Source organism: Mustela lutreola, chromosome 10, assembly GCF_030435805.1.
Source record: "Mustela lutreola isolate mMusLut2 chromosome 10, mMusLut2.pri, whole genome shotgun sequence".
In the NCBI taxonomy this organism is placed as follows: Eukaryota; Metazoa; Chordata; class Mammalia; order Carnivora; family Mustelidae; genus Mustela; species Mustela lutreola.
The window spans coordinates 114,224,204-114,295,937 of record NC_081299.1 but is presented as its reverse complement, the minus strand read 5'-3'; the positions used below and the strand labels follow the sequence as shown (position 1 = coordinate 114,295,937).

The following is a 71,734-nucleotide window of genomic DNA, read 5'->3' as shown; positions in this document are numbered from 1 at the left end:
GGTTTAAAGTCAACATTCGGGTCAGCGACAGGGTTATGTCGTGGTCAGTGTTAGGGTCATGGTTAGGTTTAGGCTCAGGGCCAGGTTCAGGTATAGGGTCAGGGTCTGGTATAGGCAAAGTTCAGGGTTAGGGTTATGATCATAGTCAGGTACAGGGTCAGGGTTATTGTTAAAGTTTAGGGTTAGTGTTAGGGTTAGCGTTTGGTTGACGGTTAGGGTTAGAACTTGTTAGGATCAGGGTCCGTGTTAGGTTTAGGGGTTACTCTTAATGTTAGGTTCACCGATAGGATTCGGGGGAGGGCCCGTGCTAGTGTCAGGGTCAGGGTTACATTTAGGGTTAGAGTTAGGGTCAGGCTCACCGTAAGGGTCAAGTTTAGTGTTCAGGTCAGGGTCGGGGTCACTGTTAGGATCAGGGTTAGGTTTATGGTCATGGTCTGAGTCAGGGTCAGGGTGAAGTTTAGCGCCAGTGTCAGGTTTAGTGTCAGGTTCAAGTATTGGTTTAAAGTCCACATTCGAGTTAGGGACAGGATTGTGTAGTGGTCAGAGTTAGTGTCATGGTTAGGATTAGGGTCAGGGTCAGGGTCAGGTGATTAGGGTCAGGGTCAGGGTCAGGTGAAGGTCAGGGCCAGGGTCCGGTTTAGGGTTAGGCTTTGGTTTAGGGTCAATATTCGGTTCAGTGTCACAGTTAGGTTTTGGCGGTAGGGTTTGGGATTGGGGTTAGGGTTAGAGTGAGAAGTAGGGTTATGGTTAGGGTTAGAGTTAGACAGCGTAAGGTCAGGGTTAGGATTTGGTTTAGGGTAGGGGTTAGTGTTAGTGTTAGGGTCAGCGTTAGGATTAGGTTCAGGGTCCGTTAGGGTCATGGTTAGAGTTACCTTTATGTTTAGCGTTAGGGTCAGGCTCACAGTAACAGTCAGGGTTAGGATTAGGGTCAGGGTTAGGTCACCATCAGGGTTAGGATTAGGGTCAGGGTCAGGGTCATGGTTCGGAATCAGTCTTAATTACAGTAATATTAATGTTAGGTTTAGGTTCAGGGTCCACATCAGGGTCAGTGTCAGGCTTAGGTTTAGGTTTAGGGTTCAGGTCAGGTACAGACAGGGTCAGGGTCAGGGTCAGGGTTTCGGTTAGGTTTTGGGGCAGGCTCAGAGTCAGAGTCAGGGTCAGGGCTGGTGGTTACTGTTGGGGTTAGCCCCGCTCCTGGATATGGACCCATCCCTTCAAGGTCTCAGGATAAACCCTGGGCATTAGGGTGTAGACCCTCCACCTGATCCTACTTAACCAGCCTTAAACTTGGGTGTGAACATAATTTGCCCACCAGACATCTAATTCCTCATCAGCCTGATCCTGCTTGGGGAATCTCCACCCACAATGGCATGGCCAGGTCCTCTTTACACACAGACTCACAAACACCCAGAGGCACACACACACACACACACACACACACAGAGAGAGATAGAGATGGGGAGGAGACCTAGGGCTACACCCGTGGATCAGAAGGTGTGGGACTCTCTGACTCTGAGCCCCCTGGTGTCACCTTTTGATTTTAGTAGCCAAAGGGCCTGACGCATTGGGGAAACCTGATATGACCTGCCAGGGAGGGGACGTGTCTGGCGGGAGAGCTCTCTTCTCCCTGCATCCTCTCATCTTCAGTACAGCTGAAGAACATGTCGCTTCCTTTAGGATGTGCCTAGAAATGAGCTGGGCAGGGGGGTTTTCTCTATAATGGGGTGCCTGGATACGTGGGTTCCAATTCTGTTGGGCTCTGTCATCAGGAAAGTGAGGTCACCACTGCCTGGGGGCTCCTTACCGAACTTCCTGCTCCACCAGAGCTCCCTGAGCCGCCAGTCCCCAAGCTGCTCAAGGCTCACTCTCCACTCAATGCAGTGCCTATCCTATGACCCCCATACAGACTCCCCCAAGCTCCTGGGAGACCTGGGTGCAGCTGTTGTCCCCGCTGGAGGCAACAGAGCTGGGTTTAGACAAGGTTAGTGTTAGGGTTAGGTTTAACAAAGACTTAGGATCAGGGTTAGAGTTAGACGTCATTGGGGTCAAGGTTAGCGTAAGGCTTAGGGTAGGGGTCAGGGTTAGGGTTAGGTTCATGGTTAGATTTAGGGTCAGGCTCACATAGGGTCAGGGTTAGGGTTATGGTCAGAGTCAGGGTCAGGGTCAGTGTTAGGGTGACGGTTAGGTTTAGGTTCAGGTTCAGGGTCATGGTCAGAGTTAGGGTCAGGTTCAAGTTTTGGGTTTGGGGCAAGGTTCATGTCAGGGTCAGGGTTAGGTTTGGGACAGGTCTAGTGTCAGGGTTAGGGTCAGGGTCAGCATTAGGTTCATGGTTATGGTAAGGTCAGCTTTATGTTTAGGTTCTGTTTTATGAGTAGGTTCAGGATCAGGGTTAGCTTTAGGGTTATGATTCTGTTTAGGATCACGGATTGGGTCAGAGTTAGGTTTACAGTCAGGGTTAGGATCAGTGTTAAGGTCAAGGCCAGGGTCAGGTTTAAGGTTAAGGTCTGACATAGGCAAAGTTCAGAGTTAGGATTATGATGAGGGTCAGGGAGAGGGTCAGTATTATTGTTAAAGTGGGGTTAGGGTTAGGGTTAGAGGTAGGTTGATGGTTAGACCGGGTTAGGGTCAGTGACAGGGATAATGTTAGGGGTTAGTTTTAGGGTTAGGTTCAGCGTTAGGTTTCTGTCAGGGCCCGTGTTAGTGTCAGGGTCAGGGTTACGTTTAGGGTTAGAGTTAGGGTCGGGCTCACATTCAATGTCAGGGTTATTGTTAGGGTCGTGGTCTGGGTCACTGTTAGGGTCAGGGTTAGGTTTATGGTCTTTGCCTGGTTCAGGGTCAGGGTGAAGTGTAACGCCAGTGTCAGGTTTTCGGTGAGGATCATATATTGGTTTAAAGTCCAAATTCTGGTCAGCGACAGTGTTATGTAGTGGTCAGTGTTAGGGTCATGGTTAGGTTTAGGCTCAGGGCTAGGGTCAGGTCTGGTATAGGCAAAGTTCAGGGTTAGGTTTATGATCATAGTCAGGTATAGGGTCAGGGTTATTGTTAAAGTTTAGGGTTAGTGTTTAGTTGACGGTTAGGGTTAGAACTTGTTAGGATCAGTGTCCGTGGTAGGATTAGGGGTTACTCTTAGGGTTAGGTCAGTGATAGGATTCGGTGGTGGGTCCATGTTAGTGTCAGGGTCAGGGTTACATTTAGGGTTAGAGTTAGTGTCAGGCTCACAATCAGGGTCAGGTTTAGTGTTCAGGTCAGGGTCGGGGTCACTGTTAGGGTCAGCCTTAGGTTTATGGTCATGGTCTGGGTCAGGGTCAGGGTGAAGTTTAGTGCCAGTGTCAGGTTTAGGGTCAGGTTCAGGTATTGGTTTAAAGTCCACATTCGGGTCAGGGACAGGATTGTGTAGTGGTCAGATTTAGTGTCATGGTTAGGATTAGGTTCAGGGTCAGGGTTTGGTGAAGGTGAGGGCCAGGGTCTGGTTTAGGGTCAGGCTTTGGTTTAGGGTCAATGTTCAGTTCAGTGTCACAGTTAGGTTTTGGCGGTAGGGTTTGGGATTAGGGTTAGGGTTAGAGTTAGAAGTAGGGTTATGTTTAGGGTTATGTTTAGACAGCGTAAGATCAGGGTTAGGGTTTGGTTTAGGGTAGGGGTTAGTGTTAGGGTCAGGGTCAGCGTTAGGTTTAGGTTCAGGGTCCGTATTAGGGTCATGGTTAGAGTTACCTTTAGGTTAGTGTTAGGATCAGGCTCACAGTCATGGTCAGGGTAGGGTTAGGGTCAGTGTTAGGTCAGCGTCAGGGTTAGGATTAGGGTCAGGGTCAGGGTCATGTGTAGGTATGAGTCATGGTTACGGTAATGTCAGAGTTAGGTTTAGGTTCAGGGTTCACATCAGGGTCAGTGTCAGGCTTAGTTTTAGGCTTAGGTTTCAGGTCAGGATCACAGTCAGGTTCAGGGTCAGGGTCGGGTCAGGGCTTGGGTTAGCGTTTGGTGCAGGCTCACAGTCAGTGTCAGGGTCAGGGTTAGTGGTTTCTCTTAGGGTTAGCCCCGCTCCTGGGTCATGTACCCATCCATTCATGGTCTCAGGATAAACCCTGGGCAGAAGGGTGTAGACCCTCCACCCGATCCCACTTAACCAGCCTTAAACTGTGGTGTGAACATGACTTGCCCACCAGACGTCTAACCGCTCATCAGCCTGATCCTGCTTGGGGCATCTCCACCCACGATGGCATGGCCAGGTCCTCTTTACACACAGAAACACAGACACAACGAGGCACACACACACACACACACACACACACACACACACACAGGAATTCTATGCAGCCATCAAAAATGAAATCTTGCCTTTTGCAATGACTTGGATGGAGCTAAAGTTTATTATGCTAAGTGAAGTAAGTCAATCAGAGAAAGGCAATTATCATATGATCTGTCTGATATGACGAATTTGAAAGGCAGGGTAGGGGGTCATGGGAGGTAGAGAGGGTTAAAATGAAACAAGATGGGATGGGGAGAGAGACAAACCATAACAGACTTAATCTCACAAAACAAACTGAGGTTTGCGGGGATGGAGGGTGTATGGAGAGGGTGGCTGGGTTATGAACATTGGGGAGGTTATGTGATACGGTGAGTTCTGAGAAATGTGTAACACAGATGAATCACAGACCTGCACCCTTGGGGCAAATAATACATTATATGTTAATTTAAAAAAATTTCACCTGTGCTTTCTGCAGTCTGGAGGAGGATGGGCACACATATAAACCCATATAGTGATTAGTCCACCTGACACCAATAGGACCAATCAGAGTCTCCCTGGGATTGATATGTAAATGACAGGAAGACGAGGTTCTCTCTTTAGGCGAGTGACTGGCCTTGCTGGATGGGATTCAGGAGCTGGCCATGGCCATCTTCCTGGACACTTGAAGAGTCTGACCAGAGAAGAAAGCAGCCATATGGAGACGAGTAAACATGAAACATGGACAAATAGAAAACTGTTTTGCCGGGTTCCAGTCCCTGTTCTTGATTCTGAAATTTTAGTTCTGCAGCTCTTCTTTTGATTTTTAAAAAGATTTTTTTTTAATTTATCTGACAGAGATCACAAGTAGGCAGAGAGGCAAGCTGAGAGAGAGGAGGAAGCAGGCTCCCTGCAGAGCAGAGAGCCCGATGTGGGGGTCGATCCCAGGACCCTGGGATCATGACCTGAGCCGAAGGCAGAGGCTTAACCCACTGAGCCACCCAGGTGCCCCATCTTCTTTTGGATTTTTATGAACTTCTGTGGTATCCATCCCTACAGGAACCTGGACATTCCTTTGTTTTTTGATTGTTTGCTTGCTTTTCCCTTTTTGTTCCTCCAGTTTTCTTTGGATTGCTGCCACTTGCAAGCAAAGGGTCTTGTAAAAATACCACACCAAGGAAATTCACACGTCCTTAGGAGCTATTGAGTAAGTTCCTATAGGGGAAGGACACAGTGAGATGCACATTTTAGAGTGATCATCTTAGAATAAGTTTAGAGGATGAATTGGTGTGAGGAGGGGAGGGAAAGGGGCATATTCCTGAAGATGAGATGACAGGTTGGAAGGCCGTTATGGTCATTGTGGCAAAGTATTGTGAGTGCCTGAAACAGAAGAGAAAAGGGGGCCGAGGAAAGATTAAACTTACACAAGGTGAGAAGACTAATGAGACTTTATGAAATCTGAGTTTGTGAAATCGGATATTGCTAGGCTTTTAGCACACTTACTTTGGGATCTAATCTTCAAAAATATTTAAATATCTCTGGTGGTGACAACACCATCGTCTTTCCAGTGATTAAGAACTCTGAAATCTTAATCTGGCCTGGGCTGTAGAATGTCAGCTGCGGCTTAATCACAACGAAAAGCCGTTGAAGGGTTTTACACTGGTGGGTGGAGGGTGGTCATGGGATTCCTTTTGCATTTTTAAAATGTCATTTTTGGCTGCTGTGTAAAGAATGGATAGAGAAAAGGCAAAAATAGTAACAAATCATTCTCCAATATTTACGGAACATCTACTATGTGTCAGGTACTGTTCTAAACCCTAAAGACAGAATAGTTAACAAGAGACAAAATAAATTTGATGTCCTCTTGGAGTTTTCATTTTAGTTGTTGAGTGAGAAATGAAGCAAATAAATATACATACATATCAGGGCCGTTTGTTCTGGCGGGCCTTGCCTCAGCACTCTGGAAAGTCCCAGGTCCACTCTATTCCTCATTTGTCTTTTCTTTTGACAGACCGGGTGATCACAGACAATAGACATCCTGGTATGTGTTGCCATCTGGCTATGGGGACAATCAAGCCTTCAGCAAGGGGAGAGGGGGTGCTGTGGGGACATCAGGTTATTTAAACAAGCCTTTAGCAAGGGGGGAGGGGTCTTTCATTCCCCCCTTTTTCTTTATCATGGATAGAATCCTATATCCATTCAATTTGTTTATGAAGTAAGTCAGTTTGAGAGCCGGTTTGTTTAATTAGTTGATATTGCTGTGTCAGTACCATTGTCTGGATTACTGACAAGCGATCTTTTACTGTACGAGTTTATTTAAGATACAAGGGCCGATTGAAAATTGGGCTATTGATAAGGTAACTTCTTTGTTGTAATCTCAAGGACATTTGCAAACCAAGGGAGGCTCCTATCTTGCAGGATTGTGATCTTAGCAAGTCAACTATTTATCATTTTATGGCAGTCAGGGGTGCCTGAGGAATGCTACACATATGGAGGGGAGCGGGTGAAGGGGGGATGCAAGGCGCCAGCTTTTAAAGACCCTTAAATTTTTAAGGTGGTTGAAGGTGGAAGGTCTCATCTTCTATAACTTCTTCGTGCTGAATAGGGGCGTAGAGCTGTCCCTACCTACTGGGGTTAATATTGATCAGGGTAGGAATGTATAAGGGAGTTTCGAAAGGTGGAGGCAGCTGAATCCAGCGCTGACAGTGAAGAGGTGTCCTTGCACGCGACAAGGATCGTCTGTCGTGGTGTAGTCATTGTAGCAATGGAGTCTCGACACCAAGTAGAGAAACATGGAACAAAGCAACATATTAAGGTTAATAAGGTGATAAGAATGAGAAGCCCGAAAAGGAGATTCGGTCATAGTCCTCCTTCAAACCAGGAACTTAACCATTCACTGAGAGAGAGAGCAGGATCTTGTAGGCCTTAATTTGGGTATTCATATCTTTTATTAGTCCTGTGACATTTTTGTGATAGTCTGGGATATACACACAACATTCTGTCTTGATAATTGCACATGTGCTACCTTGGGCTACTGTCAGGACATCTAAGGCCATCCTATTTTGTAGGACTGCCTTGCGTATCTGTGACACTTCGGTATTAAGCTGGGAGATGCTATTTAGTGAATCATTGAGTGCCTTTGTAGTATATTTATTAAAGGCTTCTTCATGCCACATGATATCCCCTAGTCCCGCAGATGGAACAAAAATGGATGCTAAGTGATCATACCATTTAAAAACAGATCGCGTCCATCTTTGTCTCAAGTAGGGGAGATTAGCTGGAGTTGTAATGGTTTTAGTAATGCGCCCATGATTCCAGGAAAATACCCTTTTCTTCCAAATAGCTCCATGGGCATGTGGTACCAGGAAGGCATATTTGGAGTCAGTATACATGTTAATTCTTAGGCTTTGGCAATTGCAAAGTGCTAGTGAGCACTATGGCACACCTAACTTTTCTTCTTCTTTCTATGAAAACTATTTTCATCAAAAAACCAACTTTCATTTGTAATTTTAACAGGGGCATCTTAAACCTGGCCATATAGAATAAGCTAGATTAATAATCTCTGAACATTTTTGCTCTATAGAGAAAGAAGTACAGTGGTCAGGTTCAGGCATACAGGTAACTAGGTTTAAAGTTTGACAAATTTTAAGTTTTATTTCTGGCATCTCTGTTAATGTAGCCCAGTATTTAATAAGTTGGCCTCCATCATCCATTGGTGGCCTTTGGCTACTAAGACAAATCTGGACCTGATGTGACATTATTACAGTTAGGGACTGTCCCATAGTGAGCTTTGAGGCTCTTTTATGAGGGCTGTTTTAGGTTTTGCTAAAGCATCTGTTTGCAATTGCACCTCAATGGAGGTGGCCTCTAGATAAATATGACTAAGGGATGAAACCAATAAGAAGACCTTTGAGTGGTCCAGCCTTAACAATATCCTAATGACAGAGGATCATTGTCAAGTGGGAGAAGAGTACGGTATGCTGGCTTTTAGGCAATTTCATTATTCCAGTCGTTTAATCATGTGCCGTGGGGTCTGCTAATATCCCCACAAAATAATAAGATTGAATAAAGAAGCTATTTTACAAGTTCTCTGAAGTTTACCTCAAATTGTTTAGCTTAGGTAAACAAACATTGAAAGACAATCAAATCTAGAATTTAACATCCATAAAGGTGTTTTACTAAAATAGAATTTTTTTCTCTAAAATAACCCTCATTTACAGAGATAGCCAAATCAGGACTAATTCACTTGTGAAACAAGTTTAGTTTTGACAAACTTGGCCTATTATTTACATAAGCTCAGCAAGAACAATAAGTTTGATCAATAGATCTTTTAGCATCTGCTTTGCTGGAACTTTTAATAAGGAATCTCTAGGTTGAACTTTTAGTAGCCTCTCTGGGCCAGAAGCCAAGCCCTGTACTGGCCATCAGGCATGCCTGCAATACCTGTCGATTTGGGCGAATCTCTCATTGGGGAATTCCTCTTCTGAGACCGCACCTACCAAGGAGTGACATTCTTTACTCACCTGGTGAGGCTGCTGGGAACTCTGTAAGCAAGGTATCAGGCCAACAGTCCCAAGGGGCTTTATGGCTCTAGGTTTTATAAAGTCAACCTTAGTTCCTTTAAACTGTCTGGTTATATCCGAGTCTTTTTAAATATGACATTCCAGCCAACGCCTTGATAAAATAAACCGTGTTTCCAATTCTTTCCTGTTACAAGGAGAACAGATTCTTATTGGACTTATGCAAATGACTGATTGTCATGGAAGAATGTTTACTTACTGAGACCTTTTGGTTTCAGAGGGTTCAGATAGAGAGAAAAGCTTGAATGCTTTGAGCTCTTTTATAAATGAGCACTTTTACATCTCTATAAGTTACAGATAACTAGGAGGAAGTATCCCTAGTCTGGAAAAGTAAGTAAGTTTAAAGTAAGACAAAACATTAAGAGATATAACATTATAATTTTTTAGTTCATTTAGTCCCGTGTTACCAAATCTAGTGAATGCGGCTTTAGTCAGTTTTGGAAATTTTTACCCATTTCAGTTTTAGGATTTTCAAGTATATCAAATATCTGTATTTGTCCTGAAAGTCCTTTATAGGAATCTCCTTGAAAATAAAACTCATTTTATAAGAGAATTAAAACAATTATAAATGACAAAAACTCAGAATGGATATGGTTAAAGCTAAGGAGACACGGGAGTTTACAATTTAGCTGCAAGGAAATCAGGTTATTTTTGTGATACATAACATTTCCATAATTACAGTATCAAGCGATGATCTCTCAAAACATTAAAACTTTAGGAAGTGCGTAGAATCTCTAGAATAGTTATAGTATTTTCCCAAATGTAATCCAAGGTTTATCATCGGTTCAGTAGTATTTCATGAGCAACTTCATATATTAAGGAAAAGCCTGAGTTAAAGAGATTTTACAATTTAAATCTTGTCAACATTTGCTAAGATCTCAGAAAGTTTTGAAGCACATGCCTAAATATAATTAGGGATGTTAAACACCTGATAAAACAAAACATAGAAACTGGTTTTTCTGGGCAGGCAAAGAGAAAATCACTTACATTCTCGTAACAGGAGATCAATTAATCTAAGAAAACTTTGTCCTTTGAACAGAAAATTTTAGTCTTGTACTAATGTAATATACTTTTAAAACCCATTTATTTAGTCTATTTTAGTCCGTCCTGACCATAGCTAAAATTCCTTTTCTGAAGATTTCCCTTTATAAATCTTTTATAACTTTCCTTTGCACTCAGGTCTTGTCCTAAGCCATTTCTTACTAAGCAACCATCTCATTTAGGATAAAATTACCTTCCCTTACCTTCAACAAAATGTATTCCCATTCCTTAAATTTTTTTACTTATCATCTACTTTCCTACAGAGTTTCCCTTATTTCCATCAGTCTTAGTTACACTAAGCAGAATTTGATACTCTTAGAAACCCCTTAATCTCTAGTGAAGACTAAGTATTAACCAATTGTGAACTGTTACAACAGAATTCTTCAGGTGGCAAATTTATGAATCAGTTAAGTGGCAAACAAGTTTACCAACAGATTTAAATACTCTTAGTTTCTTTGCAGTAAGAAGTCAAAAGCACAAACCTATATCCAGTAATTAATGACCTAGCATTTTATCCTGCTTGGTTAAGACCTAGATGTTTATAATTCAATTTTATTTGTCATCCAAGCAAAACTTTAAAGCTTTCAGATTATCAAAGACTTTGAAAACGACTTCAGCAATTACCCATTAGAACTTTGAGACAGACAATTAACCACCAGTTTAGTTATTTCTTTGCTAACAAATTTTAATAAATAACATGAGCTTATTTGACCTTCAGTAAACTTCGAAGTTTTACATTTACTGCTGATAACTTAAAAGACAGGTCTTATTTTAATTAAACCAACAAACTTAACTTAGTTCCAACACTGATTTACGTTCCATCTGGACCTGAGACATGGTTGGGAAGATCTGGAGTGAGGGGGTGTTAGGTCCAGGGGGTGCTCTTCTTGCTCCTTGACAGTGAAGAGAGAAGGAGCTGTGGTGCATGATCTAGAGGCGAGTCATGAGGGCTGCACACACGTTGGTATAGAAATAGGAGAAGAGGGAAACAGAAGAAAGAAAGTGCTGCCAGGAGGCAGAGAAAGGATTCCCAGTTTTGGAGCTCCTAAGCCCCAACAGAGGAGCAGATGCCATGCTTTTTCATTAACCAGGGGGGAGGGGTTAGGCAGTCCAAGTCAGGCCAGAGAACACAGGGAAATCTCCCCGAAACAAAGAGTTTCGGCAGCTGCTTGGGAATATTCCCTATAGTCTCTGTCCCGAGTCAGACCAACCCCATTTGGCTTCAGTTATAGCCATCAACATAGGAAGTGAGTGAGGGAGAAGCTCCCACATCTATTAGGAGAAACAGAGAGAAATAAAGCCAGAGTCCCCTTTGCTAGGGATGGCCCAGCAACCTGGGTTTACTAGAAGAAGGCTTATTTACATAATTATTATCCAATATGTCAGGAGGAAATTTACTAGCTGACTCATTGAATCTGGTTTTAGTTCTTAATACCTATCTTTTATATTTCCTTCCGATATGTATGATGTTGCAGACAAGGGGAGGGGGACCTTTCAGGTGCTGTCCTGCTCACGTCCCTCGTGGGAACTTAGGAGCATCTTAGCTAAGGTCTATCCACATAAACACCGGACCAGGCTACTCCATGGAGTAGATGACCGTTATGCCGTATGACGCTCCGCGAGACTCAGGGTGCAGCCCACTCAGACTCCATAGCTAAAGGCAGTGGAGCCACATAAACATTCATACAGTCAGGCATTCCTCAGATTCAAACGGATCAGACATTTTTTCCTAAACAGAATGTTACCTTCATAACTGAAACAAAGAACATATAGACACTTAGGACGTCGACAGGACAGCCTGGACACAAGAGACAAAAATAGAAATTGCTGTGCGGGTTCGGTCCAGAAATCGAGACTACGGGTTATGGTCAGGAGGAACGCAAGATCCTCTCTGACCGACAGGTGGCCCAAGATAATGGCCCTCTTCGGAAACCCCAAGGCATACCCTGGAGTAAACTGAAACCCCCGAGGCGTCCCTCGGTTGCAGCAGGGGAGAAGTCTGAGTTCGTCAACTCCTTCTCAGCCTGCCCAAAAATACGGAGCAACAACGTTGTTGTACGGAACAGAAAAACAGACAAACAGAGAGACAGAGACACGAATGACAGAGACACGGATACTGGCCAGCTTACCTCCTGGTGGGGACCGGCTAGAGTCTTGCGTGGGACTTCAAGAGATCTCGGTGGGACCTCCAAATGAAAGACCCTGGAGCCGCACCCAAGAATCAAACAGCACACCTCCACTGGATGCAAACTGCAAGAGGTTTATTGGTTACACAGGCGCCTGCGGACACATCAGACTTTGTGGGCTGAGCGCGCCGGGCTAAGTTGGGGAGCAGATTATATAGGGCAGGGTTGGGGTGGCGGGAAGAAAGCTTACAGAAGCAGATGCATGGTTACAGGGATCTGATTGGTTAATTAGTCAGGCGTTGGGTTTAAGGCAAGGACACAGTCATTTGTTCTGGCGGGCCTTGCCTCAGCACTCTGGAAAGTCCCAGGTACACTCTATTCCTCATTTCTCTTTTCTTTTGACAGACCGGGTGATCACAGACAATAGACATCCTGGTATGTGTTGCCATCCGGCTATGGGGACAATCAAGCCTTCAGCAAGGGGAGAGGGGGTGCTGTGGGGACATCAGGTGACTTAAACAAGCCTTTAGCAGGGGAGAGGGGTCTTTCAGTAGGAGGTAGGTAAGGAAGGTAGTGGGGTCAGATCACATAAAGTATTCAAGGCCATTGTAAAGATTTGCCTTTAACTTTGTGACAGATGAGAAGAGCTTGGATGGTTTTGAAGAGGCTTGACTTGATTTAGATTAGAAAAGGATCGGGGTGCCTGGGTGGCTCAGTGGGTTAAGCCTCTGCCTTCAGCTCAGGTCATGGTCTCGGGGTCCTGGCATCGAGCCCCACATTGGGCTCTCTGCTCATCAGGGAGCCTTATTCTCCCTTTCCCACTGCCTGCCTCTCTGCCTACATGGATCTCTCTCTCGCTCTGTCAAATAAATAAATAAAATCTTAAAGAGAAAAGAAAAGAATCACTCAGGCTGCTGTGTGCAGAACGGACTTGCGGGGTTGTGGGGTGGGGATGCTACTTGCATTAATGTAGACTGAGATTTCTATACTGTTGACATTTGGGGCCACATTAATTTTTGTTATGGGGAGCTGTCCTGTGCACTGACCACTAGATCGCAGGAGTGCCCTTTCCCACTCTCAACTTGTGACAACGAAAAGTGTGTCCAGACCCTGTCAAAATCCCCTGTGGGGGAGCAGGTACACAAAACTCTCCTGGTTGAGGACCACTTATTTGGGTGAGAAGGGGTATTGGCCCAGACCAGAGCAGTAGATGCAGGGGTGGGGAGAAGGGGGGAGATTTTGGGTGTATATTGAAGACAAAACATGCAGGATTTGTAAATATATTAAGTGTGGAGTGTTCGGAAAAGACAAGAGTTGGGATGATTTTACAATTTTGGGGGCCCGAGGCCCTGGAACAGTGACGTTACCACTTGCTAAGATGGGAAAGATGACGGGAGAAGCAAGTTTGATGGGCAACAGGTGTTTGTTTCTGGAGATGGTGGCTGAATCCACATGGGGATGCCCAACCAGCAGCTGAACACAGGAGTCTGGCATTCATGGGTGAGGTCCAGGCTGGAGGCACAAATATGAGCACCGTTAGGACATAGGGTTCAAGCTCTGAGAAGAAGTGGGCTTACCTACGCAGTGAGTATGGACAGAGGTGTGTTTGGCAACATGATAAGGCAGCTTCATGATATCTGTCCCCTGGTATTTGTCCTGTGAGTATGGATGGGAGTGTGTATGGGACTTAGGACTTGCTTTTAACCAGTAGAATTTGGCAAGGTAAGAAGATGTCACTATTATGATCTCATTATATTAAATCAGACTGTTTTACTGATAGGAGTTAGAGGCTGTCCTGGACTTGAAGAAGCAAAGAGCCAAGTTCAGAATCACCTGTGGAGAGAGTTATATGGCAGGAAACCGCAAGCAGCCTCTGGGGGCTGAGGATGGTTTCCAGTTAACAGCCTGGAGAATCTCCCTGGCCCACCCCAGCATGGGCTGCCCCCCAAATCACAAAGCTACAAGGAAATGAGTTCTTCCAACAACCCGAGTGAGTTTGGAAGCAGAGCCATCCCTAGTGGAACCTTCAGGTGAGAACACAGCTTGGTGGGTGCCTTCTCTCCTCCTTTGAGTGAGACCCAGAGCCAAGGACCCTGGTTAAGCTGTTTCTGGCCTCCTGACAGCTAGAGATGGTAGGATAGTAAACTGAGCTGTTTAAAGTTACTAAACTTGTTATTATTTGTTATGAAGTAACTATTAAAAACAAAACAAGAGGCCCAAAATGGAGTTGCTTATGCTAAGCCCCATGTCCCCCAAACCAGACTTAATTATGATTTCAGCTGTCCCAGAAATGGAATCTGAGCCCAGGCAAGCAGACACCACCTGATCCCCACTCCCTCAGACCCCTGCCATCCCCAGAAGCCAAGTCACCTGGCCATAACCAACCTGCCTTGTTTGCCTGACGTGACTTCCTTGCTCCTCCTCTCTTCTGCCTATAAACGTCTTTCATTTTGTACTGCTCCTCCGAGCTCCTTTCAGTCTGCAAGCAGGATGCTGCCCATTTCGTGAATCATTGAATAAAGCCAATAGGTTCTTTAAAATGTACTCAGCTGAATTTTTTTTTTAACACAACAGAAAACTCAAGCAGAAGGTCCGAGTCCCAGAGCACAGGACTGATGTCTAAAGTTCAGGAAGCTCAACAAAACCCAGCCAGGAAAGGAGCCATCATCACTGACCAGTGTGGAAGAGGAAGGGAGAGCCAACATCACGATGAAAAAGGTAGAATATTTCCAGAGAAGTGGAGGGAGTTCCTTGTCTATAGGACTGACAGGTTGAGTCATTTGGATCTGAAAGTTAATCATTGGATTTGGCAACTTGGCAGTGATTAGCTATCTTGTAAAATATCTGTGTAGGTGTAGTCGTGGGACCAATGACTGTTAGCAGTGTCTGAAGTGCAAAAAAAAATTCAGGGTTTGGATTGAAATGGGAGCAGTGGATATAAAGAGCAGTGAGCAAGTCTGACTTCTGTTTTGGAGGTCAAATCAGTTGGTTTTGCTGATGGATTAGATACGAGAAAAGGGAAAGGGGGAATTTATCCCACGGGCTGAGGCTTTAGCCAGTAGGAGGTGGGGATGCTGTTTACTAAAATGGGGAGACTGGGACAGGAGCAGGTTGAGGAGGGAGCAGGATAGAAATCATGGTGAAAATAAGACTCCTGTTACATATTCATGGAGAAATATGCTGCAGGCAGTTGGCCATGTGAATCTCAGCTCCAAGGGCGGGTTAGGATTAAAGACATTAACTTCAGAGCCTTCAGCTTCTACAAAGAACTGAAATCAATGATGCTGAATGGAATCGGCCAAAGCAGTGGTTTTAAAACTGGGGCTGGGAGGCAAGGAGTTTTGCTCCCAGGGCCGATTGAACAATATCTGGCGACATTTTTGGTGGTCACCACTTGGGGGGGTGGGTGCTGCTGGCATCTAGTGGCTAGAGACCAGAGATGCTGCTAACTGTCCTGCAGGGCACAGGACAGCCCCACAGCAGAGAATCACCCACTAGGTATCAATAGTGCTAGGTTGCGAAAGCCTGATGGAGGGAGAGAGAGAGAGAGAGCGAACGCATAGCTACAGAAGACCCAGAATCAAGCTCTTCAAAGGGGCAGAGATGAAATAGAGAAGCAAATTGAGAATACAGGTCCAGGATGGTAGGAAGAGAAACCATGTGATTAAGAGGGCACTAAGGAAGCTGGAACCTAGAGACACCGAGTACATCCACGTTTGCTAGTGATAGGCGTGTATGGTGCATGGACCGCCTAAGAGAATTCACACACCTTGCACATTTTTAAGTGGACATCTGAAACTTTTTAATCATAAACTTTTCATCACAATATATGTATATTTTATTAACTAGGTGTTGAAAATATTAAACATTTAAAAAATGAGGTAGAGGGCACCTGGGTGGCTCAGTCACTAAGCAGCTGCCTTTGGCTCAGGTAATGATCCCAGGGGCCTGGGATGAAGGCCCACATTCCTGATCAGCAGGAAGCCTGCTTCTCCCTCCCCGGCTCTCCCTACTTGTGTTCTCTCTCTCTCTCTCTCTGTGTGTGTGTGTGTGTGTGTGTGTGTGTCTCTACCAAATAAATAAATAAATCTTTAAAAAGAAAATGAGATAGGAAAAAATTGACGTCATTGGAATAACATTTGCCTGCTACAAGTTGATTTTTTTTTAAAGCAGAACAGTCTCATTTTCTGTTATTTTATTCCCCAAACCACACTGGAATGGAATGAAACCATTAAAATCCTTACTTGTGCTTTTTCCTATTATGTCCCTAAAAATATGTAGTTTAATTTAAATATTAAGGATTGAGTGTCACTAACCAAAACTGATTGTTATTCTGATGTCAGAGCACTTCCAACATCTGCCCTAATCCCCTTTCCGATGTTAACCTTTACCCTTAATAAGGAGAGGAAGCTCTAAAGGCGGAGCCTCAGGACTGCCCACAGAAGGGCATTATTTGAAACAAAATTGGTATTTCAACTTTGGTATCAGCCCAAGTCCTACACTCTAATAAGATCTGAGAGGAGTGTCTTGATCTTCTAGGAAGGAGAGGAGTATCCTGATATCAGACCCAATAATGGGTATATCACCTATCCTACAAAGCACACATGGAGTTTGGATCTGGAAATGGACTCCCTTAAAATGATCTGCACATAAGGATTCTTTATAGAGATTTTTCAACTACCCTTGGGGACATGGTACCCTACACCCACAGGTGTAGACAAATATTTTACAAGCTATGCTGGGAATGAGGTGGGGAGAGAAATATGGAGGTTGTTATAGGAAGGTAGAAGGTTAAAGGAAGTCTTTGTTTTGGGTTTTTTCCTTTTGTTTTTAAGAAAAAGGTCATTTGTCTTCTGACTGGAAGGATCCATTGGAACAAGAACTTGATATTGACTCTGGGAGTGGAGTCCTGGAGAGGGCTGGAGGGAACAAATCCCAGGCACAAGGAAGAACAAACCCCAGCTGGGGATGTCTGCTCTTTTCAATAAACCTGCTCTGTCTTCAACTCTTTCTGTGTTTCTTGTACATTTCTCCAATTACCATGTAAATTCCATGATGCCAGGGACTTTTCTGTGTCGTTCGCCACAGATTTACAAACACTCAGGGCAGTGTGTAGCACACAGTAGGTACTGACTAAATATTTGTTGAGTAAATGTCTAAAAACAAATTAAAAATGGATACAAATGTAGGTATAGATTTGATTGGGTGGTGGTAAGATAAGGAAATTCCTGCACAAGGGGCTTTTATTTTCTTGAAGTGTGACACTAGTGATGAAGTTTTGGAACACAGGTGAGGTTTGGTGGGGTGAGGTTCAGAGCCGATGACCAAGAAAGGATTCTTGAGACGTCTTAGGTGCAAATGGTGGTTTTATTAGAACACAGGGACAGGACCCAGGGGAAGAAAGAGCTGCTCAGACAGAGGCATGGTTGACTGGGAGCTGAGGAAGGTGAGGACAAATGGGGTGTCCAGATGGACTGTCATATGCTAAAGAAGAATTTCAGGATAAGGGAGACCTGGTTATTGTCAAGGCTGTTTTTGCCTCTAATGAGGGAAAGCATGAAGACAGCTGGGAGTTTCCTGGAGATATGTTACATTCCTCCTATCACACATCCTTGTCAGTGGGCTTTGGGCTTAGAAAAAATTCAGTTTTATTACACTTCCCTCCCCCTTAGCCTCCCTCAATTTTATGGAGGGGAGAATGATGTTAGGACTTCCGGAAACTGAGGTATGGGTGTCTGGAAGTCAGGCTATTGATGAGAAAGCTTCTTCCTTCCTTGTAAGTCGCTAGGACATTCGTAGATGGAGGGAGACTCCTGTCCTGCAGGACTGGGATCTCTATCAGTTAAGCATCGTTTTTCCTTTAGGGCAGCCGGGAGTGCATGAGGAATGTTACACATATGGCATGGGGAGAGGGTGTAGGGCGCCAGCTTCTGCTTTGTCCTCAGCTTGCCTTCTGCTCCCTCATCCCTAGGACAGGAGCTGGGAGTGAGGTGACATAGTTCAGTAGAGGTGGGGGTAGGGATTGTTGAGGCAATTCTTGAAGGTGTGAAACGGTCATCCATTAGAGGGAAAGCAAACTCACCGGAGAGACAAGGGAGTTTGAAGCCAGAGTTGAGTATCCACTGGAGAATTGTGGTCAAGTGTTTTAAAGTACATCAGGTTGGCTCAGCTGTATGATTCCTTCCTGGTTTCTGGTGCATGCCAATGGCATTGGTAGAATCATTTCTAAAGAAACAAAACAAAAGAGGATAAGCCGTTCTTTCAGAAACGATGATGAATCAAGTTTTGAACATGCTGGGTTTTGAGGCACAGGTGGGACATCAGTGAAATAGCATGAGTAGGTAGTCAGTTACACGGGCCTGGTGGGTAGGAAAGAAACAGATGGTCATGTATCAGTGGGAGAGATGTTGGCTAGGGAATAGGAGCTGAAACCAAGGGCACAGTTGATATCACTACAAGAGAGGGTAGCTTGGAAGAGAAAGGTTAACTGAACCCCCGGGGAAACCCTGATGGGAAAGTCACATGCATTTCTCAGGCATGCCAATGTTGACACATATTATTGTAACTTCTGGAGGCCAGAAGCCATGGCTTTGAGACTCATTCATTCTCTGCCTCTGGCATAGCATGGGCCACATTGAAGGTAATTCTAAAATTCATTCTGATTTGATTTCATTGCACTTTTCATTTACAAGAATCTTGTCATGGTTTGCTAGTGTATCATTTTCTCAAAAAGATTAAATAAGGACCATTTTACAAATATGAGATGAATGCCTGAAGGGATTTTGTTTAATTCATTCATTAGCTCGGGAACCACTAAGATGTTACCACCATTTCAAGCAAAAATCTCCAGGCAGACACATATACAATCAGTAATACTTAAACGAATTTGCTTTGATAGATGCAAATAGATATGCAAATAGAATGCAAATGGATGCAAAACTGCCTTCTACCAAAGGAAAGGGGGTCAACTGTACTTCCAGTGGACAAAATTCATTTAAATATAGCTAGACAAGATCATCTGCATCCAAATCAATTATGTACAATCTATAGAGTTGAAAATAGCTCAAAGACAAGAAAGGCACAGAATGTCCCATAGAATTGGTCAGCCCAGAAGGGTACATGAGACAACACCTGTTTTCCCTTGGAAGACAGTATAATCTTTTAGGTTCATTTCAATGTCTTTCGTGATTTTGCCTATGCTTTAAAAAAAAAAAGTTACCCTTATTCTTATTAGTTTGAAAAAAAAACTAATAAAATACTAGTCTGTTATAAAATACACATGGAAGAATGTTCTGGCACTATCATACCCAATTTGGGGTACTAACTGATTAGGAAGATGAGGCAGAATTTGGGAGCCCCTAGAATGAGTCTGTTTCCGGTTGGAATGGGAAATATTTAAGAATCAAATTAAATGATCTCAAATCCACTCTGGAATGAAACAGGTTATAAGGAAAATACAGAAGATGTTGAAATGGACCTGTTGGCTCATTGTGAGCTTTCCTGGTCGAATGGAGACCTCTACCATGATGCTTGTACTCCATGTCCCACCCATCCCATACCTGCTATCCTGGCACCAAAGGGCCACCAGACTTTAGGCTCAGTCTGCAGTTCCAAATGGAAACCCTCTGGTCCCACAGTAGTGGACAGGATGACTCTGGTTGCTGGTGGAAGCGTCAGCTGCTTTAGTCCAACAGTTCAAGAGAGGATCAGAAGAGCATAAGGACGATATTGGAAAAAAAATGCTCGGGCGAATTTCCAGAACACAATATTTCTCTTTGCAATTTTTGAGTGTTCTGTAGCCAACCTGCCAAAAAAAATGTGAAAACTATAAATAGAGAGGAGTGGGAAGGAGAAATGAGGACCTGTCACAGTGCCAGCAAAAATAGGGAACTGAGAATCTTCCAGAGATTCAGAGTCAAAGGGGGTTAATATTTACTTAGAAAAGAAGTCGTGGGCACAAGTTCTAGGATGAAATGAAGGCAAGAGAGGGAAGTTAGGGAATCGAGAGAGAGAGACTTGAAGATAAAAAAAAAAGTCAACTTAAAGTCTCATTCCTCATTAAGGAAAGTACATATCAGAGAAGAGGGGAGAGACTGGGATATAGTTGATCACTGATTGTGTCTGGCTCTGATTAGAAGCTTTGTATCCACTTTTTAATTTAATCTTCCAGCCTGTTTCCTGGATTCCAGCTTCTATTTCCTATGAAATAGGTACCATCACCAAAGACGAGAGTCAAACATGTAACAGTAGTCAAATCTTTAACAGCGCGGACAACTAACTAACCAAAAGCTGGCCCGGGGACCCCTGCAGAGTCAAGTGTTACATGCCCAGTGCCTGGACCGTGAGGCCATGGTAGGGATCTTGGGAAGGGTTCAGGGTAGGGAGACACACCGCAGGTTCTGGCCAGAGGCTAGTCACCAAACTTTGTGTGGCTGAAGGGGTGTGTACCAGCTGAATGTCAGCTCCCAGATGAAACTGAGGGAAATGTCCTTTGGGAAGGTTTCCGCTGACTCTGCCTTTCCTTCGTCCTCCCCAGGGTGTTCCATTAGCATTTGGGGTCTGGGGTCTTGCCTGTTGCTCCTGGCTTTGGTGGGCCACGCCACTGCCACAGCCAGGGCTCCAAGTGGCAGTGAACTGTATGGGCTCTTGACTGTTCCCTCCTTACTCTTGGAAGGAGAACAGGCAGCAGGGATTTTCATTCTTTGTTGGCACCTACTCTCTTCAGCAACCCCAAGATCAGAACCCCAGGCTGCACAAGCTCAGGTTCATGTCTTTACCAAAGGCCGGCAATAATTTCAGAAAGGAATGACAATGAAGGCAAAAAACAGTTCAACTACTCGCTCATCTGGACTTCTAGGGCAGGTGGGGTTCCCAGACAACTTTGTTTCGTCGGTCTGGCACTCTTGGCCCCCCCCCCTCGGTGCCTTGGTGATGAGTGTGGGCCTTGCTGTTTGCGCTGCCTGAATTTGCCCTTGTCGCTTATTAGCACTGTGGTCCTAAAAGTCTGAGAGGCTAAAAGTCATGCCTCTCAGAGCCAATCGGAATAGCTTATTAGACCTATTGATTCTGGCATAGTGGGCCTGTGCGGAAATCTCTCTTCTTCATCCCTCCTCCTTCTCAGTCTTCCCCTCCTCCACCTCTTCCTCCTCCTTCTTTGATGTGTAAACCAAGGTATTTGGGGAGCAGGGAATGATGTGATGTTTGGGATTTACTTTAAAATATATTCCAAACCTCCCCCCTCCCCAAAAGCAAAAATACAGCCACTTTGGGGGAAGTAGAAGGAGGAGGGCCTTTGAAACAGTTGGGGAAGCAGAGTGATAAGTACTCAGAAGGGCCGGGATCCTTCTGCTCTACACATTTTGGTGTGTGCTTGAGAATTTTCATAATAAGAGTAAACAAACAAAGACCAAATAATGAGGCTTTCATTCCCTATATACAAATGACCACAACAGGGCATAGAATGCACTTTCATAGTTGTTCCCCTGGCAATTTATTCTGATTCTCCAAATAAGATTCCAGCTCTCATCCTACCAGTCATAGTCTCTGGATATTGACTGGGAACGTTTTCCTCAACAAGGCCTTGCCAGGCCCACGCTAGGGAATGTATTGTTTTAGATTCTGTACTCAGGTTTTAAAGATTATTTATTTATTTATTTATCAGAGGAGGGGGAGAGCGAGCACAGGCAGACAGAATGGCAGGCAGAGGCAGAGGGAGAAGCAGGCTCCCTGCAGAGCAAGGAGCCCTTGTGGGACTCTATCCGAGGACGCTGGGATCATGACCTGAGCCGAAGGCAGCTGCTTAACAGGCTTCCCTGTACTCACGTTTTAAAAAAAGTGACCAGTTTCCCGTTTGGAGTGACTCGAATGCAAGACTCACTGTAAGCCATTGTCTTGCTGTGTCCCATCCCTTTCTAAGGACTGCTTGTGCTATCTCTGGGAGATCACAGCATTGGGAGGGGCAGCCCAGGCCTGGGCTACTACAGCAAAGCTGCAGCCTGAAGGGCTCACATGAGATCTGTGGTTTGAGCTGTCAGAGCCTCACGGAGAAAAAAAAAAGAGAAATGAATCATCATTTGACCATGACATTCCCACTAAAGGTGAGGACAGTGGGAGAAAGAGCAAGGGAAGAGAAAAGAAAAATCTCAAAATAAATGTGGGGTGGATGGCAGGAGGAGGAGGGGGTCTCGGAAATTGGGGGCAGGTGTGGCGATCGAACCAACGCTAGCCACAAACACAGGATTCCGCCCATTCTAGAGCGGACTGGACATAAACATGCTCCCACATCTACTTGTCGGCTGCGTTTTGTCAGCCGGTAGCAAGGTGACTCTTTAAGAGCTCTGAGAACCCAAACTTGTGGCCTCCCCGCAGCTGAGCCAAAGTGGAGCTGGGAGCTGCCCTGACGACCCGAGGCTGCCAGCTGACCACCTTCCTCCCTACTGATCGCTGGAGCCAAGCTCGGCGGGGGAGAAGCCACGCTCGCAGGTGGGTGCCGGGGCTAAGGGCAGAAGCCGGGTTCCCACAGAGGCCTCCTCGCCCAGGCGGCTGCAGGGGCGGCGCACGGGGACCGGAGGCCTGACACCGGGACGCGCCCCCCACTCTGGACAATCGGCCGCAGAAGTAAAGGGCCAGCATCTGGCCACGGCTGTGCTTCCCGCGGGACAATCTCGGGAGAAGGTCCTGGAAGAGGCTCGCAGGCCGATTTTCCGAGGGAAAGGGCGAGGTGGGGAGGGAGCGCCCCTGACCCTCCCCGCCCCCCCTCTCCCGCTCACCCAGCATCACCAGCGTCCCGGCTGCTCCGCAGAAACTTACGCGAGGTTGTAGTGTCGCCCTCTGCCGCATGGGGGCAGCATCACCTGCTGGCTCAGCGGCAGCGGTCTGCACCCCTCTCTTGGCGGAGGCAGGCGCAGGCGGGCCTGCGGCATCCTCTTTCATTGGCCGAGGCGCGGACGCTGCCATGTTGGAGGAAGCAGTGCCTTCTGTGCGGTGGAAACGCCGTGGCTTCACCGGTAGCGTCGGGGAGCGCAGCCTCCTACCTTTTCTCCTCGCTCGAGTGTCGGTGCTGAGAGGCGGCGGCCGGCGGGATGGAGAGAAGTAGGATGAACCTGCCCAAGGGGCTGGACACGCTCTGCTTCGACAAGGACGAGTTCATGAAGGTGCGCACCTGGGCTCTGCTCCCCGGAGCCGGGCCGTGGGTGGCCTGCCCTCCTTGGCCCTCCGGGGCCTCTCCTCGGGCTTCTCCTGCGGGCTTCCTGGGCCGTCCCTGCCCCGGACGGGTCCTCGGCGGGGACCTCACTGCACTTCACAGTGAGTCTCTTGGCCTCGGGTGGGCTAGGTGCAGCCTGGAGAAAGCACTCCTGTGAAATCGTGCACATTGAATGAAAAGGCCTGAAAGTTCAAGGCAAGTGGTTTTGAGCTAAACGTAAAAGCCCCGGACGCGTAGGACCCGCCTCTGGTACCGTGCGGCACAGTCAGACCGCCGCTCCCCCGGCCTGACAGAAGCCTCCCAGTGCCTTGTGCCTAGAAGCTGAGCGACTGTGCGTTGAACACATCTCTGAATACACGTACTTACCAGGAATCGGGTCAAAAAGGCACTTAACCTAACGTTTATGCCTGACTTTCGTCTTAAGCTCCCGGAATGAGAAATCTGAAAGACTGTACTGTCGTTACTGGTTCTGGTCCAGTACTACAAAGCATACCAAGCTCCTTTTCTAAAGTTGCCCTACTTCTCTTGGTGAGGTCAGCCTGAAGCTGGCAGCAGATAACTGTAGGACATAAACTTACAGAATAGAAATTTAAACTGAAAAGACTTTACTGACAGGAAAGGTTCATCAGACATAGCCTTGAAAATGTCCCAAGGTTTGAATCAGAGCCAGGAGGAGCTTTATCTGTTTTCTGTATCCCTCTGGGTCTGTACTTAAACTATCAAAACGTATATGTTTAATTTCTAAGGATTGGGATTTAGTAGCTGGTTTCAGTGTTAAAAAGTTTTGGCTCTGTAGGTACCTAAAATTCTGAAAAGAGTTTGAATTTCTTACTTTTTTATGGCTTCAAGTCATAATATGTTTTTTTCTTTTTTGGGTTAACCAGCTAGTTCCTTTTTGATACTTGCATTCAGATCACATCTCCCAAACTCTGGCTTTAAAAGTGCTTATGTCTGGGGGCGCCTGGGTGGCTCAGTGGGTTAAATCCTCTGCTTTCGGCTCAGGTCATGATCCCAGGGTCCTGGGATCGAGCCCCACATCGGGCTCTCTGCTCAGCAGGGAGCCTGCTTCCACTTCTCTCTCTGCCTGCCTCTCTGCCTACTTGTGATCTCTGTCTGTCAAATAAATAAATAAAATATTTTTTTAAAAAAAGTGCTTATGTCTGGATCCTCTGCAGTGTGGCCATATCATTTTTAATATGTAGGGATGCCTAGACGAAGGTATATTGTACTCTTGTTCTTGTATGGTGATGTTAAGCCACTGTAATAAAAGGTGTAAATTGAATGGAGTGTCTGAAGGAGAGCACAGAGTGAATTCTCGGATCCAGAAACCTTTTGTTAATGAACGACACGTGATGAGGAGAGAGGTCATTGGAAGAAGAAAAGGCACACACACAGACTTAAAGAATCTCAAAGCACGGAAGTCTCTTTAGCTTGTCTGTCTTTGGACTTCGTCAGGCTTTCTTTGAGCCTAACACTAGCATTTTCTCGCACTTCCTTGCCCCGCCATCTTTCTCACTCTGAGCTGACAGAATGCCTTTGGTCAAAGCAGCTTCGGAAAATAGAAATCTCAAAATAGCAGTTCTAAAGTAGGACTTAGAGGTAGGAAGAGAGCAAACTGGGAAAGTGGCTAGAATGCCAGCAATTCCATATTCTTTCAAGGCTCTGACATTTCTGAATATAATGTACAATTTGTAGTGTTAATGAACGTGACCCCTTCATACATAGAAGGAAAATACATAGAACAGCTGTTCTGTGTAAAGTGGTATTGATCTTCTATGTGGCTGCTGGAGATAAAGGTTATATGCAATTTGTGTTTCCGTCAGAGAGATGTTTTGTTAAGTTACAGTTCCGAGGCAGAAATGAGTTCTGGAAAACAGCATGGAGGTTCCTCAAAATGTTGAAAATAGAACTGCCCTATGACCCAGCAATTGCACTATTGGGTATTTACCCTAAAGATACAAATGTAGTGATCCAAAGGGGCACATGCACCCGAATATTTATAGCAGCAATGTCCACAATAGCCAAACTATGGAAAGAACCTAGATGTCCATCAACAGATGAATGGATCAAGAAGATGTGGTATATATACACAATGGAATACTATGCAGCCATCAAAAGAAATGAAATCTTGCCATTTGCAACAACATGGATGGAACTAGAGCGTATCATGCTTAGCGAAATAAGTCAAGCAGAGAAAGACAACTATCATATGATCTCCCTGATATGAGGATGTGGTGATGCAACATGGAGGCTTAAGTGGGTAGAAGAAGAATAAATGAAACAAGATGGGATTGGGAGGGAGACAAACCATAAGTGACTCTTAATCTCACGAAACAAACTGAGGGTTGCCGGGGGGAGGGGGTTTGAGAGAAGGGGGTGGGATTATGGACATTGGGGAGGGTATGTGATTTGGTGAGTGCTGTGAAGTGTGTAAACCTGGTGATTCACAGACCTGTACCCCTGGGGATAAAAATATATGTTTATAAAAAATTAAAAATTAAAAAAAAAAAAAAAAAAAAAGAAATGAGTGGAGAGCTTGCTGGCAGGGTTGTATTTCTACATAGGTGTCTTGTTTGGCACATTTTGGAATGAGACTGGGATGGTAAAGGGAGATGGGGTGGGGCTGTGGGTTGCACCTTGGACACTGCATACATTGAGGGGTCCACGTTGATGCAGTCTTCATGGTAGAGCTGCAGTCAGGTTTACAGCAGGATGTTGCATGGTCATATCTGTTGAGTTCGAGCTGACTGGTGGCAGGAGACTACTTAAAAAGTCATGTTTATGAGATCTAATGAGAAATAGAAGGGGAAAGGTATGCAAAAGAGGTAGGTGATCAAAGTGCAGGAATGGCAGATGGGGAAGGGTCACCTGGGGCAAAGGCACTGGCAACATCATACTTTGTCGGCTTAGAAATACGAAAATCCTTTGGGTTGACAGCCAACTAAGAGATAAGCAGGACATAACGTATTGGTAGTAGGGGGAGAAAGTGTCATAACAGATAAATTAGACCATTTACATGGGTGTGCTATTGACATCACATGTAGCCTTCCTCTTCCATCTCAACATATGACTTCATCTCCAGTCGTACAGAAAAATTAGCAGCCACCCCACGGGACCTCCTCCATCGTGCTGATCATGATCCCATTCTTGTATTTGTCCCCTTCTCCTCCTCACCTGGTACAGGGAGGGGCTCTCCTTCCTCCTCGGGTTCAGTCTTCACTCTGGCTTGGAGTCCATGCCCTCCTGCCCTTCCAGGAGCCTGCGAGGATCCTCTCCCCTGCACTCCTTCCCATCATGCGCTCCTGTTTGATCCTCTCCCACTTGACTGCCCCACCTCTAGGTATTGCCCTGTCACTGTCGCGCATCACAGCCAGTGCTCAGGGGTTGACTTGACTTTCCCACCTTCCACCCTTCAGGCCCTGTCGTTCCACTAAAGAGTTCTTACCAAAACTGTTTCTAAGTCAGCGCACCTGACCTTTCTCTGTCTCCTTACTCGACATCACAGTAGACCAAATGCTCTGCATTGCTTCCTGTCTTTCTTCTACCTCTCTGATGTGTCTCCTGTGCAAAGTCATGCTCCTGGTAGCCACTGAATGCTGATTATGGGTTCAGCCCTGTGTTCCTTTCTTTCCCTAGATGACCTTTTGTGCAGCTTCATGACCACCTATCAGCAGGTCAGGCAGATTCCTGTCTCTGGCTCACACGCCTCCTGAGCACCAGTTCTGTGTATCGGACTTGCTGACCTTTCTTCTCGGATGTGTCTGTGGCCCCTCAGACTCATCAGGTTCAAGACGGAATTCATGAGCACCTCCTCCACTGAAAACCACCTTTCTTATTCTATTGCCTCTCTCGGTAAACACTTCATCCATTTAGCCTGGAGTCGGAAAACCAGAAGTCAACTCCTACTCTGTCACCTTTCCAAACTCTAGTCTGTCACACCAAGTCCTGTGGATTTCGCTTCCTAAACCTCTTGAGTCCATATACTTCTTTCCATCTCTTCTCGTACCTTTGCAGCGCGCCCTTGCCATCACACCGTAGAAGCTTCTCACCCAGTCTCCATGCGCCTTCCTTGTCTTTCTGGCCCCTGGTCTACACTGCAGGCAAGCCACTCTTGTCAGAATGCGGATGTGATCTTGTATGTACCAGGTGACTGGTCAGTCCACCAGCTCTTGAAAAACCATTTTCCCATGCACTCGAACGTATTTCAAAGAGAATCAGTCCCCCATGGGGTAGTTTTCCTTGGTAGACAGTTTCTTTCTGCGCTGAGCCAGTCTGCCTCCTTCGAACTTCTCTGTGTCAGTTCCTCTCTGGAACCTGTGGCTTCGTTGGCACCCCGGGTAGGCACATGATGACCTTTTCCATGAGAAGTGAAGGCAGGAGCCCTCTGGACGGTGAATGTATGTACCCTCATGTTCCATAGGTAAAAGAACCGTGTGTGTGGGTGAGGGGGTAAGTCGTTGAGGCTCCTCCCTGTTCTAATTGGGTGAACTGGGAATTTTGAGACAGGAAGCAGGTCCTGTGTGTCCTTGTTTGCAGGGAGCATGCATTCTGATGGACAAAACGGAAAAGGGGAAGAATGAGCAGCTGCTCAGATCTGTTTGTACTGTGCTGGCTGATTAGCTGTGACCTGCAGATGTGGGTCCCATCCTCGGCTCTGCTCTCTGCCTGCTTATGTCTGACTTGGGGCAAATCTCTCGCCTCCGGCCTTCTGTTTGCTTGTTAGTATAATGAGGTGGTGCTTATCTATGTGATCTTTGCCGGCTCCTCTGAAAAGACTCTAGTCCATCCTGGCTTGCAGATAAGGAAACTGAGGCCTGAGGTGTGATGACTTCCTTTAAAGCCACACAGCTAGTTGGGGCCAATCACAGGCCAGATCTCCTGACCCCCATGCATCAGTCCTTGGAAATCCTACTGTAATATGTTCCTTTCCAGAGGCCACAGGTGGGAACTGAGGGAAGTGGGACAATCAGAACATTAAGAATAGCGCAGAAGATGGCACAATGTCCGCATGCCTTGGCACCTGCATTTCACCAATAGGGCCACCTCTTACCTTAGAAGAAGTTCCCACAGGGCTGGTGATCTGGGTGCCTGGCCTGGAGCTTAGCTACGGTAAATGGGACCGGAGGGAAGTGATGGCTGTTTGAGGTGGACTTTGTTGACGGTGGCTGGAGATAGCAGCTGACAGAGGAGGAAGAGGGAAGAGTGACAGATGGTAGATAGCCGCAGGCCCGCAGGTCAGCCACTGTTGCCCAGGGTGGCCCATCCCCAGGAGCTGTCTTCGTATCACAGGAGCTGAGTGCTTACCCTGTGGGTTCTTAGTTCGATGTCACATCTTGATGACAAGATTCCATTCTCTTCCGCATCAGTTTGAGACAGACATCGTAATGAAATTCTAATTAGCCAAATATGGAATGTAAGCCTGGAACTCATTTTATAGAGAAATTTTCTTATGTGAACTACTTTCCCTGATGGTAGAGGAGTTGTGACGATGTAACATCAGATAAAGTTTATCTGATTGGCACTTGTAAGAAGGTTTCCCGGCAAAAAAGAACTGTTTTTTTGTTGTTTTTGTCCTCCCTTTTGATCTTTCCTTTCCATTCCTTTTTTTTTTTTTTTTTTTTTTTTTTTTTGGTCTTGTGAGCGGTCATCTGATTTATAAAAAGATGCAACAAAAAGTAAAATGGTACAAGATAATCAGTTTCAAAAAATAAAAAAGTGAGTGTCTTTAGCCATAGCTCAGAACAGAGGAACTGGGTAAGGAAAATTGCTTGTATGAACTGGCAACAGGAAAAGTTGGTAAAGGAGAGCTGAGGAACTCTATTAAGACATAGGAGTGAGGGGCTCCATCATCATCTGGCATTTGCTCAGTGTCATCTATATGGTTAGAGATGTCCATGATGGGAACTCCAGCAATCTTCTGGGTCTGGGTCTGGGTCAGCTGATGCCACAGTATAACACTCTGAATTACTTCTGTACTGAGCAGTCATCTGCATAGTTTGTCTTGTGTGTACGTGGTAATCATTTGAATCTTGGCTCTTTCGCAATCCTTAGAGCCTCTTGATATTTTCACCCCGGTTTCTCAGTTTCAGCCATTACACAGTCAGTTGTACAACTGGTACACTTGGCACACAGCCCGTCCATCATTGACCGGTCAAGTTTGGCCTAAATAGAAAAGTTGATAAAGTCGGTACCAACCAGGATGTGGTAAGTCGGCCCAGCTGTGTGTTTATATTGGAAAAAGCAGGAGGGATGTTGGGGGACTTCTCTTTCCTTGAGTGCATGGGATCCTTCTTTTCTTTCTTTTTAGGTTTTAATCTGTCCTTCTCTCAGAGAAGGATCTCAGAGCTAAGCATTCGCTTCCCGGTCACATACTTTCTTGCTTTCTCTTGCTTCCCCATGTTCACATCATGCCCATTTCTCCTTGCTTTTGATTTTCTAATTCACTCTTTGTAGTACCATAAAACTTATTTAAATAAAATGTTGGTCTACTAAGTTATTGATTATTAGTAAGTTCTTTGTTCAAAATTTGAGAGCAAGAAGTATTATGTAAATATATCTTTTTGTTATTTAACTAGTCTTACAACATTTAGCATCAAATTTCTTGAAACATTTAAACAAATTAATCACAAACTGGGACTTGGGCTCTTTCTTTCTTTTTTTTTTTTTTTTAAGTAATCTCTATACCCAACATGGGACTTGAACTCACAACCCTGAGATCAAGACCTGCACACTCCAGTGACTGAATGAGCCAGGTGCCCTTTGGGCTTTTTGTTTTTAAGTTCCTCAGGTGAGGGGGTGCCTTAGTGGCTCAGAGGGTTAAGCTTCTGCCTTCAGCTCAGGTCATGGTCTCAGGGTCCTGGGATCGAGCTCTGCATGGGACACTCTGCTCAGCATGGAGCATGATTCCCTCCCTCTCTGCCTACTTGTGATCTCTCTCTCTGTGTCAAATAAATAAAATCTTAAAAAAAAAAGTTCCTTAAGTGATTCTAATGTGTGACCAGTGTTGAGAACTCTAGCACTGGATAATTCCTTTAAATAGCTCAAGAAATTAATTATGAAAAGCGAACTAAAAGCCTACATAGATTATGATTGGTGTTAAATTGAGGGGAAAAAAAGAGATAAAGAGAAGAAACCAGCTGGAACAGAGTGTATTTAGGTACTCAAATATTTGTTAGATGGATAAATACATTTACGGAATGTAGGTTTTTTTTTTTTTTTTTGTCTCTTCATAAATATGTCAAATGGGTATATAAATTCAACAAAGGAGTTTGATATAAAATTGATGAAAATGTTAGAACAGAAGTTTTTTAGAATTTCAGTGTTACTATTTCATGATGCTTTTAAGATGATTTCTCTGTAGGGGCGCCTGGGTGGCTCAGTGGGTTAAGCCGCTGCCTTCGGCTCAGGTCATGATCTCAGGGTCCTGGGATCGAGTCCCGCGTCGGGCTCTCTGCTCAGCAGGGAGCCTGCTTCCCTCTCTCTCTCTCTGCCTGCCTCTCTGCCTACTTGTGATTTCTCTCTGTCAAATAAATTAAAAAAAAAAAATAAATGAAATCTTTAAAGATGATTTCTCTGTAGATGGTGGGAAGATCTTGTTAGCATATGTTTTTAATTTCTCAAGCTTGAATAATTTAGTCACCGAACAAAGATTTAGAATGAGTTTTGGGAGACACAAGTCCTAGATTATGTCCCCACCTAGCTGGGTCAGAGATTTGAGAGCAGGCGCTGGAGGGAAGAGCTCCAAGGACATTTTTGTATACATACTGATACCTTGGGCGGGAACACTCTTCCCACATTTCCTGTGGCTAGCCCCTTTGTGTCATTTGGATCTCAACTCATTGTTCTATATTTCCTGGTTCATCCAAGTTAAAATACATCCCATTTGTCACTCAGACCTTTACTCTGTCCTGTTTTCTTTTTAGCTGTGATCACTATTCATTAATCACTATTTGATCACTGTTCATTAATATAATGTTTGTTTACATATTTATTTTCTCATTTCTTCATTAGAATATCTGCTTCTTAAAAGCAGAGACCTTGTCTTTTCTTTTCATGACTGTGTCCCCAGGTCTTAGAGCAGAGCTGGAGTTGCATGATAAATATTTGAGGAATATTTATGGGATATACAGGGACATTTATTCATCTCTGTTGTCCATTGTTTTCAAGAATGGTTGGAAACACACACATACGTGAGCTCACACAAACTTTCTATGTCTTTCAACCCCTATGTAGTGTGCAGATTAGTGCTTAACTATTTTGGTTTTTTGTCTCGATGAAATGGGACATGTTTCAGGGCAGAGCTCATAAATTTCATATGCCCTCTTAGTACTTCTCATCTTTACAGAGTGATGGTTCTGGGGATTCTGCTTCTCGTGGAGATAGTATATAGTGATTTTATAAGTCCATGTATCTGGGAAGGAGTGCTTTACTTCTTGGCAGTTTAGAGAACTTCAATCTTTCCAAATTCCATGTAATTTTCATAGCATTAAAGCTACTAATTTCAGATTATTGGTAAGTTTTAAATGATTAATTCCCAGGTTACTTTGAATTAGTCTTTGTTTGCCATCCCTGATTGCAGCTAGTTAGTAAAGTAGCTAAACTTTTAAACTCTACTTGGTTTTAATTTTGAGTGATGTCACTGCTCCTCTGATGGTTAATGGTTCTTAATTACCTGCAGCTTGTCTGGTTTGCTCATTTATTTTCCTGTGTTCCAACACCTCTTGTGATCTACCAACTTCTGGCCTTTTGGGGGATTTGTACTTTAACTGGGTTCAGATAGGAAATACCCCTGAGTACAAAGAGAAGATATTTTTCTTCTAACTTCACTATCTCCTATTATTAATGTATTACATTGTTGTGGTACATGTGTTACAACTGATGAACCAGCATTGATACAGTATTAATTAATAATCCATGGTTTACATTAGGGTTCACTCCTCTTTCTAAAGTTCTGTGGGTTTTGACAAATGTATAATGTTATTTACCTACTGTTGGTATCTTACAGCCTAGTTTCATTGCCTTGAAAAACCCTGTACCTCATCTATTTGTTTCTTCTCCTCTCTCTGCACCCTCCTCGCTCACCCCTCAGCCCGGGATGTTTTTACTGTCTAGAGTTTTACCTTTTCAGAGGCACCTGGATCGCTTAGTTGCTAGGGCATCTGACTCTTGATCTCGGGGTTGTGAGTTCTATCCACCACATTGGGTATAGAGATGACCTAAAAAATAAATTAAAATAAATAATGTTGGTTAATTTTTACCTTTTCCAGAATGCCATAGAGTTGGAATCCTATAGTATTTAGCCTTTGAAACTGGTCTTTCACTTAGCAATATGCATTTAAGGTTCTTCGAAGTCTTGTGGCTTAATAATTCATCTTTTAATTGTCGAATAATCCGTTGTGTGGGTGTGGCACAGTGTACCTGTTCACCTATTGAAGGAGATTGGATTGCTTCCAAGTTTTGGCGCTTCAGAGAATAAAGCTGCTGTAAATATCCGTGTGCAGGTTTTTGTGTGGACACTAGTTTTAAGCTCTTTTGGGTAAATACAAAGGAGCACAATTACTGATCTTATAGTGAGAATGTGTTTAGTTCTGTGAGAAACTGCCAAGCTGTCTCACACAGTGCCTCCCATTTTGCATTCTGACCAAACAGTGAATGAGTGTTCGGTTGTCCCACATCCTTGCTAGCATTTGGTATTACTAGTGCTTTGGATTTTTTATATTCTACGTGATATGTAATAGTACCTAGTTTAAATTTGCAATTTCTTAATGACATACAAAGTTGAGCATCTTTTCAGATCCTTTTTTTTTTCTGTTTTAAAGATTCTATTTATTTATTAACACCACAAGCACACGGAGAGGTAGCAGCAGGCAGCAGGAGAGGGAAAAAAAGCAGGCTCCTCGCTGAGCCGGGGGCCCAGTGTGGGGTTCAGTCCCAGGACCTGAGCTAAAGGCAGATGCTTAACTGACTGGGTTTCCCAGCCACCGCTCTTTTCACATTTTTAAATTAGGTTTGATTTCTTGTTGCTACTAAGACATCTTTATATTATATTTCTTATTTTAAGTCCTTTACCATGGATGTGTTTTGCAGATATTTTCTCTACTCTGTGACTGGTCTTTTCATTCTCTCTCTTTTTTTTTTTATTTTTAAGATTTTATTTATTTATTTGTCAGAGAGAGAGCGAGCGAGAGTGAGCACAGTCAGACAGAGTGGAAGGCAGAGTCAGAGGGTGAAGTAGGCTCCCTGCGGAGCAAGGATCCGGATGCAGGACTCCATCCTAGGACGCTGGGATCATGACCTGAGCCGAAGGCAGCTGCTTAACCAACTGAGCCACCCAGGCATCCCATCTTTTCATTCTCTTAACAGTGTCTTTTACAGAGAAGTTTAATTTTAACAAAGTCCCTCTCATCAATTTTTTTCTTTTGTAGATCATGCTTTTGGTTTTATATCTGAAAAGTCATTGCCAAATCCAAGGATCCCTACATTTTTTCTTATGTCATCTTTAAGAAGTTTTGCATTTTACGTTTAGGTTTTGTGAAAGGTGTGAAAAGTTTGTTTTTATTCTTTTCATTTCTTTGTTTTTTCTTATCAATGTCCCATTGTTCGGTTCCATTTGTTGAAGACTGTCCTTGCCATTGAGTTGCCTTTGCCTGTGTGTGTGGATGTTTTTCTGAGCTCTCCACTCTGTTCCAAGGACCTGTCTCTTTTGCCAGGCACCTTCTGTCTTAATCACTATAGCTTTAATAGTAAGTCTTGAGATTGGGTGGTGGCAATCCTCAATTTCCTTTTTTTCCCCGCTCTTTAATATTTTGTTGACTACTCTGGGACTCTTGGTTTTCCAGTTTTCCATCCAAATTTTAGAGTCAACATGTTGGTATCCACAGAATAACTTCCTGGCATTTTGATTGGGATTGCATTGAGTCTGTCGATCAGTTTGGGAAGAACTGACCTCTTAACAGTATTGAGTGTTCTTACCCAAGATTATGGACTTTCCACTTCACATCTTACCTTGCTTGTTATCTTTCATCAGAATTTTATACTTTTTCTCATATAGATCTTGTGCATATTTCGTTAGATTTGCACCTAAGTATTAATTTTTTTTGGTATGCTAATGTAAATGGTCTTGTGTCTTTAACTTCAAATTCCACTTGTACATTGCTGGTATATACGAAAGCAATTGACTTTTTAAATTTTTTAATTAAAATTCAATCTCATTAACATATAGTGTACTTTTAGTTTCATGGTTAGAATTTCGTGATTCATTGGTTGCATACAACACCCAGAGCTCATCCCAACAAGTGCCCTCCTTAATACCCCTCACCCAGTTACCCCAACTTTCCCCTCTCCAGTAACCCTCAGTTTGTTTCCTGTAGTTAATTCTCTTGTGATTTGCCTCCCTGTCTGTTTCTATTTTTTCTTCCCTTCTCCTAAATTCATCTGTTGTTTCTTAAGTTCCACATGTGACTGAAACTATATGGTATTTGTCTTCCTCTAGTTCCATCCATGTCCTTGCAAATGGCAAGATTTTGTTCTTTTTGATGGCTGAGTAATGTGTGTGTGTGTGTGTATGTATACCACATCTTCTTTATCCATTCATCTTGATGGACATCTGGGCTCTTTCAATAGTTTGACTATAAACATTGGGGTGCTTTTGCCCCTTTTGTGTACTTTGGATAAACATCTAATAGGGCAATTGCTAAGTCGTTGGGTTGTTACATTTTTAACTTTTTGAGGAGCCTCCATACTGTTTTCCAGAGTTGCATTCCCACCAACAGTGTAGGAGGATTCCCCTTTCTCCACATCCTCGCCAACATCTGTTGTTTCCTGACTTGTTAATTTTAGCCATTTTGACTGATGTAAGGTGGTGTCTCATTGTGGTTTTGATTTGTATTTCCCTGATGCTGAGTGATGTGGAGCCCTTTTTAATGTGTCTGTTAGCCATTTGGATGTCTTCTTTGGTCTGTTCATGTCTTCTGTCCATTTCTTGACTGGATTTTTTTGTTTTTTGGATGTTGAGTTTGATAAATTCTTTATAAATTTTGAATACTGGCCCTTTGTCTGATACATCATTGGAAAGCAATTGACTTCTGTATTTTAACTGTGTATTGTGCAGACTTGCTATAATCACTTGACTAGTTTCAGGAGGGTGTGGGGTGTGAAGTCTTTGTATTTTCTGTAGACAGTCATGTCATCTGTGAACAAAGTTTTATTCTTTCCCAGGTTGTATACCTTTTGTTTCCTTTTCTTACCTTATTTCATTAGTTTGGCCTTCCAGTATAGTATTGAATAGTAGTAGTAGGAGGGATATCATTGCCTTGATTCCCTGTCTTCGATTTTCTCAGTATTAATATCATGTTAGCTGTGGATTTCTGGAGACATTCTTTATCAAGTTGAGGAAGTCCTCCTATTCCTAGTTTCCTGAGGGTTAATAATGAAGAGGTGTGGATTTTGTTAAATGTTTTTTTTCCTCCCTTCATTGATATGATCATGTGATTTTTTTTCTGTTGATATGATGGATCACATTGATTTTCTAATGTTGAACATTTTCTAATGTTGCATACCTGGAATAAATCCTACATGACCCTGGTGTATAATTTTTTAATATAGTGTTTGCTTTTATTTGCTAATTTTTGTTGAAGATTTTTGTGTCTGTGTTCATGAGAGATACTAGTTTGTAGTTTCTTTTCTTGTAGTATTGGTTTTGGTGTCAGGGTAATAATGATCTCCTAGAATGATTTAGGAAGTATTCCTTCTAGTTTTACTTTCTGGAAGAGATTTTAGAGAATTGTGTAGTATTCCATAAATGTTTGGGTGAATTTACAGTGATTGGGGTTGTTAGCAGTAGCCCTCCCTTCTTTCATCTGATATTAGTAATTTATGTCTTCTAACTTTTTTTCTTTGTTTGCCTGACTAAGGGTGTATCTGTTTTATTGATGTTTTCAAAGAAACAGACTTGGGGTTTATTGATTTAAAAAAAAAAATCCTGGTTTTAATTACATTGATTTCTGCTCTAATTTTTATTTTTTTCTACTTCCTTTAGGGTATTTTTTAATGATTTTATTTGACACAGAGAGAGTCAGTGAGAGAGGGAATACAGGCAGGAGGAATGGGAGATGGAGAAGCAGCCTCCCTGAGCAGGAAGCTCTGATGCAGGGCTCTGTCCCAGGACCCTAGGACCATGTCCTGAGCCAAAGGCAGATGATTAACCAACTGAACCACCCAGGAGCCCCTCCTTACTTTAGATTTGATTTTGTTGTTGTTGCCTAAAATGGAAGCTTAGATTATTGACTTTAATCTTTTTTTTCCTAATATTTGCATTCAGTACTGTATTTTCCCTTTAAGCAGCATTCCACACATTTTGCTACATTGTATTTTGTTGAGACTGGTCTCCTGTAATTTAGAAGTGTGTCATTTAATCTCCATGTATTTTGGACTTCTTCAGCTATCTTCTGTTACTGATTTTTAAAGATTTTTTTTTTAATTTATTTTAATTCCATTGCGGTCTGAGAACATACTTGGTATAATTTTTATTTTTAAAAATTTGTTCTGTTTTGTGGTCCAGAATTATTCTGTCTTGATGAGTGTTCCATATGAGCTTAAGAAGAATGTGTGTTGCACTATTACTGGGTGAAATTGTCTGTGTACATCTGTTGTACGGTAATTGATGGTGGTGTTAAGTGTGCCATGTCTGGACTGAATGTGCACATCTGTCAAATCCTTGTTGCCCTGCTGCTGGATCGGCCCATTAATGATGGAGAAGTGTTGAAGTCACCAGCTGTGATAATGGAATTGTTTATTTCTCCCTGCAGTTCTGTTAGGTTATGTCTCACCTGTGTTGATCAGGTACACATACATTAAGGATAATTGTGTCTTCTTGGTCAGTCGATTTCTTTATCATGTAATGCTGCTCTTTATGCCTGATAATTTTCCTTCTCTGAAATCTGCTTTGTCTGAAATTCATGTAGCTACTCCATTGTTCCTGTGATTAGTGTTACTTTGGATATTTTTAATGTATCCTAGCATTTAACTTGTTGATATTTAAGTTGTTTCATTTTTCATCAAAATATAATTCACAAAGCATAATAGTTGCCATTTTAAAGTGTACTCTTCTCTGGTTTTTAGTATATTTACTGTGTATATGGTACATACATCACTTCTGTCTAATTCCAGAATGCTTCCATCACCCGAAAAATAAACCTCTTAGTTCCAATTCTCCCCTCCCCTTATTCCCTGGCAATCATGAATCTACTTTCTGTTTTTATGGATTTGCCTTTTCTGGAACATCTCATATCTGTGGAATTGTATAACACGTGACCTTTTGTGTCTGGCTTCCTTTAACCTGAGAGTAGAATGTTTTCAGACTTCACTCGTGTTGTAGCATGTAACAGTTTATTCCTTTTTATGGTTGTGTAAGAGGCTCTTCCACATTTTACGTATCCATTCATCAGTTGATGGACGTTGGGTATATACTCTTTTGGCTGTTACGAGCAGCGCTGCTGTGCACATTCATGTACAGGTTGTGGCAGGAACATCTGTTGTCAGTTCTGTCGGTGTCATACCCCTAGACGTAGAACTGCTGGGTAATTGTACGTGTGTAACTTCTTGAGGAGCTACCGAGCTGTTTGCTGCCTTAGCCACACTATTTTACATTCTCACCGAGAATACAGGAGGGTTCCAGCTTCTCCGCCTTCTTGCCAGCACTTTTCTTCTTCTTTTTTTCTTTTTCTTTTTCTTATTTTACCATAGTTGTCCTAGTGGGTGTGACGTGGCATCTGCATGTGCTTTTGATTCGCATTTCCCCAATGACTAAGGATGTCGAACATCCCGACATGTGCTCTTGACCGTCTGTGTATCATCTTTGGAGAAATGTCTATTCAAAAGTCTTTGGCTTGTTTTTAAATTAGGTTATTTGTCTTTTTGTTGTTGAGTTCTAAGAGTATATTTGCATATTCTGGTTATTAGGTCCTTGTCAGACAAATGATTTGCAGATACTCTCTCCCATTCTGTAGGTTGTCATTTCAAGTTCTCCGTAGTGTCCTTTGATACATGAAAGTTTTTATTTTGATCAAGTTCAGCTTATCTAATATTTCTTATTGCTTTGTGTATCATGTCTAAGAAAGCTTTTCCCGATCCAAAGTCATACAGATTTTCACCTGTTTTCTCTGAGTGTTACAGTTTTTACCCTTACATTTAAATCTTTGATCCATTTTGAGTTATATTTTTGTGTATGTGTGACGTTGCTGTTCCAAGTTCATTCTTTTGCATGTAGATATTCACTTGTCCCAGTAGTAGGCACTCGAAAAGACTGTTTTTCCCCCCATTAAATGGTCTTGGCATCCTTGTGAAAAATCAGTTGACCGTAAATGTATGGGTTGTAAATACTTTCTTTTTGAATACTTGGGAAATCTACACTATAAAGTAAAACCATTCCTAAAGTAGTAAAACCATTCTTGGTTAAGTGAAATGGGTCTCTATTATGGCACTGTGAGTTTGGGTTTGCTTTTCACAGCAAACGCTGCCTAACCCAGTATTCACAGATGTTCCGAGTTATTTAGTCATGTGTTATGCAACTTTTGTTTATCTGAGAACAAATGCATAAATGGTAAATTGAGTACTAATATTACCTAATAGCATTTGTTCACTGAGGCTAAGTTATATGATTTATTTATTTATTTATTTAAGATTTTATTTGAGAGTGAGAGAGTGCAGGAGCAGGAGGAAGGGACAGAGGGAGAAGCAGGCTCCTTGCTCAGCAGAGCGCCTGATGTGGAACTCAAACCCAAGAGACTGGGATCATGACCTGAGCCAAAGGCAGATGCTTAACCACATAGGCACCCCAGTTATACAATTTAGAATGCCATCATGAAGTTCAAGAACTTTCAACAATGTGTAACTGAGGCAGGGAAAGTGATCGACCTAAAGGTATACAGTTGGTGAGTAGGATGGCCAGGATTATGAACCGAGACCCCCTCCCGTGATGTACTACATAACTATGATGTAAGGTCTGAGATGGTCTCAGGAGAGAAAGGTCCAGGCTAATTTGGTCACCAGTGTAAGGAGCAGGTGGCTCTCTGTAGATGACTGTGAAATTACGGTTTGGTATGAAGTCCTTCTCTCTGACACTAGCAGGATCAGTCTTTGGTTGTAACTAAAAAAGTCAGTTTAAACAAGTATTCTTAGGGAATAGTACATACAGTTCTTAGCATTTAATTGGAAAAAATATATGTACATTTATTCTTCATTGAAACAGAGTGCCAGGTCTTTTCTCTGGAAACTGGCCTGCAGATTAGATTTCTGAGTTATCACAGCACTTGGGTCGCTCAATAGGTTAGGCATCTACCTTCGGTTCAGGTCATGACCCTGGGGTCCTGGGATGGAGTCCCGCATTGGGCTCCCTGTTCAGCAGGGAATTTCCTCCCATTGCCCCTTTCCCTGCTCATACTGTCTGTCTGTGTCTCAAATAAATAAAAAGAATCTTTAAAAAAAGCTTTCTATGTTGTCTTTTTTTGCATTCAGTTTCAGTTTCTTTAACTGAATTGAGTGAGAATCCTGTGATCACTCCCTCCCTGCCTGGTACTTGGTCATCTCACCCATACCTAACTTAGCAAAAATTTTCTTATTGATTTCTTTGTATCAAATCTTTCCAAAGTAGCTGTGTTAGTTTTCAAAAGAACAGTGATTTTTTTTTTGCAGTCATATTTTGTTGGTTTACATAGTGTTTAATGAAAAGTAAGTGTAGGTGTCCTTAACTAGTTTGGGAATCATCACATTTGATTCTTGCTGACTAAACAGGTCATGGAGTAGCAGAGTCACAGGGGAATTAGATAGTAATTTATTGCCTCTAAGCATATAAGCCTACCAGGGTATCACAGTATTGTAAAGGGGAAACACAGGATAGCTAATCCTGTGAGACCAATACTTGGAAATAGGTTATGAAAGATTTGGAACATATGTTCAATGGGACACTCAGCATGCACGTAAAATATTAATAGAAATGTATGTGTTTTATGTAAAGACATTCAAGTTATATTTTTAGATGGGAATTTTTTTTTAAAAGAATGGGTTTTTATTTTTTATTTTTTTATTCTTTTTTTAAGATTTTATTTATTTATTTGACAGAGAGAGAGAGAGGTCACAAGGAGGCAGAGAGACAGGAAGAGAGAGGGGGGAAAGTAGGCTCCCAGCTGAGCAGAGAGCCTGATGTGAGGCTTGATCTCAGGACCCTGAGATATGACCTGAGCTGAAGGCAGAGGCTTAACCCACTGAGCCACCCAGGTGCCCCTAGATGGGAAATAGTTTAGAAGAGCATGAATATTTGTGTGTGTGTGTGTACACATATGTGTGTGTACACACATACATAGAGAAGGTCTGGGGTTTCCATTCAAGATGGAAAAAACCCTACAACTAGCTGAGTGACTCCTACACATTAGGTGAGTAAGGAAAAAAACCTATGTTGAAGTAAGAATCAGTCTTGCCACAAACCCCACCCCTGGTACAGCGACCTGGGATTGGGAGGGTACTCAAAACCCCAGGCTTCTCCCTGAGGAGCAAAGGGTTTGAGCCCCACTTCTGGCACCCCAACTTCCAAGACGTACATCTAAGAGACAAGACCCCAAAACATCCAGCTTTGAAAGCCATCAGAGCTTGCACCCATGAGACCCACAAGGCTAGAGCAAACTGAGAAACAGTTCTTAAAGCAGTCGCCCGCGAATAGACTGACCCACCCTGGAACTCAGCACAGAAGCAGCAGACTGAAATGGGTTCAGATTTCTGTGAAAGAGGCTCATTTGCTTATCTTAAAGCCCTGAGGGGCAGGCATCTAATTTAACCTGGATCTGGGAGCCTAGTAAGGTATTCTCCAAAGATGGAGCTGATGGGTACCATCTTTGCGCTGTCCCTCTACCTCGCTTCCGCTTTCTGGTATCTCCTGGAAAGGAGCTTGAATGCTCGTATGATGCCCCGAGGTTTGCAGTTGCTACCCAGGGTATACCTCTAGATCACCTGGCTCTAGCGGCCAACAAGACTCACACTCACGGTAGTGAGTATCACAGTATTTACAACAACCAAGACTTGGAAATAACTAAAGTGTCCACCAACGGGGTGAATGGATAAAGAAAATGTGTGTGTATACGATGGAATATTACTCAACCATAAAAAGAAGGAAGTCTTGCCATTTGCAACAACATGGATGGACCTTGAGGATATTGTGCTGAGTGAAATAAGTCAGACAGAGAAAGAGAAATACTGTATGATCTCCCTCACATGTGGAATCTAAAAAACAAAACAAAATGAAGTCATAGAGAACAGATTGGTGGTTGCCAGAGGCGAGGTTGTGGAGGAAATAGATGAAGGGGTCCAGTGGTATAAACTTCCAGTTAATAAGATAAGCCTTGGGGATGTAATGTACATCATAGTGACTGTAGTAAATAATACTGTGTATTATTGTATATTAATTTTATTATTTTTTATTAGAAATATGTATTATTAGCCCCAGGGTTACAGGTCTGTGAATTGTCAGGCTTACACACTTCCCAGCACTCACTGTAGTACATACCTTCCCCAATGTCCACAACCCCACCACCCTCTCCCTACACCCCTCCCCCCAGCAACCCTCAGTTTGTTTTGTGAGATTAAGAGTCTCTTATGGTTTGTCTCCCTCCCAATCCAATCTTTTTTTTTTTAAGATTTTATTTATTTATTGGACAGACAGAAATCACAAGTAGGCAGAGAGGCAGGCAGAGAGAGAGGAGAAAGCAGGATCCCCGTTGAGCAGAGAGCCCGATGTGGGGCTCAATTCCAGGACCGTGTGATCATGACCTGAGCCGAAGGCAGAGGCTTTAACCCACTGAGCCACCCAGGTGCCCCCCTCTGAATCCAATCTTGTTTCATTTTTCCTTCCCTACCCCCACACCCCCCACTTTGCCTCTCAAATTCCTCATATCAGGGAGATTGTATGATAATTGTCTTTCTCTGATTATTTCACTCAGCATACCCTCTAGTTCCATCCAGGTCATTGCACATGGCAAGATTTCATTTCTTTTGATGGCTGCATAGTATATTATATATATATATATATTTTTTTAAGATTTTATTTATTTATTTGACATAGATCACAAGTAGGAAGAGAGGCAGGCAGAGAGAGAGGAGGAAACAGGCTCCCTGCTGAGGAGAGAGCCTGATGTGGGGCTCGATTCCAGGACCCTGGAATCATGACCTGAGCCGAAGGCAGAGGCCTTAACTCACTGAGCTACCCAGTGCCGTATATTATTATATATTTAAAGTTGCTAAAGCTTAAGAGTTCTTAGCACAAGAAAAAAATGTGTATGTTTGGTGATGGATGTTAACTAGTCTTAGGGTGATCATTTCACAACAGATAAAAATATGGAATTTTTATGTTGTACGCCTGAAACTAACATGTGTCCATTATATGTCAGTTTCTTTAAAAAGTAATTGATATTTTATTTTTTAAAAAATTATTTATTTATTAGACAGAGATCACAAGTAGGCAGAGAGGCAGGCAGAGAGAGAGACAGGGAAGCAGGCTCTCTGCTGAGCAGAAAGCCCAATGCGGGGCTTGAACCTATAACCCTGGGATCATGACCTGAGCTAACGACAGAGGCCTTAACCCACTGAACCAGCCAGGCACCCCAAAAGTAATTTATATTTTAAAGAGAAAGACTAGGGCACCTGGGTGTCTCAGTCAGTTAAGCATCTGCCTTCGGTTGAGATCTTGATTTCAGGGTCTTGGAATGAACCCTGGCATCAGGCTCCCAGCTCAGCAGAGAGCCGGCTTCTCCCTCTGCCCCTCCTCCCACTTGTTCTCTCCATCTCTCTCTCTCAAATAAATAAAATTAAAAAAAAAAAAAAGTAAAGAGAAAGACCAAAGCAAAGTCTGGAAGGATGTTAATCGCTGTGTTAAATAGTGAAGAAAAATAAATATTAACAGTGCTTAACTGCAGAGCATTAGAGAGTGGGTGATTTTTTTTTCTCTCTCTTACATAAGTATTTCTTGGTTGGTTGAAAGTTTGACAGTGAACATTTGTTACTTTTAAAATTAAGAAGAAGGGGCGCCTGGGTGGCTCAGGGGGTTAAGCCTCTGCCTTCGGCTCAGGTCGTGATCTCAGGGTCCTGGGATCGAGCCCCACGCATCAGGCTCTCTGCTCAGCGAGGAGCCTGCTTCCCACTTCTCTCTCTCTGCCTGCCTCTCTCCCTACTTGCGGTCTCTCTCTCTGTGTCCAATAAATAAATAAAAACTTTAAAAAAAATAAAATTAAATTAAGAAGAAAAAGCTGTTTCTATTTTGAGAAGAGCCTCTTTGAAATGTATAATTAAAAGAAATAAAATGCCTGTAGAGTTAGGCAACTGGAGAGAATGGTCTTGGTGAGGGGCTCCCTTTCCCATAATCTTAGGAAGTGAGCAGACCCCCTGATGTCCCTGTGTGTGTTCCCCTGCAGTAATACAGCCTCTTATTCTTTCTCTGATCTTAATTTTTCTATGTAAAATGTGGTATCAGTGCAATCATTTTTTCTCTCTGGTTTGATTTTCAGGAAGATTTCGATGTTGATCACGTTGTGTCTGACTGTAGGAAGCGTGTCCAGCTGGAGGAACTAAGAGGAGATCTGGAACTCTACTATAAACTTTTAAAACAGCCATGGTTGAGCTCATCAACAAGGATTATGCAGATTTTGTCAACCTTTCCACAAACTTGGTAAACCTGAAATTCACAAGTCCTATACACACACACACACACACACACACACATTTTCTCTCTCCTTCATATTTATTAAAAGGGCAGAGTTTTTAGAAACCTTTCAGTTGATTACCCCACCAACCCCACCAGAAACTTGAAGAAATTACCAATTTCATTAATAAAAGAACTAAACTTTTTGGAATACATTTTTTTGTTTGTTTTAGTTTTTATTCATTTAAGGTTGCTCTAGTTTGATTATGTTTCAAATTCATTAGTCAACAGTGAAAAGTAAAGGATAATAATACCCAAGGGGTTGTTTTATTAGTTGCTAAGTCCTGAAGTCTTCCTTGATTTAGACTAATTTGTAGGAGCAAATGTCCACCACTCTTACAATGTTTAATTTACTCCCAGGTATATCTGTTAGCCAGAGCTAGGTTGAGGGAACATTGGCCAATATTGATATTTTAAAAGTTTGGTTTTATAAAAATATAAGAATGATTTGCAGTGAGCTTATCAATTGTTTGTAAAAGCTGTTTAGAAATGTTGAATTTTGGGGCGCCTGGGTGGCTCAGTGGGTTAAGCCGCTGCCTTCGGCTCAGGTCATGATCTCAGGGTCCTGGGATCGAGTCCCACATCGGGCTCTCTGCTCAGCAGGGAGCCTGCTTCCTCCTCTCTCTCTGCCTGCCTCTCTGCCTACTTGTGATCTCTGTCTGTCAAATAAATAAATAAAATCTTAAAAAAAAAAAAAAGAAATGTTGAATTTTGTTACTTGGCAGAAAAGTCTCCTTGTTGATGCTTCATTTTGTTTTAAATCTGTTTGTCCAGAGAAGCACAGAAAGTTGCAGCTTCGTGGGAATTTCAAGAAGCATTAAAATTAATGATGCACATTTGCTTTTGGGAAATATACCACTAAGATAAATATCCCAATAGGATTTAAAACCTAGAAAATTTTACTTCTGTTTAATTTCTATTTTTCTCAAGGCTTATAATAATGTTTAAGAGAGACGTAGCCCGTGCTCGCTTCGGCAGCACATATACTAAGAGAGACGTAGCCCGTCAGACTTTCACATCAGCTGGCTGAGTATCATCAATTACAGACAGAGAACTGTTTACCTTCTGTGAAAATTTTTCACATTCATTTAAAATGTCATCTAAAGGCAAATTGTTCTTAAGGAAACTTTCGTTTCTCATGACTTCCCTTATTTTTATAGTTCCATGTATTTCAACAGATTTTTTTCATATTCTATGAACAACATTAATGGCCAAATAACACTTCTGTTGTTTAGCTAGTTATGTAGCAAAATACGGTTGTGCCAAAAAAATAACTTAAATCTGGTACTGCTTTGATCGTTAAATAGATACGTCACTATTACTTCTTATCGTGATGTGTTTGTGCCAACCTGGTTTTGCCTTTAGGTTGGCATGGACAAAGCCCTCAATGAACTTTCTGTGCCTTTGGGACAGTTATGAGAAGTTCTGGTAAGTCCCCAATTAATGAAAACAGTCTGCTGTGACGCCTGTTGTCCTCGTCGGCTTTTCTCTAAGAATTCTTTTCATCTGTTAGTTTGGTGGTACTGGTGGTTGTATTTTAACGGTTCATGATTATAATATTCACCTTCAGAAGAGTTGTAAATGATTTTGTTTTTGCATATGCTAAAAACCTAAAAAAAATGTTCGATTTGAAGAAGACATATTCTCAGAGTAGACAACCTTAAAATGTCAGGGGAGAGGAAGCATATTTCCAAATTCAACTTATTAATGCCACTTTGGTCATATGTAAGTGGTTTCTAACTTACGAATGACTTGTATTTTAACAGTTTGTAATCTTGTAAATATCCCCCCCCACCCCACGTAATCTACATGTGGTTAGGTTCCTGGGCTGATCTACAAAAACTGTGTAATCCCTAATGGAACTGAAGGATAATATAAATAAAATGTAATACTTAATAAATGTTACATTTGCATGTTCTCTCAGAAAAATCTCTGTTGTGGGAATGGGACTCCCCACCTCTAAGCCATTGGGAATAGGAACTCCACCTGGGTGAACAGTGGAGGGGCAGTTGTGGCATCACTTCTAACAGAAAACTGTGCTGCCCTGTCTCCCCCCCCCACCCCCCCCGTCTGTGTCTGGTGCCCTGACTTACGGCCTCTGTCCGTTCTGATGCCCTGTCGTAAATTTGTCATAAACTGCACCATCCTTCCTTGTCTGTCTCCTCTAGCTTGAGTGGCCTCGTGCATCCCTCCGCTAAGACAGTGCCTGCATCCTAGAGAGAATATAAAGAGAACATAATTTAAGGGAAGACACAGTACATGGTTAGAACCAAGAAAAATGCGGAGTAATGGAAATATCAGTGCTGAGAAGCCTAGGGGAGGGGCAGGCAGGAAAGAGTTCGTGAAACAGGTAAAAATCTTGAGTTGTGCCTTGAGGTAGCCAATACTTTCCATGGTTTATGTCTCATTTGAATTTTACAAAATCTTGTTAAAGGTACTTTTCCTTGGAATGGAAGGGAATTTCGTGGTCCGCTGTTGGATTCCACACCAGCCGCTGTGGGGCTCTCCCACTGCCTCCTTGGTGTGCCTCTTCCTCCCGGGGCCTCATAGTGGTGTTGTTTCCCAAGCCTAGCCTTCCTTTGGCCTCCCACTCTTCTCTCCCTGGAGGCAGATTTGCTCTACTCACACAGCTCCTGTCCCACCTCACCCCCTGCCATCACTGTATCCCCTCCCTTTTCCATGGGCTGTTTTTATGGCCACTGTGGTCCTGCTCAGCCATAGGCCTGACCTGCCTTTCTGGTCCAAACTCTGAAGCTGTTCTGTGAGATTCTCAGACCTCTGAGGGATACGACTATATCTGTCTTTATTGTATCCCTGTGGGCTGCCACCATACTGACGTCCAGGAGGTGTTTCATAATGTTGATGGAGTGAATTAATTCACCTTCCTGTGGAATTTTTGTGATATGCCTACTTCATTCTAGTTGTTTCTGTTAACCTTTGTTTTGGCCCTAATTCCTAATTATCTCTTTATTCATTAGCTTCTGGACATGTTTCTCTACCTCTGTGCTCTGCCTTTTTCTGGTCTTCTGTTCTTCATTCTTGATTCCTGGTATTTCCATACCCACATTTCATCATCATGCATCAGTGCTTTGACATTCTCTCATTCTCCAAAATATGCAGAATCTAAAGACCTCATCTCAGTGAAGTTGGCCCTCCATTCCTATTTCTGCTTCTCTCCAGAAGGAAGCCTGCAGTGCACATGGCTGTATGCCTGTCTGACCCTGCCCCTGAGTGTGTGTGCACTTACATCTGCTCCCCATCCCCTCCCCACCTCGGCAGCTGTGTACACATGGCTTTCAGAGTCCGATTTGAGCCCCGTCGCATGTCCAGACTCTCCTGTACTTTGCTTCATATTATCTGTTCTCCATTCTAAGCCCCCTCATCCCCATAACTTTCACTGTATATATGTCATTCTTCTTCTGGCCATGCGACCCTGCCTTCGTGTCATTATGCCCCCAGATCATGAGTCCCCTCAACAGTAACTATGTCTGGTATATCATTTTTTTTTTTGTCAATATCTGCATAGTACTGGAGCACAGGTATTAAGTTCTGTGGAATTGAATGAGATGTAGGAACTTGATGATGTGACAAAACAATGTCTGTAATACGTTTTATTTTTTATTCTTTTAAAGAGTCTCAGGTCATCAGTCAGTGAAGGAATTCGGGCAGTAGATGAACTAATGTGTAAACAACAGGACATAAGGAAGAAAAAGGTACCCTCCAGTAGATTTCTTATGCTGCATGCCAGTTGAAGCCCTCTCCCCTTTTCTCCACGAACTTGTCAGCACTATTCAGCTTTTTTTCAAAGCTCTCACGCATGTGCATTTTATGCATTACGTCATGTTATCTACCTGAAATAATAAGACAGAATTTCAGAGGTACCCACACAATCTCAAGATCACCCACTTTTTCCAGAACAAGAAACCGTGATAAATGTTGTCGGTGCAGCGCCTGACAGTTAACGACTGTATAAATTGTCAGCGGCCCTGTAAAGAAAATAGGCCTATATTAGAGACTAGGGGAGAAGTGGGCTTTCCAAAGCAAACTCAGGATTCTGCCGTAGGTTTGTTGTTATTTTCTGATCCTGTGTTCTTTATGTTCTGGTGTTAACTTTAATTTTTTCAATTCCCAGTAGTTAGCATGTGATGTTGGCTTAGTTTCAGGTGTGTGAGACAGGCAACGGCTCTGTACATCTGAGGGCTCACCCCGGGAGTGTGCCCCTTAGTGCTATCTCCAGTTTCAAGTGTCCCCGATGTCATTCATGATCATAACGATGTAGGGGCACAGTGGGCATTGGGAGTCTGGGCTTCTGACTCTCGCCTGCTGCTCTGTACTATGTTTTCTATGTGTATTATTAGCATATTTGTTAAAATCTCAGTGGGGAGAAAGCCTGTTTGAGGGACCTTCTGTTTAATTCGCCTCTGGATCTCCTCACAGCTTTTGTCCAAAGAATGCTTGTCATGCGCTTCCAGACAAAACAGTAAGCTTTATGAGAGCAGGGTGTATTTCTTGCTTTATTTTCTCGTGCCCCCCCCACCCCCACCCCCTGTCGGAATGAATGTCGAGCTCCCAGGGGTGTTCAGGAACTATTTATTGAATGGATGACTTTGTATTTTTTTGTTCTTTAAGGATGAGAGTTTTCATAATGTCCCTCAACCTCTTTGATAATATTTGTAGTGTAAAAGGTCTTTAGTGATTTGGTGCTTGGCCATATAGGTATATGCACATGTAAACTGAGAGGATCAGTACGATCGGAAGCCAAAGTTAAAACATGAATAAAGGGCCATAAGAAAACAAATGGAGGGGAGCCTGGTGGCTCAGTTGGTTAAACGTCCGACTCTTGATTTTGGCTCAGGTCATGATCTCAGGGTCATGAGATTGAGCCCCACATTGAGCTCTATGCTCAGCAGGATGTGTACTCGAGATTCTCTCTCTCCCTCTGCCCCTCCCCTGCACGTGCACATGCAGTCTCTCTCTCTCTCAAATAAACAAATCTTTTTAAAAAAATAGGAAAGAAATGCCAATAGAAAGATTCAGGTTGGGGAAAAGAAGAAATAAGAGTATAGAATATGAGAAAGCAAAGTCTAGGGTTTTTTTTTTTTTTCTATATAAACTTGCAATAGAATATGGAAGTATGCTTATTCTAGAACTAAGATTTGCATTCTTGAGAATTCTTTGTTTCATAGAAATATTCAAAATATAGCATGCCCTATATATTTGAAGTTAACTTTTGGTCTTATATTTTCCTGCATTTGGCATGGGAAATAAAGATGATTAAGAGTAAAGATGGTGACGTTTTTTCTTTGCTTAATTTTTATTTTTATAGATGTGTGTGTTGATGCTTATACAAGTTATTTGATCAGTTGAAAAGATTGAAAAAATCTTAAATTCACAAAGTTCTAAAGAAACCTCTGCACTAGAAGCAAGCAGGTAAGCATTTTTTTTTTTAACTAAGTAGCACATAAATTAATACTTCACATCCAGTCTAATTAGGCGGGGACGGCTTAGTTAGAATTCATTTCTAAACAAGAAGAAAATCCAGGTTTGTGGCTAGAATGTAGCTCCAGGAGAGTGGAGAGCATGAAATGGTGAAATCTATAACACGTTCCTATAAACCCTTTGGTTATAGATCACAGTTCCAACACGTCATTATGCTTGCAGTGGAAAAGTATATTTGGAACCACCTTCCCTGAGGACTAGCAAAGTCCTGTTGATCTTTAAGGCATACCTACCATTCATCTTGGTTTTTCTCCATCTCATTTTTTTTCCTAGACATGCCCAGAGTATTACCATTGATGTATTTTGCACCAGCATTATATTATTATGAAACAGTATAGGGCACATCCAGTTGAAATTTACAAACAGGAAAGAAAAAGCTTATGAAATAGGAAAAAGATGATGGCTCTCTTTGTTATACTGTGATTGTCTTGTTCCCTTCCTGGTGTGAATTTTCAATCAGCCAGGGTAGATGAGTGACTCAGAAAATGAGTAGTTAGGTCCTGTCAGCACCGTGAGACACACAGTGGTGCAGTGGGAGTAGCCCGGGCTGGTTCTGCACATACCAGCTGGGCTGCCTGCGTCAAGGTCGCATGGTGCCCTGCGTGCCCTGCGTGCTCTGTTATGTGAGGCTAACAGTCCCTCCCCCTGCAGGCGGAGTTAGGTTTCTAAATTTTAGGAATTAAGGTTTTAGATTTGGAAGGAACTTGAGAGACCATATGCTCCACATGTCTCATGATGGAGATTAAGAACGGACACATCCCAAAGGAAGCGATTCTCTGGTCCTAGGTCTCTGCCCCCTTTCACATCAAGGTATTCAACTAAGTGGTCAGCCTCCACTGTGCTTGTGTCTCTAGCCCGTTGCACTCGTGCTTCTGCCCCGTTCGTCCACACTTAGCAGACAGTCTGTACGCGGCCCTTCTGCAGCCCATGTGTCTCCAGCGGCTCTGCTTTGCTGCAGCCCTTGGCAGCACCTGCAGCCCCTCCGGCCATGTCCACGTTCGGCCCCTGGGGAGCTGGCCTTCCAGTGTTCTTCCCGTCTTTGCTGTTGCTGCTGTGCTCCTCGGATAGAAACACCTCAGTGAGCTCTGTGTCTACAATCCTGTCCCTTTGCAGCACTGTCCTTGATAAACAGATATTGTGCACTTTCTTGCTCAGAATTACCTTGGAGGACTTTTTTCTCCAGAAGAGTAGCTCTGAGCTCTGGAGTCAGGAAAGCCAGAGCAGAGTCAGCGCACGGTAAATCCATCATGCTCTTCTAGGCCCAGAAATGCCGAGATAAGGATAAATAGGAAATGCGCATGGGATCAGTCAGTAGAGGTTGGGATTAGGCTTCTTCATTGGTCATGCCCAGCGCCTGCCTTCCCTCCACACCAGTTCTGATGCTCTGGGACGGAGCACACCGTGGCAGGTCTCCAGACATTTTTGGGTTTCCTTACAGTGTGTTTCCTCACTACCTGACTGCCCATCCTCAGATGTGGGATGCCTCATAGAGCCCAGCAGGGGCTTTGGGGTCTTTGTTGTGTTTTTTTTTTTTTCTTTCACTGTTCGGCTTCCTTTTGAATGGGGTTGACACTTTCTAATGTGGGGGGCAAGAGGGAAGTGTATCCAGTCCACTTGATGGCAGATGCACTGTGAGTGATTTCTCACCAGCTCCAGGAGCACCGAGCTTGCTCTTTCTGCCGTTGGGTAAATGTAAACTTGGAGTCCGCTGCTCTGAGCGATTTCCCAGGTTGCTGCTAGGCGGTCAGTTTTAGCTGATTGAGGAGACAGCAGTAGTTGGTACTGGGGAGGTACTTGGGAGGGAGAATGAGGCAGGCAGAGAAGAGGGGGATTCGCGTATGAACGGTAGGACAGGGCAAGAGAGAGGAGGGGGTTAGAGAATGGGAGAAGAAGGGAGAAGAAGGGCACGAATGGGAGAGCCCGAGGAACGTGGTGGAAACATGCAGTTGTACCCACACTGACCTAAAATAGCTCCATCCCCTTGCATGGGCCCTGTGGCCCGGGCCAGGCTGCATCGGTGGCTTCTATGACCTCCCCGCTCCTCACCCCTCGCACCTGGGGCCTGCTGCACAGACAGTTTGTCCTGAAAATTGATGGCGTGCAGGTGCAGGTGCCTGAGCGCTGTAAGGCATGGGGGGCGGTGGGGGTGGCAGGTTTTAACTTTGGGAATTACACTTCTCTAATTGTCTCTACTAGCCCTCTCTGGACTAGAGATTTTGGAGAGAATTGCCACAGAATTTAACCAGTTACAGTTTCATGCTGTTCAGAGCAAAGGCATGCCTCTTCTGGACAAAGTAAGACCAGTAAGTGTTGGTTTCGATTTTCAATTTGCTGTTTGCGAATTTCCTGGATGATTTTGATTTGACCTAGCATTGCCCCCTGATAATTGCTACTTTACAGGATTTTGAAGCTAGCTTTGAATTTTTTTTTTTCAGTATCTCCTGCTTGGGACCCTTCTTCCATTATGTCACACTAGATAGATTTTGTGTAAAGACACAAGCGTAGTCTCCAAACTATGCAAGTAAAATTAATTCTGAATTTCATGTAACTTGACACATCATATGATGTAGTCGGAGTTCATTTATCCAAAGCCCTTGACTGGGTTTAAATGCACGTTTGTCAGATTTACTCCGTAGCTTAAGAGGCAAATAACTTTTTGTCATTCCGTAATTGTCTAAACTTCACTTTGATGAAGCCGACTTACTTTCAAAGAAATCATACGGAGGGGACGCCTCAGTGGCTCGGTCAGTTAAGCCACTGCCTCTGGCTTAGGTCATGATCCCAGGGTCCTGGGATCAAGTCCCACCTTGGGCTCCTTGTTTGGCAGGAAGCCTGCTTCTCTTTCTGCCTATGCCTCCTTATGTGCTTGTGCTCTCTCTCGACAAATAAATAAATAAAAACCTTTAAAAAAGAAAGAAAGAAAGAAAGCAATCATGGGGAGAAGAGATTCATTGTTATTCTCTAGGAAATGTTGGGATTTTAATCTTACATATATTCTGGTAGAATTAGAGGCTCGATTTATATATATAACACATATGTATATAAATTATACACATATATTGGAGCTTTTAGAAACTGTTGTGCCTGGACCTTCTTTCCTGGTCTCTCTGTTCTTGCAGCGTATAGCCCACATTACGGCCATGCTGCAGCAGTCCCTGGGAGGCCTGTTGCTAGAAGGGCTTCAGACTTCCAATGTGGACATCATACGGCACTGCCTCCGGACTTAAGCTACATTTGACAAGACACGGGATGCAGAGGCGTTCGTTGGTCAAGTACTGGTGAAACTGTACATGGATGAGGTTTGTGCTCCCATGCACCTCATTCCACAAACACAGAGCATCTAATCTGGCTTCGTTTCTTGACTGGGTGCGAGAGAGCTCAGGGCTCTTCCTTGAAGATGCTCTTAGTTCCTGCTCTTCTGGATGTAAGAAAAGGTTGGTCCCGCTTGGAGCCCATCAGCATGGCAGGAATCAGGCATGCGCTCTTTTCTCTTCCAGTGATGCCATAACTCAGGGATCATCTTAATTTAGTAGGGGTGAGGGACTTGCCTCGGAAGAAGGTACGGATCAGAACATTTTCAGGCCAATTTCCATTTCCATAAGTTATACGTTAATGAAGTTGCTGAAAAGCGTGACCCCACCAAGGCGCCCGTGCCCACTGGAGGAGCTGGAAGACAGCTCTGTGCGCAGGGAAAGTCTGTGAGGGGAGGCGTCTTCGCAGAATTGATGTGGCTTAAGTCTTGAAGACCATGGGGGAGTTTGCCAGGCTAGGAAGGTGGGAGGGAGGGAATATTCAAAGATAAAGGGCTTTGAAGGGCGAGTTAGCGGGGTAGTACCTTAAGTCCGGAACTTGGTTACCCAGTGTTCTTGACCTATAAGGATACAGTTAAATATAGGGAGTCAGTGTATCCTGCCTCTGAGCAGCCGGAGTATGGGCTGCACCATGTGAGACCACCAGCAATCAGCAGCTTCCAACGTAGAGAGCATTGGTTTCATCTAGTTCAGGCTGACAGAAGTTATGAAGCCAGTCTCAGCGTTTGAGGGCTTTCTTCCAGTCACCTGCCAGTGCGAGTGTTCTTTCTGTCCGGTAAGTATAAAGCTACCCACCATGACTTCAGGATGAAAGGCTTCCAGTTTTAAAACGAGACAGTATCCCAGTGATAGAAGTGAAATTGAAGGATTAATTTCAGTAATCTTCTCAGCTTCATTAAGACTACTAAAAGTAAATGATCTGTCAGTTCTTTGTATGTATCCTATTATAGTTCATAGCTCTCTCTGTGGGGGTGAAAAAGATTACATTATTCTTTGTCACTAAGTGAAAATATTTTAGTTGTTTAATTTATGCCCTTTTCATTGAACTGAATCTAATATGCTAAATTAGGGAAGTACTTTACGTTTCCGTGTCGTTAAGTGAACTGTGGCCACGTTTGTATTTTAAGTTTGTATGCTTGTCATTCACCTCCTCCAACTCAGCCTCACCAAAAAAATAAAATACTAAAGCAAAATAAGATGTGTTTTCTTCCATCACTTTCCATCTCAGCCCTTCCCTGTTCTGGAGACGGTAGAGGATAAGGCCAGGGTGAAGATGGTACAGAGCTGTTGTCTGCAGATACAGTATTTTGCTTTTAAGCTCAGAAGGGAAGCAAATGAGTGTGTGTGATGTTTTAGCTTCAGGCCAGTCTCTGTCCCTCAGCCTCTGTGTCCCCCAGGGTTGGAGCAGTATTCCCAAATCCCGGGACCTAGATTTTCATGCCATTGTTACTTACCTCCTGTTTAGAAAGCATACTGAGTGGGGAGGAGGAAGAACGAAGTGCATTTATAAGGTTTACTCGATTCTTTTCTCTGTAGTGTATAGTTCATACTTCTCTTTTAGGTGCTTTAAAAACAAACAAAAACACAAACAAACAAACAAACAAATAAAATAAAACGCTCTTCCTTCTGCTAGGTGATTGTAGTCTCATCTGGACGGCCTGAAGATCATGTATGCTAATAAGCTCCTGGAGTTCGTTCCTCACCACTGCCGCCTTCTTCGAGAGGTCACAGGAGGAGCCATCTCAAGGTGACGTAAAATGCTGTGTATGCACCTGAGCTCAGTTTAGTGACCACCTGTCACCTCCTCATGTGCCGCTGATCCCTGGCTGTCCTGTCTGACCCGGGAACGTGGGAACGTGTGCTCTTCCCTATTTGTTACCAGTGCTGTGAGGCAGGTGTCGCTTGCCTGGGTTTACAGGGAAGGGAATGAAGAGTGTGGACGAATCTCAACGGTGACATTTGTGTGACTCCAGAGCCTCTGCTTTTCTCTTGTCTATACTTTCTCCTTAACCAGGTTCAAAATCAGAATTGGTTTCCTTCCATTATTGTGATGTCATCATCGGTCTAGAAATACCAATTCATTTTAATTCAACACGTTTTATACTGATGGCAATTAAAGTCATGTTCGGTTTTCCCTCCCTCTCTTATTTCATTTCCATGGCTTTCCATTTCTGTTTCATGAATATCCCATTACCTTCCACCATCTCCGTCATCCCAGTCCAGACCTTTGTCGCCTTTTGTTCGAGGGTAGCGGGCTCTCCCCACCTGGTCTCCCAGCTCCACCTGTCCCTCTTCATTGCAGCCTTCAGCTGTCCCACCTGCCCAGAGCTCTGCAGCCTTCCTGAGTCGCTCGTGGCTTCTCATCGCCCACAGAGGAGCATCCAGTCTTCCTGCGCAACCTGTGACCCTTGGTGCTGGAGTCCTAGTGGTTCTCCGCTGTAGAACTTTTTACTGTGGAACTTTCCCCCATACCACTATGGGTCTTGGCCAGACAGGAGCGCTTGACCTTCCCTAACACACCTGGTACAGAAGATCCCTGACTTCACCTTGGTTCAGTTTATGGTTTTTTGACTTTTTATAATAGTGCAGAAGTGATATGCATTTAGTTTGGATCTTTTCCCAGGCTGGCGATCTACAGTAGGGTCCTCTTTTGTAATGCTGGGCAGGGGCAGCGAGCACAGCCCCCAGGCAAACCACGTGATCACGAGGGTCAGCAACCAACACACTTGAACCGTCCTGTTCTGGCTTTCAGTGCACTGTTCAGTAAGTTACATGAGATACCAGACATTTTATTGTGAAATAGGCTTTGTGTTAGAGGATTTTGCCCAATTGTGCAATACTGTAAGTTTCTCAACACATTTAAGTTAGGCGGGGCTAAGCTCTGATGTTCAGTCGCTTAGGTGTTTTCCATGCATTTTCAACTAAAGAGATTTCCAGCTGAACAATGGGTTTATTAGAAGCCGAGGCCGTCATAAGCTGAGGAACATCTGTCTATACTGTGCGCCTCTGTGTTTTCCTTCATTGCTTCCTGTCTCATATCCCTTTGTCTTTCTGTTGATCTGTCACTCCACATGAAGCTCCAGTCAAATACAACTTCTTTTGTTTTTAGGTTATTTATTTATTTACTTATTAGAGAAAGCATAAGCAGAGGGGGAGGCAAGGAGTATAGCAAGCTCCCCACTGAGCAGGGAGCCCAATGTGGGACTCGATCCCAGGACCCTGAGATCATGAACTGAGCCACCCAAGCGCCCCCAGGCTATGGTTATTTCAAGAAAAAGTCCTATTTGTGAATTCTTCATCTAGTGAAGATGAATTAAAATCAGAAAGTCAACTCTGCCACCTTTAAAAACCCAGGAACAAAAAAAAATTCCACGACCAGGTATAACCCTATACAATTTTTAAATTGGAGAACGACTTTGACCAATAAACCAGGGCTTAGTTCATGAGACTATGTCAATGAGCTTATACCATCCCATGTCCTCGTCAAACCCTCATGTCTGGGAGATGGAGGGACATCTTCATCTTCAGAGCTACTATTAGTGAAAAAGGTGGAGACAATACTGACTGAGTCCCTCCTTCAGCAGGAGAGCCAAAAACACCTTGCCCCTCCATAATCCCAAATGAAAATAAACATCTCAGGGCACCTGGGTGGGTTAAGCTTCTGCCTTTGGCTGGGATCGAGCCCCACGTCGGGCTCTTTGCTCAGCGGGGAGCCCACTTCCCTCCTTCTCTCTCTGCCTGCCTCTCTGCCTACTTGTGATCTCTGTCTGTCAAATAAATAAAATAAATAAAATCTTTAAAAAAGAAAAGAAAAGAAACATCTCATTTTACTAGTGTGCAGCAGTGACTATGCAGGAGAAATTATTATTATATTATTATTATTATTAAATGATATTATTATTATTATTATTGTACCATATTGTTAACCTTTTGAATTCGGACACCTAAAATTTTTAATAAAATATGAAGGCCTTTTTTTTTTTAAGATTTTATTTATTTGAAAGACAGAGATCACAAGTAGGCAGAGAGGCAAGCAGAGAGAGGACGAAGCAGGCTCCCCACTGAACAGAGAATCCGATGCGGGGCTTGATCCCAGGACCCTGGGATCATGACCTGGGCTGAATGCAAGAGGCTTTAGCCCACTGAGCCACAAAGGCGCCCCATGAAGGCTTTTTTTTGTTTTTTTAAAGATTTTACCTATTAATTTGACAGAGAGATCACAAGTAGGCAGAGAGGCAGGCAGAGAGAGAGAGAGGAGGAAGCAGGCTCCCCGCTGAGCAGAGAGCCCGACGTGGGACTCGATCCCAGGACCCTGGGATCATGACCTGGGCTGAAGGCAAGAGGCTTTAGCCCACTGAGCCACCCAGGTGCCCCATGAAGGTTTTTTTTTAAAGAAAAAAAACTTCAGACTATATCTTTATCCTAGAAGTTCCCCCTACAACTGGCTTCTGTCTTGGCCAACATTTAGCCATTCAGATAAAGTCCGTATTTAGTGCTTCGTGTGTATGCATGTGTAAAATAAGAGGACAGTCATAAATCTTTAAGATTGTGTATAATAACCGTGAAATAAGGATTCTTGATACACAAGGTCTCGCCTGGGGAAAACAGTTGGAGAACAGTATGCAGTTTTCAAATGACGGAGAGGAAATACGCATTCGGTTATGAGAAAGGGAAGGAGAACAAGACCAAATATTAATAAAAGGGAAAAAAGCATTTTCTGCCATCTTTCCGTGCCATAGTAACAGTGTGAACAAATGTCCCACAGATCTCCTAAAGAACATTAACACTGCTGAAAGGGGGGGCGAAGGCCAGGTTCTTAGGAGGCCCTGCACCAAAGTCATCGTCCCGTTTCCTCACTGTGATGACGAAGCATGAGTACATTGGCAAATTTGAAATTATTGATGACCACAGAGCTGGGAAAACTGCTGTGAACCTCACGGGCAAGTTAAACAAGTGTGGCATGACCAGCCCTAGACTTGTATAACTGAAAGATCTAGAAAAGTGGCAGAATATTTCCATCCCCTCAGTTTGGTTTCACTGCATGGAAAAATTCTTCTGGCATCATGCACCATGAAGAAGGAAGAATCCAGGCAGGAGGGAAAATCCTGGGATTCCTTTTTCCTAGAAATATAATATACATGGCACGTGAAAAAAAAAGGAAAATAAATTACAGTCAACTAATGTTGACAAGGGTGCCAAACAATTCAATGGGGGTAAGAACAGTATTTTACTCCCAAGCAGCCACATGCAAATAATGAAACAGGAGTCCTGCCTCACACCATACAGAGAAAATAACCCAAAATGCATCAAAGACATAAATGTAAGCATTAAAATGATAAAGTTCGAGATGCCTGGGTAGCTCAGTTGGTTGGACGGCTGCCTTCTCCTCAGGTAATGATCCCGGAGTTCCCGGATCGAGTCCTGCATCAGGCTCCAAGCTCCACGGGGAGTCTGCTTCTCCCTCTGACCTTCTCCTCACTCATGCTCTCTCTCATTGTCTCATTCTCAAATAAATAAAATCTTTTAAAAAATAAAAATAAAGTAAAATGATAAAGTTTTCAGAAGAAAACACAAAGGTAAATGTTAGTGGTCTTGAATCTAACAACGGCTCCTCAGCCAAACACCAAAGTCAAGCAACTTAAAAAAAAAAAAAACAAATAAATGGGACTCAACCAAAATATCCCAGTTTTGTGCTTCCAAGGACCCCATTGACAAAGTCAAAAGACAAGCCACAAATGGAAGAAAATATTTGCAGGTCATATATAAGGAACATGCCTTCAGACTGTGTGAAGAATTCTTACAACTCAAATAAAAAGACAACCAAGTTAAGAAATGAGCAAAGAGGGGCGCCTGGGTGGCTCAGCGGGTTAAGCTGCTGCCTTCGGCTCAGGTCATGAACTCGGAGTCCTGGGATCGATCCCCGCGTCAGGCTCTCTGCTCAGCAGGGAGCCTGCTTCTTTCTCTCTGCCTGCCTCTCTGCCTGCTTGTGATCTCTCTCAAATAAATAAATAAAATCTTTAAAAAAAAACGAGCAAAGAACTTGAATATACATTTCTCCAATATTCAAATGTATACATTAATATATAAATGTATATATAAATATATTTTACATTATCATATATTTATATAAACATTTATGTAAATATATTTACATTCTTAAATATGTATTTAAATATAAATAAAATATGAAATATATATATTTAAAGATACATATAAGGTATATATAAAATATATGGGACAATAAGCACGTGAAAATATGCTCAACATCACTAATCATTCGGGAAATGCAAATCAAAACCATGGTGAGATACCACCTCCCACCCTCATGGATGGCTACTATCAAAAAACCCAAAAGCAGGTATTGGAAGGATGTGAAGAGCTGGAACCTGTAAATTGCTGGTGGGCTTGGAAAATAGCGCAGCCACATTAGAAATGGTTTAGTAGCTCCTCAAAATGCAGAACACAGAGTTGCCATATGACACACCAATATCACTCCTGTGTATAGAGCCAAGAAAAAAACTATGCTCACACCAAAACTTGTGCATGAAGGTTTAGGGTTTATTCGTAATAGTGAAAAGGTGAGAACAACCCAGATGTTCATCAACTGATGAACAGATAAATAAAATGTGATCCACCCAGCCAGTGGAATATTATTCAGCTTTGAAAAGGAATAGAATTTTGATATGTGCCACGACACAGAGGAGCCTTGAAAACATTCTGCTGATTGAGAGAAGTCAGTCACAGAAGACCACATACTGCATAATTTGATTTATATGGAATTTCCAGAATAGCTAAATCTACAGAGACCGAAAGTAGATTAGCGGTTGCCTAAGACTGGTGGTGATGGCTAAAGTTTTCTTTTGAGGATGATGAAAATGTGTAGGTAGTTCAGTATAGTATAGTTAACTATAGTGAAAGCCATTAAATTGTCCACATTAGATGGTGAGTGGTATGGCCTGTGAATTATATCTCAATTAAGCTGTCATCGAAAAATGCAAAGAACTTCTATATTTATCAAGTAGAAAAAGAATGAACTTGATTAAAAACATCAAAAATGGGGAAAATAAAAACAAACAAAATAAGATGGAAGGAATAAAATCATGACTGTTTATCATTAATTTAAATGTGTACAGACTGACTTTTTCTATTAAAGCACCTATCAGGGGGTTACAGATCCACGCTGTTCAAGAAACATACTTAAAATGCAAAAGGGATTGAGAATGTATCAGGTGAGGAGATACCATGCAAAAGAGAAAGCCGGAATGGCAAAATTCATCGCAGACAAGTTGGGTCTAAAGTTATAGGTACTAAGATGAAGAGGGACATTTTTAAAGGCAGAGTTTGGAAAGAAGATGTAAAAGGTATAAGCAGGTATACATCTAACAACATAATACCTAAAGACTCTAAAAATGCAATAACAAGGTAAAATTTTAGCTTTTCAAATGGGAGTATCTACTAGAAGGAGGGAAAAACAAGGACACAACAGAAAATAGACATCCTGGGGCGCCTGGATGGCTCCGTGGGTTAAAGCCTCTGCCTTCGGCTCAGGTCATGATCCCAGGGTCCTAGGATCGAGCCCCACATCGGGCTCTCTGCTCCGCGGGGAGCCTGCTTCCTCCTCTCTCTCACTCTCTGCCTGCCTCTCTGCCTACTTGTGATCTCTGTCTGTCAAATAAATAAATAGAATCTTTAAAAAAAAAAAAAAAGAAAATAGACATCCTTATTTCCCTCGGAAAACATTTCTTTCTTACACCTAAGGAAAGCCATATTTGTAAAGATTAATTGCATACTAGGCAACAAAGGAAACCTTTACAAGCCTTCCAAATTAAAGATTTAAAGAACAGTTCTTTGATCACAATCCAGTAGAATCAGAATTAGATAACCTGGTAAAAAAAATTGAAACTACATACAAGTGAAGAAATACAGTCTTCAGTCAAAGAAGAAATCATAAGACGACTGAAGAAAATCTTGAAAGCAATGGAAAGGAGATTATTTCATAACAAAACTTACAGAAGACACCAGAAGTTATACTCTAAGGAGACTTTAGTGTCAAATGTCATCAATTTCAAACATTTTTTTGAATAAAAGAAACTACTCATTACCCATCAGAAAAGGGCAGCTCAATCAAAAGAAAGGAAGTAATTATAATAAAGATAAATTTTTTAACTAATAAAAAATATGAGGGGCAAATAAACTCAAAGTTGTTTTTATGAAAGACTAATGAAATAATAAAAAAAAAACTTCACATGCCCTATTTAGGATAAGAGAGGGGGAAGATGGGGTGTGGGAGGAGGTGGGGAGAGAGGGAAGGGGAATGGGGAAAGGGGGGTTTCAGGGAGGAGGGGACAGAGAGAGGGAGAGAGTTGCAAAACAGATAAGGATTGGGAACAGATATAAAAGCAAATGCTTAATATAAAGGAATCACTAAACTGCAAGGCACTTTATACTAATCAATTTGATAACCTAGAAGAAACGATGATTTCCTAGGAAAACAAAATCATCCAAATGATTCAAGAATGGAAAATTCAGATGAGTTCCAAGATCAGACAGGTTTGCAGCTGGATAACTGTCATTCTACTGTTAAATGGCAACAGGCAATTAAACAATAATAAGTCAATTCACTTGATGACGCTGAGCACAATTTTAATACCCAAACCTGAGAGGGAGGAACGGGGAAGCTATTAACAAATCTGGCTTAGGACAGATTAGTTAACAGAAACTGAACTAATGTTAGCAAATAACAGAAGTCAGGCATCTATCAAAGGACTATATCCTGAGACCAACTTGGATTCATTCCAGGAAAATAAAGGGAGCTCAAGACCAGAAAATCAATAAGATTTACCTCATCACTAAATTAACTGTGAAAAAACTCTTAAGACCATAGCAATAAATGCATTTGATAAAAAATAAAGGCACCTGATAAAAGGTGAGCAGCCATTCTTTATAAAAATGAAGATATAAACAGAAGGACGTTATGCAGGAGGGATTCTTAACCGGGAAGCACTAGATCAAGAGGTAGATAAAATGAGCCCATATTTGTCAAACAGTGACAGAGCCCCATGCGTGTGTGGATAGAGTCGAATGAGCTCATGGATGAGCACCAGGCTGTCAACAGGTATTATAGGGACAAAGGCAGCGGTGAGGAGAGGAGAGTCTTAACAACAGGGAAGAAGGTAAAAGGAGGATTGCAGTTAAAAATGGTGCATGATACAAACACATGCAAATAAGACCGGATATTTTCCCGTATATAGTTTTTTAAAACCCTGCACACATTACTGGAACTACCAACTCTTTCAGCTCCGCAGCCCTCGCGTGCTTTTCCAGTACCAGGATGCAGGGGTAGATCCTCCGTTGGTGAAATCCTATGTCATTGTACTCCTAAAGGGACAGGTGAAACAGCGCAGGGGCTGGAGGTCGGAAATCAGGCATCGCTGCGCCCACCCCAGCTCCCTGCTCGCCCAGCCCCCACTCTGAAGCAGCGGGCACTTGGAGCTGTTAAGAAGCAGGGATCTGAGCAGTTCTCTGGTTTCCCCTGGAGCCATCTGCATCCATCATATTTCCCACAGCTCTCCCTGAGTGTTGGTGCTGGCTCCCCCCGAGTGTTCCCTTAACTCCTAGCACACCCTTCTTATGAGAGCACCTAGTACTCCCCGTCACAGTGCTCTGTCTGTCACATGCATCCATTGATCCACTTTGTGCTGGTTGAGGGCTGGAGCCCCCTCCTGTTAACTCCTCAAGTCCGTTTCTAATGCAGCAGCACCTGGCACTTAAGCACCCTGTCAGTACCTGCCAAATGAATGAAATGTACTCAAAACATAGTATGAAGTCTGCGTTTTGAAACTCCTTTTTGGAGCCATTTGCTATCATTTTCCCAGGCAATTTAAAAAATTTCCAGCCTTGCTGCCAATAACCTGAAGGGGTAAAGGAATGCCGGCGTGCCCCATGGGACATGTCACTCTGGATGGTCCTTCGGCAGCAGGGACTTTGATCGCGCTCTTCCAAACCCAGCAGGATGGTGGAATGGGTACGTGGCTGAGTGCCTCCAGGGTCTGACCCTGTGTGACAACACCCGGTGCCTGCAGCTGCCCTCTGGAAGGTGTTGCTTTTGCGGCAGAGCCGGAGGGCACCAAGCGTGTGTCTGTCTCCAAAGTCCTGGGCACCACATCACAATGCCTTCCTGAGAAGCAGAATCAAGGACAGTTGCTGATCTTCATTCCTTCCCACCAAAGGTATCTCATACACCATCTTTGGAAGTTGGAGCCAGGGGGCGCCTAGGTGGCTCAGTCGGTTAAGTGTCTGCCTTCAGCTTAGGTCATGATCCCAGGGTCCTGGGATCGAGTCCCACACATTTGCCTCCCTGCTCAGCGGAAAGCCTGCTTCTCCTTCTCCCTCTGCCATTCCCCCCACTTGTGCTTTCTGGCTCTCTGTGTGTCAAATAAGTGAATAAAATCTTTTTAAAAAGCTTGGGCCATACTCTTTAGCCATTCTACTTTCCCTGGGGTAATTTGCCACCTCCCTGAATTTACCTGCATCTTTCCCAAAATCTACTTATCTTCCAGCCTTCGTGACCATAATGAGTCTATAAATTTTCAATAGACAGTGTGAACTTACACTTGCTAATCTTTGCATAACATGCACCTCTTTCGATCTCAAAGAAAAGCTTCTCACCGCAATGGTCTCTAATCTACAATTAGGTTCTGTTCTGGGATCCCACTGGAATTCTACACGCCTGTCCCCTAAGATGCCATAAATTGTGGTCCAGTTTCCCAGCCAGCCAAGGAAAGCACATGGAAAATCTTGCTGAAGTATGAGTAAGAGCCAACGAAAGGGAACATATTTATCTGCCTCGAATGCTGGGACCTGAGGAAAGCAAGTTTTATTACAGACAAATCAGGAAGAAGGTGCAGATTGCTTTTTATGTCACTCTGGAGTGGAGGTCTGCCATTGATCATTAAGGCCATTTCCTGCAACGCACTCACCAAAGTGATACTCACTTCGGAGTGGACAAAACTTAGGAAATGGCCAAGGGGAGCTCTGCTTACACTTTACACTCTCAGCATTTATTTGTATTAATTTCTTTATAGGGCAGTATAGAAACATGAGACCACATTGAAAAAGCAAAGCTTGTCATCCTGTGGCCTTGGGTCAAGAATAGAGATAGTGCTGCTCATGTCAGTTTCAACCTCCAGTGGCCAAGGGTTTGATCTGATGCTCTTTCAAGTTTTCCCCATAGCCTTTCTCAAGCTCAATGGCCAATGATCCCACAGGAGGAGATTTTAGGGCCCTCTCAAACTTCTGTTTCGCTATCTCTCCCCAGCCTGCTTCCTCTGCAAAAGTCACCACTTTGCCTGTGCATCTACCACCTCTTAGAGCTTTTGGAATCAGCCACGAATTGCAGTGCTGATTCCTTCCATGACCACATATTGTTTACAGGAAAACTCTTCTTCGTTATGCCTTGCCAGTCAGAGTGACGGTTTCATCCGCAACCTGGACCAGGTTCGGGAATGTTCTACACATAAATGTGAGCAAATGTCTTCTGTATTGAGAGACATGTACATTCTGTAAATGGACTCTATTGAAAAACCAATACATAGGGTACACTTGTGTCCTGACCCAGCTGGAAGGAGGCACTTTATTTCCATCTTTCAGAAAATTGGTGTAACACATTGATTTTCATAACAAAGAAAGCAGTTTTGTGTCCTCTACCAAAAGACTGTCATAGTAAGCAATAAATTGCCTCTTTGGAGCGAACAAATTAATAAGATATTTTCTAAATTTCAAAATAACAAAGACAGAACGATGTCTGTAATGCTAAGTGCATCCCCTTAGTTGCAGGACATTGTGTCATGGGCCACCTGAGCAATGACACATGGCGGCCGGTAGTCTGATTCACCTGGCAACCTGTTAAAAGAAAGTCTTGCACATGACAAGGTTTCAATAAGTCACTGACAAGATGGCCAGGAAGCCAGCCTTAGCTGGCTTTTTCAGGTGTCCAGACATCTAGTCAACCTACCTCACCAACTCATCACCATGCTTACTGGAGTAAACCCAATCTCTTCCTTCCCCCCTGGAGATGGGAGAAGAGCCACTCACATGTTTGTATGGAATCCTCATTCCCCCTCGCTCTGTCCCCACAGAAATAAATAAACAAAGCTTTATGTCACCCAGAAGTTCCTGGGTCAAATTACACAACTTGGACAATTTTGGGTCACTACAGCCTTTTGTTTTTCTCTCCACCTTAAGCCTTCTGGGTGACCAACAGCTATCTAAAACTCATGTTGCTGCCATATGCTGTTGTTCTGCTTCATCTTCCCAGTAAAGTTCAGTATTTTTCCCTAAAGTTTGGTTTATCAGTATCTCCAGCGTCTATCTCCAGCTAGGTCATGATCCCAGGTCCTGGGAGCAAGTCCCACTCTAGACTTCCTGCTCTGCGGGAAGCCTGCTTCTGCCTCTGCCTCCCATCTCTTATGAATAAAAAAAGAAAATCTTTTAAAAAATTTAAAAAAACCATTTCTATCTTCCCACTTTTAAAGATTAATTCTAGGAATTATTGCTATAATTCCAAGTGTCCTATCTCTTTCTTAAAAAGTCTACTCCAGGGCACCTGGGTGTCTCAGTTGATTAAATGTCTGACTCAAAATTTTGGCTCAAGTCATGATCTCAGGGTCATGGGATTGAGCCCTAGTGAGGCCTCTGTGCTCAATGGGGAGTTTGCTTCTCTCCTTTTCCCTTTGCCCCACCCCCCTACTCACATGTGCACACACATGCTGTCTCTCTCTCTCAATAAATAAATAAACAAATATTTAAAAAGTCTTCTCCAAAGGGAGTTTGGGAAATAGTCCAGTAAGGGGCTGGAAGAAAATATTATAAGTTTTATTCATATTTCATGTCATCCATTTAACTGTTTAGCTTTTGCATATCATTTATAATGTGCATAATAATTTAGAGTAGTAGAGTCTATAATTTATCAAAAATTTGCTTAAATTGGTGGTATGTATGCAAATATTTTTGTATGTATGTATGTATGTATTTACGTATTTATTTATTTTTGTGAAAGAGAGGTGCACAGTAATAAAAGGAGATCACTGCTCCAGGGACCCAGATATTTCCCCAAGTCCTGTTTCCTTCCATTCCCTCTGGGCTTCATTAGAACCCCTTAACACCAATCTTGTCCCTAAAACACGCCCTCTGCAGCACCAAGTTCGAATGCTTAACTTGGGCCATCACTGCAGGCTGTACCGGGATGACCTTAGGGAAAAGGGTGGTGGGTCTCACGAGTTAGCTGTGTCACCTCTATGAACAGTCCTTTGTTCTGAACAGCTAGTGCAGCCCACGTTTGCAATCACAGGCTCTGGCACCAGAGTGGGCGTAGAGCCCAGCTGGCCCCTCAGTAGCAATATGGCATTGGGAAAGTTGTGTCATTTCTGGCCCAGACTTAAGGCTCATCCATAACGTGGAGGAGAAGACAGTGTGACCCTCAGTGGGCTGTTGGAAGGATCACGAGATGGTTCGACTCAGGTGCTCCGAGGTACCCAGCACACAGTAGGCCCACAGTAGAACAAAAAGTTGTTCTATTGATCTTATAGTTACTATTACTCATACTAACAAAACTGATCATTTGAGATGATTTTCAAGTGAAGTGTCTTCGCCTGGATTTCTAAGATTAACCTACTTCAAAATGAATTCTGCTCTACTGTGAAAAACGAGCTAGCCAGCAGGTTTCTTCTGCGTCTTTTCTGAACTTTTTAGGATCCTCTCTAGAGAAAGGTTCTAAAGGAAGACAAAGTGCAGAAATACTCGTGCTTCAAAGGATGTGTAGGAAATGATTAATTTTGCCAAAAAACAGTGCCTTGAACATAAAAGATGTTTGACGAAGCTCACTGTAGACAGTGTATCCCTCCAGGATTCTTAAGTTGAAAACTCAATGTCCAAAGGGACATAACTAGGAGATGGGGTCCTTGGGAGATGTTTAGGTCATGAGGGTGGAGTCCTCATGGGCGAGATTAGTGTCTCCATAAGAGAGACCCCACAGAGATCCCTCGCCTCCTCCACCTTGGAGGTTATAGGGAGAAGATGGTCATCTGTGACCCAGGAAGTGGACACTTGAACAGACACGGAATCTTCCAGGGTTTTGATCATAGACTTCCCAGCTTCCAGAACTGAGAGAAATAAGTATGTCTTTAAAGCACCTAGTTTATGGTGCTCTTGTTACATCAGCCCAAACTAAGATAAAAGCTTGCCTCTTATACTGAAAAATAACTCAAATGTTAACAACAATTAAAAAAAGGAACAATGTAGCCAATGACATGTAATGAACACCATCTCTCCTCTACAGAGCCAAGAGCTTAATTAGTTTCGGGCAACTCAGTAGAGTATGATTAAACCAAAGAGCAGCAAGATGTCTAAATGCTCAAGTCCTCTGCCTCCTACTTTTCTGTCAAAACAAAAGAAAAGCCCTAGGCTGGTTTTGGTTGCCACCAAGCACAAAACAGCCAAATTCCAAAATAGAAAGCTATGGGGTTTAATTGTGGATGTATGGAATTACATAGAAGCTCTCTTTGATCATTCCAAAGGATGTTTCCCTCAAAGGTTACAAATACATCTCAGCCTACCAACCATCTCAGGCCTACCAGAAAAATTATATATATATATATATATATATATATATATATATATATATATATACATACACTTTTAGCATTTTAAAATGTGTCTAAATTTCAGTTTCGGATCCAGTTTTGACTATTGTTATGGGCTTAGTTGGATGCCCCCAGATTCCTACATTGACGTCCTAACACCCAGCATCTCAGATTGTGGCAGTATTCAGAGAGAGGATTTTTAAAGAGGTGATAAAGGGAAAACGAGCTCACTGGGGGTGGGCATCAAGCCAACAGGACTGTTGTGCTTACAGGAAGAAGAGATTAGGACACAGACAGTACAGACTGAAGGACAATCGTTTGAAGACAGAGTGGAGAACACAGCTATCTGCAAGCCAAGGAGAGACGTTTGAAGAATCGAACCCTACTGCCACCTTGATCTTGGACTTCCAGCGCCCAGAACCATGAGAAAATAAATTGCATGTTGCCTAAGCCACCCGGCTGTTGATATTTTGTTTATGACAGCCCATGACTCAGAAATTTGAGGAGCTCCCCCTCAGACTTTATCCTGAAGTTCTGTTTCAGCTTCAGGGGCTTGTGTAATACTACTGTATCAAGGAGGGAGGCTCCTGCCATTCCCTGCACTGGGTCATTGAGACACTGCACAGCTGTCCCCAGGGCTGGCTACATAATTTACAAGCCCCATGCAAAATGAAGATATAGGGCCCTTTGGGCAAAAACAGGGAGGAAGTGTTTGTTAAAGGTACTAAAATAGAAAGCTCATTTCCTCCATGGTCTGTCTTCTGAAGGGGCATAGCTGCTGTTTTCTATTTGCATTTAATGTCATTCCAAGCAAATAAAAATTTTAAAATGTGATTATGGGCATGATTCTTGCCATTCATCTTCGCAGGGTGCAATGTCAGTGTTAAATAATTCACGCAGGGATTCCACAGCTGGGGCACACCCACGTGCCCTCTTCTTATCAGAACCGTGGAAATCCTGCACAAGACCAGCTCTGCCATCTTTACCTCACCTGGGGACTCACACATGTTCCACCGACCCTGCCTCCCTCGGCTTCCTGATGAGTAAGGAACTTGACAGGATCAGGAGCCGGGGGCTGCCTTTCTTTCCCTTCCCTCCTAAGTCACCACTTCCAAGGCTTGGCTAACACAGGGAGTTGACATGAGTGAGAAAGGACAAGACAGGGTTCTGGGCTGCTCACAAGAGGCCACCGCCTCCTGCCGGTGCTCAGAGCAAGCTCTGGTCTGTAGGGAAGGCGAGCTCCCGTTGACTCGGTCATAGACGTCACGTGGTCAGCGAGTCTCGTTGACCACCACTCACGAGGTGTCCATTTCCATGCTGTGCTCACTGGACAGGGCGAGCAGTACATGCAAATGAGGAGGCAAGGAATGGTGGATACCCACAGTGGGCTGTCCCCTCCGCTATGTACGTGCTCCACTATCCCACCTGTTATGCCCCAATAATGGGTCCATGATTAAAATAGCGAGACTGATACAAAGCGAAGGTCAAACAAAGCTTTATTTCGCACCAAGCATCAAGAATCAAACTGACCAGCCAGGGCCGCTTTTCTTACAGAGAAGTCAACCCCTCTCTCCTTTACGGACTAGCTTTTAAGGACATAGGCCATGTGGTTGGGCCTGGTCATGCATAGGTGGCCAATTAAATTGTAACACACAGAGAAAGCTGCACAGTGATGCTAGGTGACCAATTGAATTACAACTTACCTTTTAGTAGATATTTGACCTAGCCTATCACCTTGGTTAGGATTGGCGCCCAAAAGACTCACAAAGGGCGGGACCCATACTCCTTGGTAGCTAGGGAGACAGTATGCAACCCTCCACTGATCAGATGTCTTACCTGGCCTGACCCACCCTTGTATTTGGGCTTTGTTACCTGAGGTTGATTTCCGGGACTTGTTTTTAAGTAAGTCCCCTGGGAGAAGGGGAGCAGGGACAGCTTAAGCGTTAAACAACAAGGTTATTGTGTAACCTCAATGGAAGCCTCTGGCTAAAATATAAAAATATAAAATAGGTCCTTACACCACCCACTTCGCTCAAAAAACACAAAGTAAAAAATAAAACTGAGTAATTCCTAGACAGTGAGAGAGAAGCACACTGACTTCACCATAGAACCCTTCTGAGGGCGGTGCTTGGCGGGGTAGGGGGGTGTGAGGGTGTTGGGGGTGGATAATGGGACCTCTGAGGGTGTGGCCAAAGGGCAGGGCCCTTTGGGAAGGGGCTTTCTGGGGGAGGGGCCCTTCTGGGAGCAAAGCTCTGGGTGGGGGCATTCCCTCTGGGGGCAGGGCTGGGAGCAACCCCAGAAACCTGGCCCACAGAGAAGCTGGTCCTGTCTCTCCCTCTGCCCCCTTTCCCCAGGGACCCCTAGGCTTTGAAGACTAAAGTCAAAATTAAAGCCATATGTCTAAATAGTTCATACTGTGGTTGGGTAGTGTTTTTAACATATTAATTGACTGGTTTTTCTCAGTATTTGTCAAACCTTTCCCAACTCAAGGCTTTCTCTTAAGCAGCAGCGCAAGGCTGGCCCTTCAGTTGGGTCAAGCTGTTTGGTGATTCTCTGTAAAAACCCACCCTCTTGCGCTGCTCAGGAGGGCAGTGTTGCGTCCTAGGATAAACATAAATGTATATCAAATGTGTTTACAAATTATATTTATATGTATACATTCAATTCTATGTTTACATATATATGTATAAAATAAAAATAAAAATATTGTTTAAAAGGCTGTTTTCCGGGGTGCCTGGGTGGCTCGGTGGGTTAAAGCCTCTGCCTTCAGCTCAGGTCATGATCCCAGGGTTCCTGGGATGGAGCCCCGCATCGGGCTCCCTGCTCAGCGGGGAGCCTGCTTCTCCCTCTCTCTCTGCCTGCTTCTCTGCCTACTTGTGATCTCTGTCTGTCAAATTAATAAATAAAATCTTTTTAAAAAATGCTGTTTTGCAGGGAACCTGGGTGGCTCAGTGCTTAAAGCGTCTTTTTTCCACTCAGATCATGATCTTAGGGTCTTGGGATGGAGGCCCACATTGGGCTCCCTGCTCAGCAGGAAGCCTTCTTCTCCCTCTCCCACTCCCCCTGCTTGTATTCCTGCTCTGTCTCTCTGTCAAATAAATAATTTTTAAAAAAGAAATACTTTATTAAAAAAATATATGTAAAATGCTATTTTGCCCTCTATCCTGGTAAGATTGAACACATTCCTAACAAGAGATCTTCCTTGACTCCGTGATAAAAATTTAACATTGTCTTAATGAATCCTCACAACATCCGCCTCCCCAACCCTTCTCAGATGTTACAATTAAGGTTCAGTGAAGTCCAAACACTGGGCCTGAGGTAATATACCCAGTATGCGGCCTCTTGGCATAGTCTAGCTGCCCAAATTGGGGGCGAGGGTGTTTGAGTGTCGTTGGCCAGGATGAAAAAGCTGAAAGATGAAAAGAAGGGTAGTCTTGCTTTTTGGCCCAAAAAAAGAAAGAGACCTGTCGCCCAAAGGAGGAGGCTCCCCACTGATCCCGGCTGGGCAGGAGTCAGAGCAGAAGGGAAACTCCCATCACCAAGGAGAATGGGCTTCTCCTTCATACAAAAGCATAGGATCCCTCTCACCTGATATGTTTCTGTCCCATAGTCATCCCCCTGTGCCTGCCCCATAATAGCATTCACAGGAAATGGCTGAGAGATACATTCAACTTGCAGAATTATAGCAAATAAAGTAATCTTTGACCCATCCTGGGAGCTTCTGATTACTCGGAGGGGCCAAGCCATCCTAGGGCAAGTGCACTCATTTCAAGAACCAGTAAAATGACTCCAAGAGTATCCTAAGGGCTAGTGATCATGACTGGTCCAGAAATATTTCTGGGAGTCCCTTTTAGCATCCCTCCCATCATTTCTTCTCATCTCCAAGGGAATGGTACTTAGATATTCTGAAAGAAATATGCATGACTAGTAAACTGTGTGTGACCCCTGCCGCCTAATTCATCCCTCACCAGCAATTAACACTGATGGTTTGAAGGATGGCTACTCCCCTGGCAGGGCAAGAGCTGAAGCAGAATGTATGGGGCGAGGCGACTCTTCCCCCTGGATATAAATAATTAAACCCAGTAGCCACCCTTCCTGCCTGGCCACTGTCATTTAGGTATGGCTGATTATCCCTAAATGGGAATGAGATGGGGGCGGGGGTGGGGGAGGGAAGCAGGTGACAGTCAAAAAAACTACAGTAGCTGCCACTGAGGGTCCAACCTGGCATTAGACTGAGCTCAAGTCCTGATTCCATCATATACGAGCTGTATGAACTTGAAAAACTGAGTTCAACTCTCGAAGCATCTGCTTTGCTTCCCCTTGGAGTGAGAATAGTCAGTAGTATTGACTTCACAGGGCTTATTAGGAGGATGAAATTAGAT

The 71,734-nt window shown here is 43.4% G+C and overlaps 1 protein-coding gene across 6 annotated transcripts; it reads left to right on the top strand.

Annotated features, from left to right (window-relative positions):
* The first annotated feature begins 22,916 nt into the window (after positions 1–22,916).
* LOC131810259 (conserved oligomeric Golgi complex subunit 2-like) lies at positions 22,917–52,985 on the top strand. Of its 6 annotated transcripts, XR_009345506.1 has the most exons (6): positions 22,917–23,116; positions 43,710–43,870; positions 45,269–45,331; positions 47,536–47,616; positions 49,230–49,333; positions 52,522–52,985. XR_009345506.1 is itself a non-coding variant. In XM_059137984.1 (4 exons), coding segments are annotated over exons 1-4 (297 nt in total). In that variant the 5' UTR covers positions 22,917–23,044; the 3' UTR covers positions 47,537–47,757. The 6 variants fall into 6 exon arrangements, 2 of the variants coding, with proteins under 2 accessions (XP_058993967.1, XP_058993966.1); XR_009345505.1 differs by lacking the exon at positions 52,522–52,985 and having other exon boundaries at positions 49,230–49,524; XR_009345508.1 differs by lacking the exons at positions 45,269–45,331; positions 52,522–52,985 and having other exon boundaries at positions 49,230–49,524.
* Positions 52,986–71,734: the final 18,749 nt, after the last annotated feature.

What these genes read in the sequence shown, in the direction of transcription:
- LOC131810259 (XM_059137983.1), top strand. Translation starts at nt 23,045, where the DNA reads ATGGAGAGAAGTAGGATGAACCTGCCCAAGGGGCTGGACACGCTCTGC. An exon ending in ACAAGGACGAGTTCATGAAG is followed by an intron (nt 23,117 to 43,709) that starts GTGCGCACCTGG and finishes TTTGATTTTCAG; the next exon opens with GAAGATTTCGATGTTGATCA. An exon ending in TCAACCTTTCCACAAACTTG is followed by an intron (nt 43,871 to 45,268) that starts GTAAACCTGAAA and finishes TTTTGCCTTTAG; the next exon opens with GTTGGCATGGACAAAGCCCT.